Below are 72,089 nucleotides of genomic sequence, written 5' to 3' on the forward strand. Positions count from 1 at the left end.
TCTTCGATCAAATTTCGGTTTCAATCTTGCGAGTTTGATTTTCCATGTTCAACCTTATTTGATTCAAAATAAGGAATAGATCTGAAAATTAGGGCACAAATTTGTTTGAATTACTATGGTGCAGATCTTCCGTTCATTGTTCATTGCGAAGAGATTCACAATCCAAAGGAATGCAACAGCATAGCAAAGGTATGAGTGTTTTAATTTAAATTTAATTTTGCGAGGTATCAGATTTTGTAAAGAAAATATGTTTGTTCAAAAAATTCAAAGTTTCAAATCAATTTTTGTTTTCCTTTTATTTTACTTTTACTATATAAATTTTTTGCGGCAACTTTAATAATCTTGTTTTGCCGCCAAATGAATTGAAATTTTCATAACTTTTTCAGCCATATATATAATCTTTCTGTTTTTTCAGATATTTATTTCATATCTCTTTCTCTCATTTTCTGAAAAAATTTAAGATATGGATTCAACCGTGTTAAATGAAAATGATGTTTAGAGTGCCTAAAGCCAAATGCAAGAGGCTTACTAACGAGAATAGAAAATTGATATTCCAAATTCTTGTACAGCAAAGTAGAGATAGAAAAGTAAATTTTGGTTCTGTCAAACAAGTTGCTCATCAATTTGGAGTTACTGATTGCATTGCACGACGAATATGGGCTCAAGGAAGGAAAAGTATACCTGCTGGCGATATGGTGAACGAATCATCGGGGGAAAATAAAAGCGTTCGTAAGAGGATTCAAATTGATCCTGGTGTTGTAGCACAAGTGTATCTACGACAGTATTCCAATCTTCGGTCACTTAATGTTGCACTTGAGGTATCTAAATCAACAATTCACAACCGATTCAAAGAAGGTTTTCTGAGGCGTCATTCAAATGCCATTAAGACTTCATTATCTAATGCAAACAAAAAGGCAAGGCTTGAGTTTTTCATTTCAAAATTTGATCAAAGTACACTAAACGAAAGTCCTACTTTTGAAGGTATGCTTAATTATGTACATATTGATGAAAAATGGTTTTATTTATCTGAAACTTCAGAGAAGTACTATCTTACTCTAGAAGAAATGGATCCACACCGAACATGTCAAAGCAAAAACTTAATTCCTAAGATTATGTTTATGCTGCCGTAGCACGTCCAACATTGGGTGGCAATGATTTTGAGTTCTTTGATGGAAAATAGGAATATTTCCTTTTATTTATCAAGAACCGGCGAAACGGAAAAGTAAGAATAGAGATGTTGGAACCTTAGAGACTAAAGTTGTAACTAGTATTAGTAGGGATATTATTAGAACATGTTTGATAGAGAAAGTGCTACCGAAAATTCGAGACAAGTGGCCAAAATCTCGCTCTAAGGCTATGTTTGTGCAACAGGACAATGCAAAGCCTCATATCTTTATCAATGATCCGAAGTTTGTTTTGGCTGCAAAAAAAGATGGATTTGAGATTCATCTTTGTTCACAATCTTCAAATAGTCCATATCTGAATGTGTTAGATCTTGGTTTCTTTAATTCAATTCAGTCTTTACAGCACCAAAAAGCTCCTAAGTCCATTGATGAATTGATTGCGGCTGTTCATACCTTGTTCAATGATCAAAATTTGAACCGATTTTGGCTTTCCTTGCAGCTAGTAATGAATAAAATAATCAAAAGTGTTGGGGGAAACAATTTTCAGTTAAAGCATATCAATAAAGAAAACTTGGAGCGTGAAAATCAACTATCAATTTGTTGGCCTTGTGATCAAGATGCTATAACCAATGCATTAGAACATCTTCAAAATTTGCAGTATTGACGGACATGTATTTTGTAATGTTTTAAAAAATATATTTGATGTAAAGTTTGTGCTATGTACTTTTTGAAAAGGCATACACCAAAGTAGATATAGTGGCCACTTTTATTTTATTTTGTAGTTGTAAAAAATATTTTTGTACTATTATAGAAAATGTATATATGTACTTGCAGTGAAGTGTGAAAATCAACATGCATATAATGTGTATTTTCCAGGTGATTGATTAAAAATACATTGTATTAGATCCATGTAGGGTTATTTCATAGTTTTGGTGTAAGAAGAATACATTGCATTTAAGTCATTTGTTGCACCATTGGTGTTATACTATATTTTAGTGTTTTCATTTTTCAGTTTATATAACTTGTTTTAGTAGTCCAAAGAACCTATGTTTATAATTTGACTCAACTGTTTGTTTTAATTTAACTTGATTCTTTTGCATAGTCATATACTCTTCTTTCATGTTATTTGTTTTTATGGTATGAATGTGTACGTGTATATGGATTGGGGCTGATTTGTGTAATTTTATAATAAAAATGATGAGAAGTTCTTACATGGTCACTCTCAAGTGTTTAAGAATATCTAAGAAAAATAATTTCTGAAATAATTTATGTTTAAAGGAAAAATATATATATATATATACATCTAATGGTAGTATAGTTTCATTACTGTTGGATAAATTTTTGTTTCTCATTGTATGCATTCCAAAAGTTACACTGAAATTTTATGGCGATTGATATTTGTTGCCGAGTGTGATGTTAATGCAATGCATCAACAGATAACGCCGGAGCCTAATTTGATTAATTGTGTAAAAACCTTAAACTTAGCCGACCAATTGTGATTGATAACAATAGAATTGGAAAACATCAAGTTGTAAATGATAAATGACTATATTACTTGACATTTAGTAATATTTCTGGTATTATTTTAGAATTTCTTTTAGATGGATACTTGATTTTTGTTGCCTATTTATTTACATTAACATGGTTTGTTGAACAAAATAAATAAATAAATAAATAAAATTGAATTATTGTAATCTATAGAAACTTTAATCAAAATATATGTATTTATTAGATATATAATGATTTATTTCCACTTGATACACAAAATTTTCATTATCAACCTTTACATCATACAAACTACTTTACAAGAGCTAATTCATTGATTTATTCAACAATTCTCATTGAACGTGACCAAGCAGGAATGCATGCTTAGAATTTACCTCAAAACTCTTACAACTTCAATATGATATAGACACCCTGCATTAAAAATAAATAAATAAAAATCCCATAACAAAACAAAACATAAATACAAACATATCATACAAATGCAAAAACAATATACAATCATGCGTCTATTTTTTCCATCTTTATCGGCCTCATTTATACCCTGCAAAAAACTAAAATAGAAAAGTATAACAATCATCCATGAACAATATGTAAAAACCATAACAAACTTCAATGTAAACTAAATTTAAAATATTGCATCACATTATCATCCCGAGAATTAAAGTACAAGCGCAAAATAAGATTTTGGAGTTGGATAATTTAATGTCTTGAGAACAAGTTCCCACACAAAACTACTCCTACTTAAACAAAATTTGCTGGAAGTAGCACAAAACTCATTACATTCATTTTCAATAATTTTCATCCCATCTATTTTTTATAGTCTTTGTTTCGAACGTGAAATCTTCCCAAGCCTTGGATAATTTTTCTTGTCGTGTATCTTTATAAGAAATGGGATGATCCATCACTATGCTGCTCATCATACGAATCACTCACATATTATGCATTGAAAATCATTTGAATTGTAATTAGATATCATCAAATTATTTATAAAAAAAATAGAATATTTGAAAGTTTAATAAACATTGTTGATAATTTTACTTGCATCCATATTTGAATTGGAACCAATAGAATTATTCGACATTTCAGTAGCTTCATGAGGATAATAATTTTTCTTGTGTGCCCGAGAACCAAAAATAAGTTGTTGTTCTTATCACATTGGTTCTCTTTCGTATCTATAAGTCATACCAAGCTTATAGAGCTATAAAAATACAAATCAATACATTTCCAGATCACAGTTCAATATATTGTTTCGCCAAGACCTTTTGTTTAGAAAAAAATAATCTATTGTACTATTAACATAGAAATGAACATACCTTACAAATAGTTTTCCATACTTCTTTTTTCGCCCCAATGATGTTAAATTGCTCTTCATAGTTAACTTCTTTCACTTTAATGATTTGATTAAAGGTCCAATGTCTATCATATGTCATTTGATATTTTAAGAATGCATAATCATATTTATGACTAGTCCCAAATTTTTTGTTCACTGCATCTAATGTCTCTTGAATAGGTGTGGAGTTAGACACTTTTATGATTAAATCAAGTCGACATGCTATATCTACTAATGTACAAATGAATGTTTCATCCATATCACAACTCCAAAATAAATCATAGAACATTTTTTTTTTTTTTTGTTGAATGTCAAGAACAATAATTATTTCTTTAGTACCCATCATAATTTAAATCTCTGCAACAAGTTCAAGTTTGAATAGCCATACGTTTGCAATAGGTGTGGTTTAAATAGCCACACATTTGCAATAGGTGTGAAAATGAAGCCAACAATTTCTGCAGGTCTAGATTGTTGATTTTATCATCGTAAAGATAGCATAGCTCTACATATTTTCACCTAAAAGACAAAAATATTTTTGAGTAAGGTATTCATTCTTTAAAATATTAACTTATAATAAAATGATATTAAAAATTTAATAATAAGAATAGTTAATAGAAAGAATTATTCCATTTAAAATTTTCAATTTCATTCTATCACATTCCTTAACCCATTTCAATATATATACTACTAACAACCACAATCAACTGTTTTTTTTTATTTTTTATTTTTTATTTTTTAACTAAGATTATTCTTAAAATTCAATATTTCAAACATCATGATAATTTACATAAAGAAGCCCTCTGGTATATCAGTTATGTTATCACAGGATGCTGAATAAATATAACATTAACCATCCTACATGGGTTAACTTTAAAAGAAATTCTAAAAGTTTCATAAACATGTTTTAAATTCAATATAATTTCTTCTAACCCAACAAGTAAGGAAACACAGCAACAAAAAAGAATACCCATTTCTACGCCCAAAGAAACGCAACAAGAAGAAGGTACCTATTTGGAGTATAAGAGTTATGGTGCGCCGGTGTCAGCCATTAGCTCGAGAAAGAAGAAGATAACGCTAATTATTTCTTGCAAAATTTCTCTCAATGTCCGTAGTAGAATGGAGAAGATAACACCAAGGTGAAAATTCTGTACATTGGAGAATCAGTGCGACGCGAAGGTTGGAGCGAATAAGATCTGCGTTTTCAAGATTGATTGATGATATAATTATAGAATTAAAAAGAATTTTGAAGTAAAAAAAATAATAGTAAAAGAATAAAAATAGTAAATGAATGAAGGGTAAAAAAAATAAGATTTATGTATAAAAAAGGAAATAGAACATCTGTTGTTAGACATTTCAAATAAGAAAGTAGAACAATTGGACAGAGGGAGTATATTATAATGCAAATAAAATTTGATTTGAAAATGGATACAAGAATCTTTATATGGAGGCCAAGGAAATAGAAGAACAATACAATAATTACAATTAAATCGGCTAAAGAATATATTTCCAACACAATTAATTGCTACATGTTCTCATACAAGTATATTAGCAACACCATAATAATGATAACACATTCTCATAGAGAATATATTTCAAAGATTGTGATTTATGGCAACATATTTCCAAAAGTATAATAGCAATAATACAATAGTCACCAAATATTCCTATAAATAATTTATTTCCAAAATTATAACTAATGTAAAATATTCCCAAAAAAATGATGTAAGCAACGATATTATCATTAGTTCACCTCACACTACCAAATAATCCCGTAATAGTTTGTATATATCAAATAAATACTATATATAAAGATTATATACATAACATAAATATATAATGGGTCCCCTATTTGTATTGGGCCCTAGACGGGCGCCCTTCTCACCTGAGTCTAGGGCGCCTTCTCTGTTCACATGTCTTTAAATAGTTCAACTTGTATAACCGTTAGGCTCAGGTCGATGGTTCTCTTCGATTAAACCAGAAAATTGGTCTTGAAGTTTATGAGCTCAGCTACAGGATATTGATCCAATTGGTGGGGGTGGCATTTGAACATCCACATCATGGATTGTGTGTATGATTACAAACCAACTTACGATGACCAGGCCAGCCTTCGACGAGGGCTGTCTAGGCCCATCGACTCTGGCGGAATTGGACTTTTATGAGAGGAGGGCTAATTTTTCAAAATCTTGAAATAACAAATCTACTTATTGTCGGATAATTTTATTTCTTGATTTACATATTATTGGGTTATTTGTTTCAATCGACCGGACCCGACCGAATCCAAAACCTTATCCAACCTAGTTGGATATAAATACAATCTCACCCTATGTTCTTGATCTATTCTATTGTGATTGAAGTTTTTAGTTTGCTCACATCCAAAATTCTCCTAAGGTTGTTCCTATTTTTTCGTGCTCGATCGATAAGGTTTGGTCCCTTCTTATTGGGTTTATCCAATGCTCTTCCTTAGCTATATATCGATGGGTAATATGGGTGTTTGATGCAGGAGTGAGAAACAAAGCCTTTGTGCCAATTGTTTGTGTTCTTCTCTTTTGTGATGCTCAGTGCTCGCTGGATTATTTCCAGATTAGTTCTGATCTCCTCTCTCCTCTAAACTTTGTGTTTTCTTTTGTTCATTTGTAGGATAACTTGTGAATTTAGGTGGCTTGGTGTTGAGGCCTACCAATTTCTCCATTATGTGGTGTTGCCTCATAAGAAGACTTGAAGTTGGGGTGAAGAGGGCAGTGATTTGAGCCGACAAAATGTGCCATATATATTGTTAAAATCATAGCACCATTTTATTCTTCATAATTTAATTATTATTTTGATTTGATTAATTGTTATTTATTCGCTAACCTACTAATTGTCTTTGTGAGAAGTATTTGGTTGCAAGAACAATTCACCGATCCTGTTGGATTAGGATTCTAAAAAGTTTTATAAGAGCAACCCAAGTTGAACACGGGTTATGTCATCTTGAATCGGAATTTTAAGTTTTTCCCTTAAGTTGGTAACAAAAGATTAACCTATACATAGGGTAAGTTGTCATTAAATTCTTTGTGATTAAATCTTGATTTCCAATTTTTTTTTATATGATTGGTTGACACTACTATCACATAACTGGTTGTTCCAATTGTGAGTAGGTAGTTGATTATTGATAGTTAAAACGCCTACTAGTTGATATCGGGGAGAATCTCAACCAGCCCCGGGTCACGTCTAGAAACTTTTTCCCAACATACTGAAATTACATGTGATTCGCTTGGTGTGTTGTGAGTTGGTTATTACATACCTGGTTATTTAAAAAAGAATTAAGTAGTTGAGCACTAATAGCCATTGTGTGATAATCAGTAATATGACATATGTTTGTATTGCACCTTTTGTTGGTAAAATTGATATTTTAATTTGCCAAAAAAAAAAAAAATGGAAGGAATTTTAGTAACTCAAAAGGTTTCAAAAGCTATTGATGGTTCTTATAGCTCTATATGGAAAAGTCTTTCCTAATATTGTTCTTATTTGAAAACTTTTTAAAATTTGAACTTGATTAAATCAAATGATTGATGACAATCGTGAGATGAGAACAAAATTTAATTCAAAATATGTCTTTAACTAAATAGGAAAAGTGGAATATATAGAGTCACATTCTTTGAAAACAACCACAATCACAATCTACATGAACATGATTGTATCCAACCATAACATTGATGAATCGCACTTAATCATTGCAAATAAAAACTAAAAAATTGGGTTACCAATTAGATCATCGTACGATATGATGATAATAACAAATGGAGTGAAGATAAATGTAGAATTTCTCAAGTTAGACTTGAAAAATCATATGAAGAAAAAAAGAAATTTTCAAAGGCGGATAAGCAAATGCATGACTGCAATACTTCAACCAAAGATCAATTAACAATCTATTTTTCATTTACGAAATTGAGGTTGATTCTTAACATAGGATCACTAAAATATTTTGGTCATCCTCTCAAATGATGGAAGTCTAATCTTTGTTTTGGGGATTCTATTATATTTGATACAACATACAAGACGAAGAAGAACTACAAACCACTAGCTAAATTTACAGCATTTTTGTTTGCATGTAGTTAGCATATCATCTTCCATATGTCAATACATTCTTTAAAGTTATCAGAATCTTAATATACTAGAGATAGCATATGCTAAGTTTTTTTTCAGGCATCAGATTATAAAAGCACTCCAACATTAGGTGTTTTCGTGGGATTAATAATCACCACCAAACGTCTATATTTCGGGCATGTTGTTGTATAAGAAAACACAAGATTCATTCAAGTGAGTTATCAATATATTTTTGAACTGCATCGGGAGTTGAGCACCAAAAATAATTTTTATGGATCAAGATTTGGCTATGATCCTAGCACTAAAAGATACAAGACCAGAAACATACTATACTCCGTGCACATGGCATATTGTACAAAATGCAAAGAAAAATGTATGTGCTCTTTACACAACAAGGTTTGTTAGAAATTATAGGAAAAAATGATGGACTTGACAATCTCGGATGCTAATGAAAACTATACTACATGCTTTGCATACAAACATGTTTGCTTAAATGTTTCAACTTATTCTTTACGAGGTACAAGATGAAAACAAATTCAACCTTCAGTAAGAAATATATGTTGCGAAGTGCTTCCCCAAAAGGACTCATAAGTGGCTACTAAACGTTCACTGAAATAACAATGGTCTTTAGCTTGGAAAAGAAAATATGTCACAATAGGAGTGAGAATCACAAAACTAAGCAAATCATTTAAGTTCTCGTTAAAAATGTATGAAAAAATAATGTAAATTCCATATGTTGTATATTGCAAGAAATGTTTTCTTAACTGATTGCTAAGGTGGTATGACTGAACTAATATGTTGCATAGGTTCTTATAACCAAATAATAATATTGTATAGTTTTTTCAACAATTTGAAAGAGTTCTGAAGAATCATAAAGAGAGAAGAGAAAAATATAATTTGTTTGCACGGGAAAAACATTTAATGAAATCTGCAGTCATGTTCTGCAGTCCAAATGTCTTTCTATAGTTTCAAGAGCAGAGATCATTTGAATTCATAACACGGCGTTTACGTTAATATTCAAGAGTCTTTGATTGACTACACATGAAATATGTTGAAAATTGTTGGGATGTTATGTTGTCAATCAATCCGTACAATGGATATATTAGCAGCAACAGGTTGTGTGCGCTTAAAAAATGTTCAAAACAAATACATATTGAATAGATGAAGAAAAGATAATAGGGATATATTAGCAAATGAATTATGCAGGAAAATACAAATCATTGTGTCACTTGTTCATAAGTTCTGCAAAACTAATAGCATCTGAACCAAAGAATTACAATTCATTCTCAGTCAAATTCAATGAGTTTCCTCATAGCATAGTTACGTGCTGAAATATCTATGGATAAACATCGATAGATCCAAAAATAGTTATGTCTCTTATAAAAAAAATTTAAAATTTTATTTGAAATCAAATTAACCGATTATCATGTTACAGTACAAAACACAATTTCTATAGAAAAATTGATTTTGAAGTCCAGAGATAATTCAATAGGTACTATAGGGAGTAAAGAAGATAAAATTAACATATAGGGAGTAAATAAAAATATAAATATATAATTAGGAAGATATGTGGAAGTTGCCCTACATGGTCAGCATGTACAATGATTAACAAAATATTTTATTGATTACTTACAAGCAACAAGTAAATAAAGAGTATGCAAAGCATTATGTGGTGTTACAAACCAAATATTGTTGATATGGTAAATTGCATAATACATCCTTGTATTTTTGTAAAAATGCAAAACACCTCATATGTTTTATTGCGTGAAATATCCTTGTGTTAAATTAAAGTATACACAAAACACTATATTCGTCCAAAATTGATGTTTAATTATAAACACACACTTAATTATACAAATTTTATACAAATACAGGAGGTAAAATATCTTAAATAGCCTTACTTAAATAAAATAAATAAATAATTGTCCAACCCTTTATTTTATAGTTTTTTGTAAAACTTATGGGTAGTGGTTCGTCTAATTGATAAAAAAATATTGTTTATGCGGCTAAGCATTTTACTACATTATGACAAGCAACTATTAATCAGTGGTATGAATAACCGCATTAAAGTATTATAACTAGCATATTATTATATTTTGGTTAGCATTTTCAGTTTTTACAATCAACACTACCTACTGTTATCTCCGATAGCAAATGGTTATTAGGCTAGAAGTAAAAAATATATTATTGTATTATAATTAGTATATTTCTATACTGAGGATATCATTTTCACATTTTATAATTAGCATTTCAATAAAAAGTACGCAAAGTACTATATGGTGTTATAAACAACATACTATTGGTAAAAGCACAGTGTAATATACAACAAAGTATTTCATTACATTACTTACTAGTAGCGTTTGAGATATAGTATAAAAAATGTCTTATTGGGTTATAAACAACATGTTTTTATGTTGGTGATAGCATTTTCATCTTTTACAATTAGCATTTTTGTATTATTATCTTCAACGATAAATGGTTGCATGCCAGCAGTAACAAAAACACATCATTTTGCACAATTGAATTCATCCTTTTGTATTCCAATGCTAATAACACTAGATTTCTACAAAAAGAAATTGTAAAGATACTTTCCACATACTTATCAAAACAAGGAATAAAAGTGTGTAAAGTTCACATTTAACCCCTATACATAAAAAAAAACACTACAATTACTATCTCATGGGCCTGTCTACACCTTTCCTTGCACAAATGTTTATACATTGTTTCTTTGATTTAGCATTTGGGTTTTCACCTTCTTCAAATGAACTATTTCTACTGGTATAGACCTTCGACTTTTCTTTCCCATTTGATATCAGTTCCAGAAGAGTACAAATCGAAAACAAATATATACCCTGCAAAAATCAATATCATTCTTTAACCTCATACTATTAAGTAAAATTTTTAAAGGCTCGACACTATATTTTTTATCCTTCCCTATCAATTTCAAATCCAATGTCAATTTATCAACAAAATCATTTCATGAATCGGCCTCATCCATGCAGATGGATTGCCTGTTTTCACCATATGGCTAAGCATACACCATAGCAATATCACAATCAATAATAAACCATTCCAAACCACCAGATAACTTAAAAAATTCATGTTTTACACCCTAAAACTTAATAAACATATCATTGGAACCATAGGAACAACCATTGATTTTCCATGTAGCAAGCCCTTGAAACAACTTGAGCAAATAAAAAAAAAAAAAAAAAAAACTCTAACCCAACGATCAAAATAGAGACTCGTTCAACTGGGCGATCTTCCTCGGAACATAGGAAAATTTGATAAAAGAATCTCTCGATTGTGCAGGCTTTTATATTGTTTGATTTATAATCGAGCTATGTTTGCGGGGTTGTCTCTGTGGTGTTGAAAATGTACTGTAAAGTATTATCCTAGACAAAATTTGAAATGGGTAAAAAAAAATTAGACGAAAATATAATCTTGCACCTATCTAATATGCACCATTGATTTAATATCACTTTAGATCAACAATTGAGATTGAATCAGCACCATGCTGATGGATGCACCCATCAACAGGGGATTCACCACCTTTAAACAAATAAATATGCAACATTCAACAAAGTGGTGAATCCCTAAGTCTATGAAAAAATATCAATTGAATAATTATATCTTGAAATAGGAGAAATTGGAAATATCCATAATCAACGAAAAATAATTTGATTCATATACTAAGTTTGACAAAATCTATATCTTAATTAAAATTTGAAACTAAGCCACATAAATGAAACTAGTCACAATCATTATTTAATTGAAAATCAAACAATACTAAAAGAAAGTAAAAAATTTCATAATAATGAACTATAAATATTTTTTCTTCGAGTATTTTTCTTTCTTTTTGTCATGCGTTGTTCTTGTCATCAGTGATTGAATCAAGTTATGAACATTGAGGAGGGGGGAAAAGAGAGGCAAATACCTATCAAATTTTTTAATATTCAATATATAAATTAAATAAAATAATAAAATAATTTTACCTTCTGAAATCATTTCATAATGACATCGTTTTCAATTTTCACAAAAAATCCTTCTCAATGTAACATACCAAAAAATCTATCAAAAATTCATCTCCTATCTTATTGTGCAAGTCATTCTTATTAAATTTCATCGTGGAGAACTATCTTTCAACTGTAGTTTCCATAATGGGTAAAACCAATGTCAACTAAATAAGTCGATACATTAACTTATAAGTTGTGTGTCATTCCATAGCCACCATCTTTTTTGTCAAATCTCCAATATTTCCCCATCCTGAGATAAGTGGAGATAATTTAACAAATGTAATGAACATCCTGAGTTGTTCTTTCAATTCACATTTTTCTCTGGAACTGAAATCATTCGGATATAATTTAGTAAGATGAAGTAGTCACCTTTGATCAAAATTTTAAAATGAGTCTTTAGGGCTTAAGCATGCTATGCACATAAGCAACTCGGAACTTAACTCTATAAAGCGATTATTCATCTTTTGAATAAGACGATCAACAACCTATCATTATAAAAATTAAATTAGTTATTGATAGGAAAGTAAACAAATACATACATATTTTAATATCAAACAAAGGGAAAAAACATACCTAAAAAAAATTATCAAAATAGAAATAGTGATGATAGGTGTTTTGATTACCATCAATTGTCTTCTCTCTTTTAATTCGACGTAGCTGAACATCTTTCATATTTGGAACAACAATATTATGTTTCGAGCAAAATGTAATGAATTTTTCAAGCAACTCATTCCAGCTATAATTATTCAAGTCATTCTTCACACCTTCCACAAGTACCAAAACATTAACTATGTTTTGATTCTTTTGATGGAAATTCTTTAGTAACATATTTGTTTTGTACAACAATTGCATCATTAAATGAGCAATTAATACAAAATCAAATGTTACCATTTTCTCAACCAAACTCAAAGTAGTTGATTTACTTTTGAGATTAATTTCATCATCAAATATGAATTCAAGCACCTTAATTTCCGTATCCCATATATCTAAAAATCTTGAAATTATTTTCAAATGAGAACATCGACGAGTATCACTATGTCAAACTTGTTTTTTTTCTTGATTCTTTTCTTTCCCGATTCTAATATCACCACATTTTATACACTCAACAAGATTTCATAATGTCTTTGTAAAAGATAATATCTTTGTGGAAGGAATATCGGAATCTCAAGTATGAGAATTTGAAAAATCAAGGATACCAACCGCAAGCACCTCTGTGGCAATTCATCCAACCACCACCACCTCCACCCAACCAATCTATCATGGCATTGGATTAAATGATAAAAATCACAATAGCCAATATGATCCAATTCCAATAAGATACAAGGGCGAGCATTCAAAGCCTTGAATTCTGCATGGAGCAAATGGCGGTCGATCTTTGTTATGTTGAGGAAAGAGAAATGGAAAAATGACCATCGCAACCAGAAAGAAATCCCAAGAATGTTAGCTCCATGAAGTTACGAACCGGAAAGATGGTGGGAGCTCCGGAACCGATCATCCTAAAGGACAAAGATAAAAGTACCATCGAGAAGGAAATCGAGAAAGAGAATGCAAAAAAAACATGAGTTGATCAATAATATTGTTATTAAATCAAATACTAATCAAGCTCTTTTAAATTTTCTTGTAGGTTGGAAAAGTTAAAAAAGCCGGAAAACGAGAAATAGATTTTGGAGATATTTCGGAAGGTTGACCTCAACATACCCTTGTTGAACACAATCTACCAAATTTCTAAATATGCGAAGTTTTTAAAATATTTAAGCACTAAAAAATGTGGGTTGAAGGGCTACAAATGCATCATTGCAAGGGAGAATGGCTCGACACTACTCCAAAGATCTACCAAAATGCAGTGACCTGGGTATGGTTACAATTCCATATAAAATATGACAATTAGAAGTCAAGCATGCTATGTTAAATTTAAGTGCGACAATCAATGTCATGACATAATCTATTTATATTTTTTTGAATCTTGTGCTGCTAAAGAAGATTGGGATTATAATTCAATTTGCTAATAGAAATCATACATATCCTGAAGGAACTATAAAGGATGTCCTTGTCCAAGTCAATGTAATTTTTCAAGTCGACTTTTATATTTTGAATATGCATGATAAACATTCACTCAATCTATCACCATTCATGTTAGGGAGACCTTTTATGTGCACGAAGGGTACTAAAATTGATGTGAAGCATAATAATTTGATGATGAAATTTGGTGGGAAAAATAATTGAATTTAAAAAATTTTATTCGATTGAACATCCTTCGGATTCTCACTCTATTTTCCCGTTAGATGTCATTGATTTTTAAGTGCAAGGTGTTTTTGAGTAGAGAGGCAATGATACTCAAGAAGTGGATTAATACCAGTATGCACTTGTTCTGATATTTTTTTCCCAAGACTAATATAATTTAGAACTAAATCCTCTACCGAATAACTTGAAGTATTCTCATTTGGGAGACGGTGAGATATTACCCATGACCATTTCATCGACAATGATGAAAGCCAAGGGGGCCAAGTTGAAGAGCGATGCAAGGTATTACATGTGGAATGGCCCGTTCAAAGATAGAGAAAAAGTTTGGTTTGATGGCTCTTGAGGACCCTTCGTCCTAAATTCTTAATAAATAATGTCTAGCCAAAGATGTCAAAGAAATGCGTTCCCAATTTTTTTTCCGTTCTTTTGTTTTGTTTTTTTTATTGTGTGTTTAGTGTATTTATTTATTTGTCTCTATTTTCCATAGATAATGGTGATTACAACATGTCCGGACTATATTTTGAGTGCTTAACAATGGCAGTCCAGAAGGTGACGCAACTTTAGGTGTGAATGACTATAGAAAGCGGTCAGATATAGTAAAAAAATTGTGGTTGTAGACCCTGAGTAGTTATCACAATTATTTATACTCTTTTACTGGTGAGTTTCCAGGTCGAACACAGGAATTTTAAGTCATCAATTTTAAAATCAAGTATAAATTTTTTGAAAGCGGCGGGATAATGCAGTAAAAGGCCCGCTTTGCAGCAGATCAAAGTTTTAATTCTAAGGATAGCGGTAAAGTGTTGCGGAGGCAAGCGGCGTGGAGGTGAGCGGTGAAGTGTCAGTGGGGGACGAACGGATGGGATATGAGCGAGTGCCACAATGAATGTAATTATATTTATATATATAGTGAATGGTAAAGAGTGAAGAAGATGTGTTGTGTCTGAACTATGTGTTACTTAATGGCTAGGTTTTCCTGGATGAAATTAGCGAGTGGTGATGGTGTTTAAATGGACATATATGTGTAATACGGAAGCGGGAGAAGGAAATGATGTAAATATATAAAACAAATTATAGAGAATTCTTATCACCGGTATCTGACCTTAAGGGATTTACAACAAGACTTCAATGACACCTAGAATCGGAATATTATAAAAAAGAAACCCTACTGCCACTAGGAATTTCTGTAACCTAATAGACTACCGCCTATGCCCCATTAATTATCCCAAATTCTGCCTCATTAGTGGCTTTACCCTTATGTTACCTCTTTTTAATCAAAATTGAATTCAAACCAGCAGTTAAACAGGTCGACAAGGCTCCCGCGTACTTAACTACATTGAACTACCTTGAAAATGCTTGTGGCAAAAGACAAGGCTTGGATAATCAATTCTTCTTGTAATCTAACCCAGTGAAGTGAAATTCTTTAAAATCAGAGTTTATATAAGTGTGAAAAAAAATGTGAAAGAGTAGAGATGAAGATTTCAATGATATTTCATTACTTTCTAATAAAGTTGGAATTTCTAATTCTACAAAACTGTAAATGAAAGCAATAAACTACATTTCGTAAGCAGTAAAGTATTGGCCAAGGGAGAAGGGGAATCTCCACTTCCTTGGCCATTCCTGTGAAGAATTCCCTTACAGGGTTGGAGCTCTCGGAGTACAGGAAGACAGCTAGAATGCACAGAAAATTAATCTTTATTATACTCCTGTCGAAGCATATCTACATACAGATATCTGGCCCTATTTATATTAGGTAGAAGTAGCGGTTACAAGCAATTATAAGGTGGTTTTAACCGCTAGGCAGTTAGGCAGTTGATGACAGTTATTCTCTTGAGGCAGTTGTTGGCCATAACTCCTAGTGTGCTTGCTCTACTTGTATGGATTTGTAAGGGCTCAGATCTTCCTCGCTTGCTGGATGGCTGGAGGGCATCAGCGCAGCTAGGTGGGCTTCCTTGTGCTGGCTGGTAATGGAAGGGTTGTACCACTGCAGTTGGGTCACTTAGTCAATATTTGAGTTGGGCTGTTGCCACTCTGCAGCAGTGGGTGTCTGGGCCGTCGCTTGCGAGCGGAAGAGACTGCCGTTTGTGAGCGGTGGAAGCTACCGCTTGCCTCTCTTCCCTTAGTTTTCTGGGTGATGTAATCGCCGCTTGCGAGTGGAGGTGGCTGTCGCTTGTGGCATCTGTCTTAGCTTTTCTGGCACCAAGACACCGCTTAAAAGGGCAAAAATCGTTAATAATCTCAACAAACCAACTCCGGATCATGCCAAGTGATATAGATCAATAAAGTATGCCAATAACAAGTTATTGTGATGGTTTCTATACAGAAATTCAAGTAATATGTAGTTTTGTCAAACAAATAATATGTTTATATTTGGAGTCATCAGGGAACTTATGTTGTCCTTCACCTTTTATAGTTTTTTATATGCATTCATATTGCAGACAATATGCATGGTAGGTGTGGGGGAGAATATCCATTGTTTGCCTAGTTGCATAAATGAATTTGTATGGTATAGACTTGTCTGTATTTTAAAAAGATATTTGTTCATTGAAAGATGATTTTGTAGCTAAAACTCTTTTGATATGAAATATAAATTTCTAGCAAAAGAATTTTATCGAAAAAATTAATTTTGTAGTACATATTTTATATTTGGTGACAAAATTAATTTTTGTTGCTAAATAACATGTTTACACTACAAAAATATTTTATAGTTAAAAATATTGTAGGTTTTAGATTTTTTTTTTTTTTTTTTTTGTGAATGGTGAAGTTGTAATTTGCATTTTTTGTTCTTGAGAAAAGAAAGAATCTAGAAAAAGCCAAAAACAAAGTGGCATGAACTTTTATTGCTTTATTGAAAAATTGGTTATTTTGATGTTCATATGTTGGCCGTTGGATGTATTACGAAGGGGCGCTTCCAATTAAGCACCCCCCACTTCAGCATTTATTATTATTATATATATATATATATAAAGTCTTTTGACATCAAGCGTCGCACACTGCGAGTATGTATGTCTTCATGCCGGTTGGAGTGGGCCAAGTATGTCTTCTTTATTATTTAAAAATATTAAAATTATATATATTATATTTATAATAATTTTTTTGATTTAAAGATTATATTTAAACATAAATTTAAATGCAAATCTATGTGACTTAATTAAAATAACAGACAATACATATAATAAATGAAAATATATAAAAAAAGTACTAATAAATTTGAAAGCAAACCTAAGAAAAAATTTGCGTGCCAACTTTTGTTCCAATCCTTCTTCAAATTCAGTCAGATGATCACATTTGGCCATTAACATTATGAAGCATATCTATCTTCTTTGAAATAAGTTCTATTTGTTTAGCTTCCCAATCAATATTTTTTGTCACTTTGTCCAACCATTTAGCTTTCAGAAGTGCTTGTATTTTCTCAGATTGTTGCTTAAAACTTTGTTCCTTCACTGTTGTCATATGTTCCATACTTGAGTTAAATATACTATTTTTTTGTAAAATTTTCCATAATTTTCAGTAGAACATAAATTGAATGCCCCTCGTTTTTCACTTGTTTCTCCCTCTTCTTATTTGCTTTTATACCAGAGGAGGAGTAGGAGGAGTTGGGTCATCCACATCAATGTATGGTGTCGCCGGACACGAACTTGAGTAACAACCGTCTTCACTTGTTTTTGTTTGCTTTGAACTTCCACCACTATTATGAGATGATTTGCAGTAATTGGTCTTCCATTTGGGCTCATTTCTGAGTATATACCAAGCATCTTTGTGGATAAAGTCTTTGCTCTTACCGTCATTTGAATATATCTTCTTTGCTGCATTGAGGATATCCGTACTTGATTGTTCATTGCGTATTTTTCGATTAGTCTCCTCATAACACCCAACAAACTTTTGCACGGACTTACATATCTTACTCAACAATTTTTACATTAACACCTCTTCTTGTTGCACTTTCAGGTTTGTTCTCCATGAAATACAATATGGTTCTTTTCCAGAAAGTACTACTTTGTTGTCAGTTTTGGTTACAGTATCTTTACTAGTGTTCAACCATCCTAATTAGAAGTTCATCTTCGTTCCAACTCCACACCTTCCTCGTATCTTTATTTTTTGTATTGTTAGGCACATCATCATCTATTAAATTGATGGATATGCGATATCGTGGGGTGTCCACTGCTTCAGTGGCTTCAATCATGAATTGAGAAGATGATGAACTTCCGAATGCTTGAAAGTTTAGAGGATAGAAATTTGGAGGAATGTGATAATATGGTGGACGATTGAATGGTTGAAATGGGACATTAGATGTAGGGAACATGGGTTGATTTCCTTACATGTTGATAAAACTTGGAAATCAAAAATAATTATGGAGATCTTGAGAGTTGGAAGAATTTTGAGAGTTGGAATCCGTTCGTGGGAAATTTAGAAGAAAATATAGATAGAATAAAATGAAGAGAAAAAAATATAAAGAGATGGTGTAGAGGATATAAAGTGAGAATGTAGTGTATTTATAATAAACATTGCATCGACTATATTCTCCAACGACTATATTCTCAACGACTATATTCCCAATGACTATATTCCCCAATGGCTAGTTTTTATTTATATATGTAACCAATTCACATACACACAATTCTTATACACAATAGTTCAACCTTTCATATCTTAAAACACATTTATTTTCTCTCAAAAAATGTCAACCCCATCCTTATCTCTGTCCGATTCATCCGACGAAGAGTTGGAAAATATGTGTCAATTGGAAGAAACATATGCTCGATTGTATAAAGAGATTGAGCACATCAACAATGAAGATGAGGGAAGCTAATGGCGTCGACGGAGAGCATACATAGAGAGGAATCTTGGAGATGATCATACTCGATTATTCAATGATTACATTTCTGATAACCCTGCGCATCCAAGTTCTTATTTTCGTCGTAGGTTCCGAATGAGAAAACATGTCTTTCTTCGCATCATAGATCTGCTCTCCAATAAAATGGAGTTCTTTCAGCAACGACGTGATGCTACAAGAAGAGATGGATTGTTAGCATTACAAAAATGCACAACAACAATATGTGTATTGGCATATGGCACAACAACAATATGTGTATTGGCATATGGCACAACTACTGACATGGTTGACGAATATCTTTGTCTTAGAGAGAGCACTACAAGGGCATATCTTAAGCAATTTTTTGAAATGATATGTTCTCTATTTGGTGAGGAATACCTACGAAGACCAAATTCAGATGATATACAACTATTATTATTTGTGCAGAGACACGTGGTTTTCCAGGCATGCTAGGAAGTATTGATTGTAAGCACTGTGAATGGGAAAATTGTCCGACTGCTTGGAAAGGGCAATTCGAATGTAGAGATCATGGAAAACCTACAGTTATATTGGAAGCTATAGCAGCATACGATTTGTAGATTTTACATGCATATTTTAGCACACCAGGTACATGCAATGAAATTAATGTATTTCATCGATCTCCAGTATTTAACAACATTTTGATTGTCAGAGCTCTAGAGGTTGATTGTGATGGAATTCACCCTCCATAGGCAATCTTTGTTCAATCAATTTGTCTATCTCAAGATTATAAAGCACAATTATTTGCGGAACATCAAGAAGCGGTTCGAAAATATGTGAAGCGTGAATTTGGTAGCTTGGTTTGCCTTCATTAAAGCTCTATCACTTATTTGGGATATCAATTTACTATGTAAAATAATGAGAGCATGCATCATATTACATAATATGATTGTAGAAGATAAAAGGGACACTTATCTGGATTATTACGATACATCTCAATATGATCAAGTGGAGACGAATGATAACTCGAATTGGTCATACAACAATACGAGATATGCAACTATGGATCAATACCTACCGAATAGAAGCCGACTAGGGGCTAGGGAAACACAGCAACAGCTCAAAGCGGATTTAGTTGAACATATTTGAGAGAAGTTTGGCCAATCGGCTAATTAATTTATTTGAAAATTATATTGCAATATTATGTATTTTTTGTTAAACTTAAATTTTTAATTATTATGTGAGTGTGAAATTATTGTTTTTATTATTTTGTTTATTCGTGCTAAATAATATTATTTTATTTTTATTAAATATTATAAGGATAAAATATGATGAAAACTTATAATATTATTTTCTAAATGTATACAATATTTAATGAGGTGGAAAAAATAGAGATTTTAAAGGGTTCTTTGATGTGAATGTAAAATTTAATTGGTATTCTTCGTGACGTGAAAGAAAGAGAAGCTAATGTGGCACAACAAAAGAACGAGAAGAAAATCTGGGTGGGATTCTGCATTGTGGATGGCCTTAATTGATCATTCCTCCATACGGAGGAGAAAAATAAAATGCATGTGAATGAAAGAATAGAAAGAATAGAAATTTAGGTGTAATTGTCTAATGTGTGACACATGAAATTTAAATATTATAAAATGAGCTTGAAATATATTTTTATTATTATTATTTATTTTAGCGGCAAACTTGTCTATTTTTTTTTTTATTCTTTATTTTTTTTCTTGTATTTTCTTTTCTTTTTTGTTTTTTTTTATTTTTTTTGCAATGTATTTTTCTTTCTTCCTTTATTTTATGAAAATTGATCTTATTTTTCTCGGGGTTATGCTAAATTTTGACAATTTTTTCTTGCTTTTCTGTCTTATTTACCTTATTTATTGTTCATATATCATATTATAACCGGATATTGTTTTGAGTCGATCGAAAAATTCACATTTTTCACGCTTCCAACACGTCTACCAAACACAGACTGTGAAAGCGAAATTTCAGATAATATTTTTATAATTTTCAATAATTTGACAATGAAAATATTAAAATATAAAAATACTAAAATAAAAAGTCCTTTGAATTTCGACGGTGACATTACCTACCCGTTGGGTCAAGAGTAAGGACTATTAATCGTTTGGACCCTACAAAGGAGTCACAGCCACCTCTACCTTATTAATGCTTTAATTATCAATTGGCCTACCAAATCAATCCCAACACGTCTCTATTCAAATACATCTCCAAATTGACCGTCACTCTTGTAGAGTTTCGCCTAGAAATTTCCACGTGACTCACGAGTAGAGCATAACTTTCTATATATTATAACCCAAAATAACATAACACAAATCAACACAAGGTTTTCGATTCAAATATCAATATTATTTATTGTATTTTAAAAATAGCAAAATTTAAAATATTTTTTCATTTGATAATACAAAATATTTAATACTTCATTCATCTTAAATAAACGTACCTTTTTTAATTTTTCCTTTAGATTAAAAATTAATAATATGTTATCGATAGTAGAAGTATTATAAAATGATTGTGATATTTTTGTCCTTTGTACTTTATTTATATATATAATAGTATATTTAAAAATTTATATAAAAATTAAAAATATTTTTATATTAGTATATAATTATTTTTACTACAATAGAAAAATGATCATTTTAAATAGAACAGCCAAAAATGATAAAAATAAGACTGTTAGGACCGAGGGAGTTTAATATTAGGGTAAAAATTAGGAAAAATTACAAAAATTACTCATTATGTGGGTCCAATTATCATTTTTGGACACGTATTCTTCAGTTTCACAAAAGTATGACAATATCTCTTTGCCCAACCTTATTTTTGTCCTCCAGCGCCAAAAAATATCATGTGCGCTTACGTGGACCGGCCATTACGGATGTGTACCCTGCCGATGCTGACATGTGAAATGATGTGCCTCTATCGGTGGCGAGTGACGTGGCGGGTTTTTAAAAAGAAAATTAAAAAAAATGATTAATGTTTTTAAAATCCAATTTGGCCCAATTGGAGCAAATTGGAATATTAAATGACAAATTTACTACAAAGACTCCACTCCGATCGATCCATCCCTCCCATTCGATCCACATAAATCAATATTTTCTTATTTTATTTTCGAAATCCCCCAAGAACCCTAAGTCCTCCGTCGATTCACAGTTCTGTTCACTGTCGTGGCACTCGCCGTAAGGCAAAGAAACCCAGAAAGAAAGACCTACATTACACCATTTTGTAGGTAGTGAGTTCTGGTGTGAGAACTCCTGATCGAGCAATCGCGAGAAATGACCATACAATCCAGTAATGTTCGTCTTTTTTTTACTTTCATATTTATAGTTGAATGGGGTTAAAAATATGTGTGCATCATAGCCTTCTTCGTGCTTTGCATGCCATGATATCGTGTATTTAATTTTGTCTCTTTCAGTGAAAAGAATACTCAAATAAATTTGTTTTCTATTGTGGTCTCAAACGTAAAGTTTTACAATTCAAAACAGTTGTATTTTGTGTTATTTTAAGACCTTCTTGCGATGTTATAGGCGATGGGCTACCTACACACATCAAAGTGATAGTGACATTATGTTATGAAGGCCAGATGTTCTTAACTCCTACAGCAAAATACGTGAGGGAGCAAGAAGACATTGTTTGACCCCACCAAGATAAATTGTCTTGATATATCTTGTCTACTTAAGTATGCATCAATTGTGGTGTTTCAAAAAATAATAGGCTGAATTTTTATGTTTTTAGAGATGAGAGGTTTAGTTTAGTTGTAGAAGATTAGAGTCTTAGGCAAGCAATAATAGAAAAGTTAACGGAAAATGATAGGGAATTTGTAGTATTTGTAAATATAAGGGAGGGGATAAATAGTGATGATGTCTCCGAGTCAGATAGTGATTATATTGAGTCAGAATCCGATGACTATAATGGTATCATGTTTGATGAATTTGTTGAGATAGTAGATGGGTTGGAAGTACATGAAAAAGTTGTAGTTGATGAAGTGTCTGAATCTGATAGTGATTTCCTCATGAGTTCACAGTCTGATGAAAGTCATGATTTCTTGTTTGATGAGTATGTTGGCGACGTGTCCGAAGAGAGTAATGATGAGTTGGGAGGGGAGTAGGAATTAGTTAGGAAATGTGGAATAGAGGTAAAAGGGGCAGGGCAAAGGGATAAGCTGGGTGAAATGGAGGAGGTTGAGTGTGAGGGTGACGCAGAAAACAAGTCCGAGGAGGATATGTTGGAGACGGAAAATGAGCTTGAGCATTTGATGGAGCCGGACAAGGAGGGCAAAAAAGAGAAGTCATTTCCTAGCTTCCAAGAAATTGATTTATTTAAACAAAAAATTGAAATTGGTATGGCTTTCTCGAGTAGGGATAAGCTTAAGGACAATGTGAACTCTTACGTTGTTGTGAACATAAGGCAGGTTAATTTCACAAAAGTGGACAATAAAAGGTTGTACAATGTTTGTGGAGACAATAACTGCAATTGGAAAATTCATGCATGTGTGATGGACGATGACATTGGTTTCGAAATATCTATTTTTCATGATAAGCATACTTGCGAATAGAGGTTTAAGGTGTCCAGCATGAAAAAAAAAATGATTAAGTGTGAAGTACGCGAAGAAATTCAAGTCAGACCCAGAAAATAGCAGTCAAAGATTTTAGAGTCCATGTAATAAATGAACTACTGGTAAATATATCAAAGGATATAGCCTATAGGACTAAGAAAAGGGCATTGAAAAAATTGGAAGGAGATGCGACACAAAAACATGGTTGGAATTGGGATTATGCACATGCAATTAGGCAAACTAATCCTCGATCGACAATGGTGCTAGGGGCAGAAGTGGATAGTGATGACTTTACTTAGCAGCTTGTAACAAATGAAGGGCCCTCCAAAAAGAATGCGCATACGAACGTGGGTAGCCGACCAAGATAGAGTGTAAGTGGTTTTTTTGCATACCATTCCGATGAAAGTTTCCTCATCATTTGCTATTTTGATTTTGACTTTTTTTTCCATTTGTTAATGCAGGAACGTGTCCAAAGCAAGGAAAATGCACCTCCCAAACTGCTGGGAATACAGTACTGGACAAGAAGCCACTTTCGAGTATCCGTGTAGAATGACTTCAATACATGAAAGTACACCCGTAAGAAATGTTTATAATTTTCCAATGGGGAAGTTACATTGTTGATTTCTATATTTTATACACTTTCGCATAGTCATCGCAAATTGTTCTGCAAACGTACCGAGGGACAATTCAAATTGGTAACACAAGAGTCTACTGCCAACATAGATGGGAACAATGTTGACAAACCTGTAACACGAAAAGGGAAGGGACTTTTAATGTTGTCCTCAAGGCAAAGCGTAAGAACTTTTATCTAAACACATTTCTTTGAAATATAATTACTTTGAACCAACTATTTCATTCTCTTTTGCATGTACTAAATATTAATGTTCATGTGAGAAATATCAGGACACGCGATGCATTGCTCAGATGAGAGAAACAATCTATTGAAAGTGGTCCAAATCCAGCAATGGTGGTGGTATAAATGTCTAGCCAAATCTTTTGTTTATATGCAATGAACCAAATACTAAAGATTAGTGTTTATTCTACTTCTGCAGTAGTCTCCGAAGGGCAAGGCAAAAAGTTTTGGCGAGCAGCTCACATCAATATAAACAAGACGAAGCGTGAGTACTCTTTCAATATCTGCAAATTTTGAACACCATTTTGCATACCTACAGTTGTCATTTTATCAGGATGTAAACACCACAAATCTTGTTTTGCTTTACAGACACAACACGGTAGCAAAGACTTGGTCAGAAATATTGATAGCACAAAGACAAAACCACCAACAATGTTTTAGCAGGTTGAAATGTCCCGACCTCAACAGATTAGATGCTCCAAACTATGATGGTGTTCCTTTGTTTGAGCTTCCAGTGTATGTCCATCAACAACAATTGACATGGCTTGTTGAAGAGAATAGGGAATACAACAAGCGATATGGAATATGGATGGGAGCAACGGCAATGCGATCAACCAAACAAAATAAATGATGTGTGTTTCAATTTGTGTGATTGGGTGGGTACGTAATTGTGGATTGAAATGAATAGCGTTAAATGTTGTTGGATTGTGTGGTCCTCGTGTTTTTTGATCGGGTGTGGTTTCACTCAAATTAGGTTAGACTAGATGCTTCAGTATCGTATCTATTTAGAACATGTTTTGTACTTGGTGTCCTATTTTGTAACATATATTATTGACACTAATGAGTCATGTTACTTTCTTAACCAGGAAATGTCAATGCCGAGTCATTTGTCATTATCGATATTACTAATTGGAAATACAAAATGTTACTACCTAAAACGGTGGTGCCAATTCAAAATACAAAACATGCCTTGCTAACGATGTTACTACTGCTACAGCTAATTCAAAATACAAAATATTATGCCCTAACGATAGTATCAATTCAAGTGACTAAACCGAATAAACAAACAACTACCTTCGATCATCTATTTCAAAGCATTCATGGACATAAATATTTTATGCAATAAAAACACATGGGATAACAAGAATAATGCAACATACAACAACAAAAAATTTCAATTTTTTAAGTTGTAGCTTCAAAGTCATAATTTCGGCCTCTCGATCATTCAACTTCTTCAACAACCCCGGGATAATAGTCTTAGCTCGAGGACACATAGGAGGATCCTTCCACTGGAAAAAAACGCACCCGTAGCATGTTTCTCTCTACATATGTTTCACAGGTAATGTAATGAGTGTTCGTCTTGTACTATATTGTCGATGAAAAGAATCACGTTGTCTCACAAATGTTTTGATCTCCATCAGTGAAGGAGGTGGCGGTACATAGCGGCGGTTGATGAGATCAGAGATTTACAGATCGATTAAGGGATTAGGCTTCTAAGGTATCTATTGGGAGGGATGGATTGACCGGAGTGGAGTATTTGTGGTAAATTTGTTGTTTATTCCAATTTGGTCCAATCGGGCCAAATTAGAATTAAATAATTAATTGAATTATTTTATTTTTTAAAAAAACCCGTCACATCACTTGTCGCCAACAGAGTCATATCATCTCACATGTCAGCACCGGCAGGGTACAAGTCCGTAGCTGCAGGTCCACGTAAGCGCACGTGACCGGGACATGACATTTTCCAGCACTGGAGGATAAAAATAAAATCCGCGAAAGAGATATTGTCCTACTTTGTGAAACTGAAAATACGTGTCTAATTGGGCGCACTTAATGGACAATTTTTGCAATTTTCCTAAAAATTATGTAAAAAAATCAATAAAACAGTTAACATGATTCTTTAAAGAAAAGGAAAAAAAATACATATATCAATAATAGAATAATGATAGTTACAACCATATGGAAACGATGTAAATAAATATTTACACAGTTAGGGTGTCAATTTGTGTTTTTTGGTCATATTTGTGTCGGGTTAAGTTATCAGTATGCCAAAAAATCTGCCAAGCCGAATACGATTCGAACTTGATTGTCAATCCTAAATTTTAACACAATATGAATATTTTGGGTCAAAGTTCAAGTCAATCTAATTTTATTTCAAGTCACCTCGTAATTGAAACCAATCAGAAGAGTCTGATACGAAATAGACAGAAAGCCTGAAATTTTAAAATTTATCTAAAAAAGCTAATATAAAACAAATCCGAAAATGTGATTTTTTTTATAATAAGTATATTGATTTTTTATATTATTTTATTTTGTAATATATTATAATTTGAGATAAATATATAATATTTTTAATTATAAAATCAAGTTAAAATCAAGTAAAATTTGGATTTCAGAGTATCCGATTACCTAATTTCTATATTTTGGTGTATTAAGTCAACTTGAAACTCGGCTTGATCCGATCTTTTTTTTTTTTTTTTTGTTCAAGTTAATCTGATTATTTAGTAACCTGAAACACCGAACTTGAATCTGAAATTAAATTTTTCGGTTGAACGTGTTCGATTTTTCGATTCGGGCTTAATTTTAAAACCCTTATACACAGTATACATTGTCCGTACCCACATTTTGTATAGGGCTTGTGCATTGGTGCTTTCATATCGTGTTTGTATCAAGTTGAGATGTGAGTATAACAAAAAATCAGTTAACAATGAAAAATTTAACATGAAATTTGAAATTTAAATTTACAAAAAAATAATAAATTATCAAATAAATATTAGAAAATCAATAAAGAAGACACTGCAACAGATCGGTGAAGAAGTTCGAAGAAAAACAATGCCGAGAAGAAGCAATTCCGAAAAAATTCGAAGACGAACCATGCCGAAGAAGAAGAAGAAGAAAAGGTTCGATGAACAGCATTAATAGTGGAGAATTGGTGCAATCATTGACTTGGGATGCCCCGAAGAGATTTGGGTGTGTTTGTTTGGGGGTTTGGATTTTGGATTGGGATTTGAATAGTAAAATTTTTGAATTTGAATAGTTGTATGATGTGATATAAATAGGGTTTGATGTGATGTTTTGAATGTAAAATTGATTTTTAGTATAATATAAAAAATGAAAAATAGGTATTTGATTTGATGTTTTTGGGGAAAAAAATTGGATGAATAGTGGAAATCCTCCAAAATCCTTCAAACAAACACACCCAAAGAGGGTTCAAATTGATTTTGAATGTGATTTTGGATACTTTCAAATTCAAACTTAGAGTTTGTATTTGTTTGACACTTTGTCATTATAGAATTTGAACATACTAGCGGAATGCCCGTGCTGCGCACGGTGAAATCAACGAAAAAAATTATAATCATATTTTTTTGTTTAATAGTAATTTCTTTATATATTATATATATTTTTAATCAATATAAAAAAATAAAATAATATCAATGAATGATACTATCTCCGTCCAATTATGAAGTAAATATTTAATTCTGTAGCATTTTACTTTTATTTCTTAATTGAATATAAGATTATAATATAATAGTAGTATTATTTAAAATAATTTTGAATGCACGATAAATTACATGAATGCAATATATTACTAACCTATACAATATAGATTTTTAAAAAAAATACATAAATATGATAAATATATTTAATATATTATTACCTTGATCAACAATATTATCTCCGATCACCAAATTTGTATTTTCTTGTTGATGTTCTTCAACTGAAAGTGGTACAATATTTTCATCTAATAAGAATAGAAATATTTATTATCTGTATAATAAGTAGAAAGTAATAAATAATAATTGATAACGTAATTCATACCATGTTGTCTCCGATTGTGTGATTATGGATTTGTACCACGAGTTCGTCTTTGAACCCTCGTGCTTCTGTGGATTATCATTTGTACCTGTAAATATATATACAACATATTATTAACTTATACAATATAGATTTTAATTAAAAATACTATTTTGAAATTAATAATCTAATAAAAAAAATGAAAAAATTATACATACGACATAATAAATAAAATATTATTTTAATGCATAACACATTATTAATTCATACTATTTTCCCTTCGATTGAGTGATTGTCGATTTGAACCACGCGTTCGTCTTTGTCCCCTCCCGCTTCTTTGTGGATTAGGATATAAAATACTTTCATTCGTAATGTTATAAGCAGCACAAATTGAATGAAATTCCGAATCAATATTCTGAACAATAGCTCTCAGTTCAGAATGTCTGGTCCTATTGTTTTGTTTCATTCGTATTTGTCTTCGACATCTCAACCGAGCAAGTTTTTTCAAAACTTGATTGTTATCCATCTATTCAAAATAAAATTAAAATTAAAATTAATAAAAATAATATATATTGTAGGAAGAAGATAAATATTTGTTACAGATAACTCACCCATGAAAATTTATTAAATATTAAATATAGATGAAATATTCTTTCAAAAAAATTCCTACTGTGGATTGTAAAAAAATATTAGGTTAGAGATTATTCTTTCTACAAATTGATTGTTATTCATCTATTCAAAATAAAATTAAAATTAAAATTAATAAAAATAATATATATTATAGGTACAAGATAAATATTTGTTACCAAATTAGATAACTCATCCATGAAAATTTATTAAATATTAAATATAGAAAAATATTCTTTAAAAATCATACTGTGGATTGTAAAAAAAATATTGGGTTATTCTTTCTACAAATTGATTGTTATCCATCTAGTCAAAATAAAATTAAAATTAAAATTAATAAAAAAAAATAATATAATGTAGGAAGAAGATAAATATTTGTTACAAAATTAGATAACTCATCCATGAATATATTAAATATTAAATATAGATAAAATATTCTTTAAAAAAATTCCTACTACTGTGGATTGTAAAAAAATACTGGATTAGAGATTATTCTTGGTTGTTATCCATCTATTCAAAATAAAATTAAAATTAAAATTAATAAAAATAGTATATATTGTAGGAAGAAGATAAATATTTGTTACCAAATTTGATAACTCATCATGAAAATTTATTAAATATTAAATATAGATGAAATTTTCTTTAAAAAAATTCCTATGGTGGATGGTAAAAAAATATTGGATTAGGGATTATTCTTTCTAAAAATTATTTATTGAAAAACTTAAATTATACAAAAATTTATTGGAGCCCTAAATTAAATTTAAAAAAAAAAAAAAAAACAACAACAACATGTAAAATTTATTAGAAGACGGACTTCTGCTCGTGCTCCTGATGGTAATATTTTCCGGTAGAAATTTTTTGTCTTTTCTACCGTAAAAATATATATATATATGGCTCAAAAATTATATAAAAAATCTAAAAAAATTAATTAATAAAAATGAATATGAATCAAATAAAATGGAAATATAACAACATGAGGAAAAAGTAAAAGTTTCTGTTGCTTCTGCCATAAATTAAATTTTTTTTTAAAAAAAAAAGAACAGTACCCTGTAAAACTTGCCTGAAAAAAAAAAAAAAAAAAAAAAAAAAAAGAACTTGCCTAACAAAAAAAAGAAAGTTTATATTGCTTTGCCATAAATTAAATAAAAAAAAAAAAAACACCCGGTAAAATTTGCCTTCAAGGAAAATAAAAAAAACATCCTATAAAACTTGACTAAAGAAATTTTCTTCTCCGCCGGATGGAAAAAAAAGAAAAACACCCTGTAAAATTTGCCTTAATAAATTTTCTTTTTTGGATGGCAATCTTGTTCGATAAAAGAGATAAAGTTTCAGATTTTAATTCACTATAAAAACTTCCGTGAAAAACTAATCACTTGAAAATAAACTTCCAAACAAAAATTCTGAAATCGCAGAATTTGAGAAATTTACAAAAAATGGGTCCATATTTTGAGCTCTTTTATATATATATATTATGATAAGAGATAGAAGATAAAAATATATATGCTTATTATTTATTTTATTTTTTTTTATAATTGGTGGGTTTATTAATTTAGTGTTTTTGAAGAATTTTTTTTTATAATAAATATAAAAAGTTGTCTCGATATTATAAAAAATAATAGTTTATATCAATAGTTTGATTTTTATAAAAAAATAAAATATATATATTAAAAATAATGATCAAAAATATTTTGGCCAAACAAGCCCATTATATTACTTTTTTATTTTAATTATTTTATTTTGTAATATAATATAATTTGAAATAAATAAAAGATAATGTTAATTATAAAAGCATATTAAAATCAAGTTGTGTTCGAGTTTCGGTGACGTCCGATTCATTTTTTTTCTTTTTATTCAAGTTCGAACATTCCTGATTTTTTATTTTTTATTTTTTAATTCGGAATATCCAAATCGGAACTTACAAGTTTTCAATAGTATGAATGCAATTTTTTAGATTTATATTGTTTACATTACACACTTTCACTCATTTGCCACTGTAAATTTTTTTAAAAAATATCACATCAAATACTAATTTTATATTACCTTTGAATATTAATTATTATATGAAAATATATTAAAACTCAAGGGAAAAGAGCATAAATACTTATACTCGTGTCTTATAATACTATTATAATAACGTTTGTGCAAAAACTTATACAAATATAAAGATATTTTTAATATTAAGTACAATGACACAAAAGATACATTAGACATTTAGAGCCAAATTTCCAAAAATCTCCAAAAATCCCTATCTTAACAAATACTCCCTCCATCCCAGATACCGTGTCTGTTACACTGTAAGTGTATTTTAGGAGGGATGTAATTAGTAGATAGTTAAGAATGTATTAGTGAAAATAATTATCCTATAATATAAATAATTATAAATTAAGATTAAGATAACTAATTAGTTTAATTAAAATTTTAAAAAATAAAATTTAAAAATTTAAAATGAGATTAAAGTGTGTAATCATTTTTCAAAAATAGAAAATGACATGGTATGTGGGACGAAAAGGAACGACAACATGGACATGGTACGTGGGACGGAAAGAGTATATCCTAATTTTATTATTGTGAACTACAATCCCCGTACAATTATTGTAGTATGGTTGGCCAAAATTATTTTGGTCAGTGGTCCAAATTTAAACGAATAGGATCGGCCTTCATTAATATATTATTATAATTGTTTATATATATAGGTATATTTTAATTTATTCTATATTAATTTCTAAATCAACATAGTAGTAATATTATATTTTGTAATTTTTATATTACATAAAATTTTCTGAAAATATATTTGAAAATATACAATATATATTTATTTTATACATATAAAAAATATTAAATCAAAATTTATTTATCAGTCAAATCACAATCCTTATAATATCATATATATTCTACTTACAAAAACTAAATTATTCAATATAAAAAAATTATTTTTTATAATGATCTACACTTGTCTATTTTTATTTTTTGAAAAAAAATAAATAAAACTCACTCATTACTTTTGATATATATTTTTCTATCTATAACCTTTCATAATTCTTTTACATCTAATATACACAAACACGGCGTAAATTTTTTATATATTGCACGATTTGTATAAATTAATGCAATAATATGAGATAAATAATTATTATATTAAATTATTTTTAAAAATTCAAAAGGAATTTGAACTTGTTAATTACAAATATAATTATCATTAATTATGAGTTTAAATAAATATTATTAAAATAATTCCTTAGTTTAAAAAAAATTAAATTAAAAATTAAAAATTATTAACTACCGATATAATTATCATTACTTGCGGATTTAAATGAAAATTAAAAAATATTAAATTAATTTTAAAACCATTAATATATTAAAACAAATTAGAAATTATATTGATCCATTGTTATTTTATTGATTATTATTATTATTATTATTTCTATTATTAATTTATTATTGACTCTGTAAGTGAATATCTTTAAAAATCTATATGAGAGAAATATAAATATATAAATAAAAATATTTACATTATAAAATATTATACTTCATCCGTTCACCTCTAAGGGTCATATTTAACTTTTGAGTCATTGTACGTAATATTAAAATAATTTTTATATTTGTATAATTTTGTGTATAAATGTCCTTCTATTAGTAATAAAAGTATTTTTGAAATTTTTTCTTAATTTGTATTACGTTTTGATATAATAATTAATAATTAAATATTAACATCCAAAAATAAATGGGACCCTTAGAACCGGACGAAAATATTATTATTTTTTAAGTATACATTTATTTTTATAACAACTACTATAAAATTAACTTATAAAAATGAATTACATACCTTAAACAATATGCACAGAAAGTAGTTGTAATGATCTTGAGAATTCAAAATAGTTGAATATTACCTAAAAAAAATCGAATAAAAAAATAAATATGAGAAGAAGTATATAGTATTAGAAATTAAACACTAAAATAAATTTTAAATTATTTTGTTTAAAATATTTTGCAATGTATCGAAATTTGTTAAGGATGAAAAATTATGTGTAGTATAAATAAAAAAAGAATGAAATAAATATATACAAATTTTAAAATATAATATGTATATTGATAGTAAAATGAAAGGATGACTTAAGGTTTGTTCGTTTGAAGGATTTTATCAAAATTCTTCTATTCAACCAAAAATTTTACCCCAAAAATATCAAATCAAACACCTATTTTTTATTTTTTATATTATACCAAAAATTAGTTTTACATTTAAAACATCACATCAACACCTATTTATATCATATCATACAACTATTCAAATTCAAAAGTTTTACTATTTAAATCCCAACTCAAAATCCAAATCCCCAAACAAACACACCCTAAATATATTTTGGAAATAGTACAATGGTTTGTTTGCCTAAAAATTTCTTTCTACATAATTCTCAATATACATATATATACATGTTTTGTCATCTCACAGAAATTAATATTCAATATGAAATATTATTTTTTATATTTTCGATACGATTCTTTATACTTTACATTAAAAAAAAAAAAAAATTCAAATCAAAACATTAAGCAAACAAATTCAAATGTAAGAAAAAAAAATTGAAAATATAAAAAATAAAACATGAATTCAAATTTTTTTTTTTTCTAGATCTTGTAATATTCATCTATATATAATGAACATTATAGACGTATGTATATATATATATATATAAGTAAATGATATTAGTATATAAAAAATATAAAAATAAGGTATGAAAATATAAGTATAAATTTTATGAAAATTATATACCTATAGACCGATCATGTATACAAATATAATAATAATAATAATAATAATAATAATAATAATAATAATATTTCAATATTATTTTTTTAATATTCGTCAAATAATAATCTTTACAAAATTATTACATTAGATAGTTATTTTATATTTAAAATACATAAAAATATCTATTCGTCAAATAATAATCTTTACAAAATTATTACATTAGATAGTTATTTTATATTTAAAAATTACATAAAAATATCTAATTTATTTAAAAGCAAAACTTAAGGCATATTTAATTGAGGAAACATCATATATAAAAATCGTAATTCTATTTCTAACATTTTATCAATATTTTATTTCCTAATAAAAGCTTTGGGTGTTCTTTTACACATATTTTTAATATAAATATATTATTTTTCAAATATTTTTTTAAAAAATAATAAAAATAAATATTTTAATAACTCTTTTATCACTTGCAATGTCTTTCATATATATATTTTTATAAAAATATATTACCTCCGTCCGGCTTTAAATGTCTCATTTACTTTTTGCATATTAAATTTTTAATATTAATTATTATATCAAAATATAGTACAAATTAAGAAGAAATTGCAAATGTACTTTTCATTAGTGTCTTATAATACTAATAAAATGACATTTTGTACAAAAAAAATTATATAAATATTATAGAAACAAAATGAGGGAAAAACTGTATTTCTTTATGCACCAGATAATAGAAGAATCACAAAACGTCAATGGAAGTGAAGAGAAAATGAATTATAAACTGATCTGCAACTAACTCTACTGATAAGTGGTTTATCTGTCTATAAAACGGGTTTCTAAAGATATAAAATGTATAATGTTTCTTTATTTGATAAAACGTGTTTCTCTATGTTCTTCCCCCCTCAAGATGGAAGCGGTTGAACGCCCAGCTTGGAAGAGCGGGTGTGATGTTGAGAAGAGGCCAGAGGTTTAGTCATTAAATCTGCTAACTGAGATACTGAGAGAATGTATGCTGTCCGTAAACTTCCATCAAGTACTTTATCTCTGGTGAAGTGCCAGTCCAGTTCAAAGTGTTTCGAACGGTCGTGAAAACATGGATTTGCAGCTAGAAACTGTGCTGACCTGTTATCACGGAACAAAGTTAGAGGAAAATGAACAGGAATATAGAGATCCTTTATGAGATGTGTGAGCCAAATGAGTTCACAAGTAGTATGTGCCATGCTGCGGTATTCGGCTTCAGTAGAATAACGACTGATGGAATCTTATTTCTTTGTTTTCCAGGACACAAGAGAGTGCCCAAGGAAAATACAATAACCTATAAGTGATCTTCTTGTAGATAAACATGAGGCCCAATCAGAGTCTGAAAAGCCAGATACCTTAAGGCTGGATTGTACCGGATAGAACAAGCCATAACAAGAAATCTTCTGTAAATATTGAAGAAGATGAATGGTTGCATTCAGATGATGACTTCTGGGAGCGGACACAAACTGAGATAGATGTTGCACTGCATAAGAGATGTCTGGTCGTGTCATTCCCAAGTATAAAAGTTTCCCAATTAAACTCCTGTATTTGATTCCAGAAGGTAATGGTGTTCCAGAGGTGTTGTCAAGCTTTATTCCAGCAGGAAGGGGAGTTCTTACAGTAGCTGATGCATTCACAGGAAAGAATGATAGTATATCATTAATGTACCTTTGCTGAGAGAGAAATGTACCGGATTCTGTCTTGCAAAGTTCAATCCCCAGAAAGTATGTCGCTGAACCAAGATCCTTAACAGTAAATTTTTGATGTAATGCATCCTTGAGAGAGACAATAGCATCCAAGGAGTCTCCAGTTATTAGAACATCATCAACATAGACTAGAAGTGCAGTAAATGTATTGTTGTTTTCCCTCACAAATAAGCTGTAATCATGTGGTGATTGTGTAAAACCAAGCGAGATAACAAATTTTGTGAACTCCAAATTCCACTGTCTACTAGCTTGTTTGAGCCCGTATAAACTCTTCTGCAACTTGCATACAGAATCAGGAGGAGCCTTAGAATATCCCATAGGAGGATACATGTAAATTGTTTCATCAAGAAATCCATGTAAGAAAGCATTATTAACATCTATATGATGCAAGGGCCAACATTTCGCAGTGGATAGAGCAATAAGTGTTCTGACAGTTGCAAGTTTAGCAACAGGACTGAAAGTGTGCTTGTAATCAACTCCTAAGGTTTGATTAAAACCCTTTATAACAAGCCTGGCCTTGGCCAAATCAACTGTTCCATCAGGCTTGTATTTGAGTTTATATACCCACTTCGAATGCAATGCTTTGTGGCCAGTAGGTAATGAGGAGAAAGTCCAGGTCTAGTTTCTGTCCAGAGCATCCAGCTCATTTTTCATGGCTTCAAGCCAAATATGATCATTTTTAGCCTTAAGGAAGGTAATGGGTTCTTTTATGGTGGATATATTGGAGACAAAGGCTTGGTAGGCTGAAGGGAACTTGAGTGAAGATGATGAAATAAGAGGGAAAGTATGACAGAAATTGGCACTTGGGAGAATAAAATCAAAGAACCGTGTGGGCAAGGTTTTGGTTCTTTGAGACTTTCTGAGAGGGAGTGGATTAGATCTGGGAGCCGGAGTAATATCAGTGTTTGTGGAAGCAGTAGTAGGTGGACTAGGAACTTGGTTAGAAACAGAATAGTGCTCAACAGGTGCTAGACCAATGTCTATGAGATTTTCAAACTCAGGTGTCGGATCAGAAGTATTGATTTGTGAATAAGACTGTTTTTCAGTGAATGGCAGAATATTTTCATAGTAAATGACATCCCTGCTGATGAATTTGTCATTGGTTTCAAGGTCATATAAAATATAACCTTTGAGGTAGAAGAATACCCAATCAGCACACATTTTCTACCTCTAGGAGCAAATTTATCTTTCCTAGGAAGCAAGGCTGCATAGCATAGACATCCAATAGTTTTAAGATAATCAATAGAAGGTGTGTGGCCAAAAAGTGCTTGATAAGGGGATTTCCAGTTAAGGATAGACATTGGCATTCTGTTAATGATATATGTAGCAGCAAGTATACACTCCCCTCAAAAAGAAATAGGCAAATTGGCATGCAATTTCAGTGCCCTGGCAGTGTCTAACAAATGTCTATGTTTTCTTTCAACTATACCATTCTGTTGGGGGGTGTAAGGAACAGACCTTTGGTGAACAATTCCAGAAGAATGAAAGAGGGATTTGCAGTTAATGTTGATGAATTCAGACCCATTGTCTGTTCTGACAAATTATGGAGTAGTTTGAAAATGGTTTTTTATGTAGGATAGAAAATGAGAAATGATAGAAGGTACCTGGGATTTGTATTGAATGAGGTATGTCCAAGTGCACCTAGTTGCATCATCAACTATGGTGAGGAAAAGAGATGTTCCATCTGAAGTGGGAGTGTTATAGGGTCTCCACAAATCAAGATGTAACAACTCAAAGGCTGAATTAGAGTGAGAGCTACTCTTGGGGAATGGGAATCTTTGGAACTTTGCAAGGGAACAAGTTTCACAGTGTCAAGATTTAAAATCATTGTCAGAACAAGGGAATATGTGTTTTAGCTTGGAAAAAGAAGCATGGCCAAGTCCGTTGTGCAAAATATGCAAAGAATCACATTGACAAGAGAACTTAACAACATTATTTCCAACAGAGCTGCTAGAGTTATCAACATTGCAAACATCAACAGTATTTGAAAGGTCACTATTGAAAGCAGTATCAATATCAACAGTATTTAACTCAGTACTAACAAGAATTCCAGCTTTATACTTGTATAGCCCATGAATAGTTGGCCCTCCAAGAATGATTTGGCTAGTGGAAGGGTCCTGTAAAGACCAACCATTAGAAGAAAAATTAGCAACAAGCTTTTTGAAATAGTGACCTTTCCAATAGACAAAAGGTTGAATTTAAAATCAGGCACATACAACACATGGTATAAGCTAAAGGAAGAAGTTAACTGCACTCTGCCAACAATGTTGACAGATTTAATTGTTCCATCGGGTAAAGTAACTAGAATTGGTTTCTTTAGATTTCTAGTTTTGGTTAAGAGGTTAAGGTGAGGAGTCATATGTTCAGAGGCCCCAGTGTCAATGATCCAATCATTTAGACTATTTTCTTCATAATTCAAACAAGTCATAGCGAGGGCAGGATTATAGCTACCTGCAAAGTTTACTGAGGCATTGTCTTCTTGTTTGCTGCCACCATCACTTCCATTTCTGAACTGAAGTAGTTTGATCAGCTCATGACAAACATCAGTTATGGCATTAGCATTTGTCCCTCCAATATCAGACTCCAATTCCAAAGGATATCCAGCAAGATTTCAGAACAGTTAGCTAATTGAGCAGTAGCTTTAGAGTTGATCCCCTTCTTCTTACCCTTATACCAATCAGGGTATCCGATTCTCTCAAAACATTGGTCGTAGGTATGACCTTCACTCTTACAGTGTTTACAGAACTTCCTTGTAGTGTCCTTGTTTTTGACAAATCTGGATTTATTAAATCCAGAGGATTGTCCCCCATTACCTTGATTAATGAAGAAAGCAACAGATTCAACTCCTTGTCTTGTTATTTGCTTCTGTTTTTCAACTTGTTGAACAACATAATATGCTCTGTCTATGTTTGGTAAAGGATCTGCAGCAAGGAGTTGCCCTCTCACATTGTCAAATTCATCATTCAATTTCATTAAAAATTGAATTAGCTTAGTAGTTTCTTGTCTTGTCTTCAGTTTTTCAGTCAAGTCACAAGTGCATTTTCCACAGCTACAAATAGGATAGGCATGTACGCTATCTAACTCTTCCCAACATCTCTCAAGTTTGGTAAAAAAGGTGGCCACAGAAGAAGTTCCTTGTTCAATCTGATGTATTACCCTTTCCAGATGATAAATATGTGAAGCATTACTATGACCAAATCTTTTATTCAATTGATTCCATAATAAGTGAGATGATCTAGCGTAAATGAAAGCAGCTTTCAATTATGGAGATAAGGAATTAAGAATCCAACCTTTTACGGTATAATCTGCCCTAATCCACCGATGATAATCTGTGGAGGTCTCAGCAGGTTTGCTGATGCTTCCATCGATGAATCCAAGTTTCATCTTGGCACCGAAGGCCATTTCGACCTGCATCTTCCAAGTGAGAAAATTTTTTCCCCCAAAGGTTAGATTCGTAAGACTCAGGCCTGGATGTTCTGAGCTTGAGACGTATAGCGGATCATTGTGCAGATCCACCAATGACATAACCGAACCAGCGCTTCCACCCTCTGTAATGCTATTTCTGTTGTTCCCAGTACATCTGGAGTTGTCACCATTGTTTTCCATCAGATTTCCAATTGCACTTCGAAATCGCGCTCTGATACCATATAGAAACAGAACGAGGGAAAAATTGTATTTCTATGCACCAGATAATGGAATAATCATAAAACGTCAATGGAAGTGAAGAGAAAAGGAATTATAAACTGATCTGCAACTAACTCTACTTATAAATGGTTTCTCTGTCTATAAAATGGGTTTCTAAAGAATATAAAATGTATAATGTTTCTTTATTTGATAAAACATGTTTCTCTATGTTCTTCAAATATAAGGATATTCTTTTATGTTAAGTATAATGACGTAAAAGGTAAATGTGACCAGGCGGATGGAGGAAGTATTATTTTTTATTACAAAATATCATGTTTAAATTAATAATTAAATAAGAAAAAAATTAGAAGCAATATATATATAACTATTCAACAAAAGCTTCAAGAATAAAATTTGTCTCTCCTTCTAAAATGATTGATTAGAACTCAACTAAAAAACATAATATTAAATACACAATATTGAAGTATTAACCACTTCGAAATTTATAAAAAAAAAAATTAAATTTTCTAAATAAAATATAAATAATATAAATAATAAAAGACATCTTACACAATATGTTAATATATTTTAAAAAAAACACATATTATAAAATATAATATAAAATTAGCAAATATTCATAATCTCCTTTAGAATAATTCGTCTTTTACGGCCATGAAATGCTTTTCTTTTTTTTTTTTCTTTTTTTTTTTTCCTTTTTTTTTTTGGAAGATGGGCAAGAAGATGATGATGCCGCCGTAAAATGTTAAGATATTCTTTTATTCTCGTTGGATGCACAATAGAAGAAGTAATGATAAAGTGTAATATAAATTTATAAGAGATTAGAATTATGATAATTAAAAAAAATATAATCAATTTCAATATTTAGAAAAAAAAAAAAAATGAATCCAAAAATGAGGAAACATAATAATTCATTTTAATTATATTAATTACAAATTTAAATGAGAATTAAGAAAATATTAAATTAACTATAAGATCACTAAAAAAATTTAAAAAATATTACTTACGAATATAATTAGCATTAATTACGGATTCTATAACACAACTTTTCTAATTCATAAAATACAACTTATAATTACAAAATAAATTACTAATGAAAATACAAAAAATATATATGTATTTAATATCATATTTATTTTAACATATAGTTTTATACTCCCCGTCCCAGCTAATTTGTCCACTTTAGTTGAGATACGTAGTTTTAAGTATTATATAATTAGTAAGTAATTAAAAAGGTGTATTTGGTAAAAATAATTATAATACAATAAATATAATTATAAATTAAGATTAAAATTACTAAATAGTTTAATTAAGATAAAAAATTATAAATTATGAATTTTAAAATATGATTAGAATATATAATTATATTTTCGAAAAATAAAATAATAAATTATATGTGACAAACAAAATTAGAAAAAATGAATAAATTATGTGAGACGAGGGTATTAATTACTAAGAATATATTTAGTTATATATTTTAAGATTTTAAATAATAATTTTATTATCTAAGCACAATCACGAAGTAAAATATATGCTTACAAAAATTGCGATTATATAAAATAAACTTAATACATTTTGAAATATCAAAAAATATATATTGTTAAAATATGTAACTTATTTTTTGCTTTTTCTTTTTAGATTTTTTTTTTAAAGAAAATTCTAAGTTATTTTTTGCTGCAGATATGAGATTACTTTTACATGAAACCTTGAATAATAAAATTTTTAATTGAAATAGTTTTGCATAAAATTTAATTAGATATTTTACTAAATTAAGGTTTTTTTTTTTTAGTGTTTTGATTTGAATTTTTTTTTAATGTGAAATATATGGAATTGTATCGGTAATATAAAAAAATATATTTTATATTTAATATTATTTTTGTAAAAAAATAAAATATACATATCGAAAATTGTGTAGGAAAAAAAATTGGAAAACAAACTCCAAAATTTTAAATTTTTTGATTTTACAGAGGTGTTTGTTTGTTTTTGTAAAATAATTTGAAGGGATATGTTTTTTAATATAAAATATAAAAAATTATGTAAAACTGTGATATTGTCTTTTCAGTTTTTACTATAAAAAGAACTTATTATTTTTAATAAGAAACAAAGTTATCAAAATTTATTACATTTATCAAGAATTTATTATGTTCAACAATAAATTAATTAATTAAAACTATTCAAAAAAATTTTAAATTTCAAAATTTTAAAGTTTAAATTTAACATAAATTATCTATAAATATATTTAAATTTAATTAATCAAACTTTTCATATTCAATTAAACAAAATAACTAGTGAAAATATTGATTTTTTTAATAAATTTTTAAATTAAATTATTGGACAGATTTCACAATAAAATAATAATTTATAATAATTGTAAATTTTATAATTTAATAAATATATTACTCCATCTGTCTCACATAATTTGTCTATATTTTTTATTTTCGTCTGTTTCACGTAACTTGTCCTTTCTTTTTTTGGAAATATAATTATACACTTTAATTACATTTTAAACTTTATATTTTATAATTTTTTTAATCTAAATTAAAATATTTAGTTATCTTAATCTTAATCTTAATTTATAATTATTTTTACTATATAATAATTATTTTTATTAATACACTTTTTAATTACTTACCAATTATACTTTACCTAAATTATCATATCTACGGTAACACGTCCAAATTATCTAGGACGGAGAGAGTATTAATTATAATTTCAATAATTATATCAATAAATATTATAAAATTAGATAATATCAATGGTAAGCTATTAATTATATTAATATAATTTTTAATTTTAAAAATAACATTATAATACTTGTAACTATTGTAAATTTTAGAATTTAATAAATATATTTACTAATTATGATTCCATAACTATGTTAATTATAATACTCCCCGTCTCATATAATATGAGTGTATATATGCGAGAATTTAGTTAAAGTATAATCAGTAAGTAATTAAAAAATATATTGGTAAAAATAATTATTATATAGTAAAAATAATTATAGATTAAAATTAAAATAATTAAATAGTTTAATTAAAATTAAATAAAATTAAAATTTAAAATTTAAAATTTAATTAAAATATATAATTATATTTTTAAAAAATAAATGATAAATGATGTGGAGGGACGAAAATAGAAGAAAAGGACATCATACGTGACTGACAAAAAAAAAAAAAAAAATAGACATTATAAGAGTACATTATGGGTGTGTTTGTTTGGGAGTTTGGATTTTGAGTTGGGATTTGAATAGTAAAAATTATAAATTTAAATAGTTGTATGATGTGATATAAATAGGTGTTGATTTGATATTTTGAATGTAAAATTGATTTTTAATATAATATAAAAAATGAAAAATATATATTTAATTTGATATTTTAGAGGAAAAAATTGAATGAATAGTGTAAGTCCAATTCAAACTCCCAAACAAACACACCCTATTGATGGTAAGTTATTAAGTATATTATATATATATATATATATTCTCCTCTGACAAAGCAGAAATGAGAAATGTGGCGGGCAGTGATTCAGTAGGTATCCGTACCGTAAGTGCTATTCAAGCCTTTCAATTTTCTTCATCCTAAGCTCTTCATAATTAAAATGAGTCACCATTTTTGGTTGAACTAAGAAGATGCTGCTTGCTGATTAGGATCGGAGCGACCAATTACCCTTCTGTTCTTCAAAAAAATGTCGTCGGCGATTTCCGTTGTTCAGCTGCCAACATTAGCTGCCGCCGGACGAAGGGAAAAGCTTCAGCAACACCAAGTGGGTGGCCGGCGGGTCAGATTAGGGTTTCGTAGCAGGAAATCAGTAGTGCTGATGATGCAGATCCAATGGCCATGGAGACCCAATTATAATCATAAAACTAGTTTTATTGGCAATGGGAATCCAGTTGCAGTGGGGACTGCAGAAAGTGACGATGAGGGAATCCATCGTAGATTTACAAAGGAAAGTTTGGGGGAGGATGATGATTCGCAAGCTGCCCCTGCCCCTGCCCAGCTCGAAGCTATTCTCAATAGTCTGGTTAGTTAGTTAGTTAGTTAATTCAAATTTTTTATTTATTAATTCTGGGTGTGTTTATTTTGATGAGTTTGCAAAAAAATATTGGTTGAGTTTGGTATGAAAATAATGTCTGATAGGATGGTTTGTGAAAGAAAAAAGTAATTTTTTTTTTTTTAAAAACGTAAAGTTTAAATAGTAAAATTTCGAAAAACCCGACTAAAGAAACATTATTTAATTTACCGAGTATTATTATTAATTTGAAAATATATAATATAATATAAGAGGATGGCTAGCACACCTTGTATATGCAAACAACGTACATTAGTATTGTTATGTTATGTATAATAAAGGTATGTGTTGTTTTTAATAATAACAAGTGAGTTGTATGCAAGTATGTTATGTGCTAAAATCAACTGTTGTATGTGTTGTATGAGACTAGCTGTATTTGTATTATATTAACATATACAATATGTTGTCTATAGTAATATTATGTGTTGTTTGTAGTAATATTATGTATTGTCTGTAGTTATACTGTGTGATGTTGGAACTATAGCATGAGTGTTTTGTTCATGTGTTGTATTTGTATTATAGTAGCATATACAGTGTGTTGTTTATAGCAATATTATGTGTTATCTAATAGCATGTGATGTGCTGTTCAGCACTGTAGCTGCCGCCGTAATATAATTGATATATGGTAATGGTAACGGTGTGCAGAGCAAATGGGTTGTGTCAATAGTGATTGGTGCCATAATTGTGTGGCGCCATGATGCTGAAGCCTTGTGGGCGGCTACCGGTGCAGTTGTAAATACTGTACTATCTATAACGCTTAAGAAGCTATTCAACCAACAAAGACCCGTTTCAACCTTAAGATCCGACCCGGGAATGCCGTCTTCCCACGCCCAATCATTCTTTTATATGCTCACGCTTCTTAATGTCTCAAGTAAGTAACCTATTACTCCCTCCTTTTATTTTCTTTTTTTAAACACAAATTTTACATTTTTATCTTTAATTCATTTATTATTTTTAATCTCTACTGTACAATTAAGTGCAAATTTGTCAATTCATAACAAAAAAAAAAAAACAATTACCTAAAAAACCATGCAAATATACATTAGGACAATAGAAATTGGACGGAGGGAGTATATATTATCAATTATATGTGTATGTATAAAACCTTGCTTTTTGTATTTGACATACATTAATTATTTGATTGCAGTTATGGAGCGATGGGGGATTAACTTATTCACTGCAATTTTATTCACCATGTTCTTCGCCGCTGCCTCATACTTTGTAAGTAATTAGAATAAAAAGAAAAATTAATTGTTTAATCCATTGATTAAGATATATAAGAATTAGGTAATTGAATATAATTTTTTATTTGTTATTATTAATAAATATTATGTTATGTTTTCTTGATCTGTAAATATTTTCAGTCGTGGCTGCGGGTTTCCGAACAATTTCATACCACTAAGCAGGTTATTGTCGGAGCTGTTGTTGGATTGGCTTTCTCCGTTTTGTGGTTCTGGTGGTGGTACGCCTTCGCGGTTCATTCATTCACATCTTTATTGTGGGTCAGAATAATGGTTTCACTTGGTGCAACCATTTATGTGTTTGCTTTTGTTCGTTATATAATTCGTTCAATGTTTCAAGGCAGAGATGGTGTCTTGTAGGATGCTAAGCAAATGGTTTAATTCATTCAAATATTTATTTATTCTACAATTCATAAGTTGGGATATAAACTCAATTATTATGTCGAAAAAAATAAAGAAAGAACTCATTATTTATAATTTAAATATGTCCGAGCTAGGCACAAAACATATAATATCATATTAATATATTGTTGTATCTAAAAGTTCCGGTATTTATTTTTTCAGACGGTTTTTGAAAATTATTCAAAAAATAGATGAAATGTTCCCTAAGATACTTCAGAGAGAGAGATTTGAGGATAAAATATTTTGTATAGGCGGAATTGATAAGGAAATAGATTTAAACAGAAAATCTTCAAGATGAAATTGACTCAAACGGTTTGAAAGGTAAAATTATTATATAAATTAATCAAAAGCACTATAATGTAAAGATGGAATTGTACAAAGAGCTGAAAAATAACATAAAATGAAGGAAGAGATAGAAAAATAAAAATAAAGAAAAATATCGATACTAATACTTACTGATTGCAATAAAACTTTTTGTTACGTCTTACAAAAAATAGCAATAACAATGGTATTTGCTATAAAATTAATTTTGTCACAAATAACATAATATCTGCTTTTTATCAAATACAAAAATCATATAGAAATCTATAAAATGACACCCATCCAACAACATTCCGGCACGGAAATATATAAATGCAATATTGTTCCTGATGACCAAGGCAAATGAGCACCACACACACCCAAAATATCAAACATCCGAAGAATAGAGACATATGCAAAATATTAATTAAGTATAATTGACAATAAGTTATCAATCCAAATACAAACAAATTAATGAGCAGATATGGTTATTGTTGTTGCAGTCTCCGGGGAGGCATTCCGGGACAGTGAAGCAGCTAAAATGAGATGTGAATTTATATTAAAAAAGAAGTAATTAAAAGATTAAATTAAATTCATCTTTATACGTCAAGTCAATAAGATCGATTTGAACTACCTCACGGAAGATACATGCTTCAGCTTTCGTCGAAAGAATTAATGAAATATCTGGGACCGTAACAGATATGAAAAACCTTCACTATGATGATGCTATCATCTTTTTTTTTAATTAAAATAATTCATGATGTCACACAATAATTAACAAATAAACAAGAAAAATAAGTTTAATCATCAATAATGACTCACATTATTACAACACATGAAGGCTATGTTTCTCAAATGTTGAAAGATTTGAAGAGCTTCTCTCTGCTCAACGTGTGAACAACCATGAATATAACAAAGCATATAAAATTGTCAAACTCTTGTAAATCAAGCGGTGAGACATCCCTCGTTTGAAGGTTGAATCTCAGGTTTGATCCTAATTTTTGAAATTAAATGATATATTTTAATTACAAAAATATTTTGTAGTTAAAAATAGTATAATTAATTAGATATATTTTTTTTTATAAGGTTTGTCACGGAAATTTTTAATGATCACAAAATCGCTACAAAAATATCAGTATTTTGGTAGTGGAGGTAGGCGTACCGACACATCATATTATACGAAGGGTGACTGGGAGGGGTGGACCAGATGTGCTTGTACTGTACGGTTACGGTCAGATATGATTAATTGTATCAATGGGTCATGCAGATGCAGTGCAGCAGTGAATGAGTGGCTCAGAGCCGCCGAGAACATGATAAGATAACACGTTTTTTTTATTTTTTATTTTATTTTATTTTTAATAATGTGAGAATTTGAACCGCTATTTGAAAGTGCGCACCGGTAAATCCGATCGAACATAATACCCTGCAAAAGTAACGGTGGACTGCATTCATTTCCTGCAGTTGCTAATCATCCCTTCATGCAAACTTGGTCAATCGGTTCAAATTGTCGATTACGATTACAAATCACTTATTATAGTGTGTCAAATATTAAATTGAAATTGCATTTTTCGAATCACAGTTTTCGAATGACAATTTTGATTGAGATTTGACTATTTTGATTGCGATTTGTAAATTATTGATTTCGATTTAAAGATTGTCGATTATGCTTTAAACCGTTGATTTATATAATCATTTTAGTAATTGTTTTTATTTTTTAGTTTTCTAAATTTATATTTTATTTACAAACGATTAACTTCAATTTCAATTTTATTTAGATATAAGATACTATGTGTCCGTTCAGTCAGAAAGTATACAGTGATTTTTTTGTGAATTTTTTAATATTATTATTATTATATCAAAATATATTCCAGTAAACAAAAAATGACAAAAATACATATGTTAATCTCTTACTAATACAATGATATTTGTGAAGTAAATTATAGAAATATAAAAGATATTTTTAATGTGAAATACAATGATACAAAAATATGTATTTATTTCCTCGTTAGACGAAATAGTATTTGTTTAGTATTTATTTATTGTGTAAAAGTTATCTAAAAAATAATTAATTATATTGTTACAATATAAAAATAACTAACATAATAAATTTAGTAAGTGAATAAATTAAATTTGAATTAAAATAAATAAAAAATAAATTAAAATATTAGTGTATTAGATAAAGATAATTTAAATTAAATATAATTATATAATATAAACGTAAATGATAAATTTACAATTAGTTCTAATCATTCTAAAAAAATTAATTTTAATACAAAACAAATTAATATGAATTAAGTAAATAAAAATTAAGTACAACTAAAATATAATTAATTTTAAATTCATAAAATATTAACACCATATAAAAAATTAATACATTATTTAAAAATATTACTTTATCTTAGATTATCCTTGCAATATATTTTTTTTCTTTTCCACTTTGTTTAGAAGGATTTTTTTGTTCTTTTCTAGCAACTTCATGGTCCAATTAATTTTTTTCTTCCACCAACTTTGTTTTTTCCCAATTCAATCCTCATTGTTTCTTCTTCTTCCCAGCCTTTGGCAAGGGCAATTTATTGTCTACACCATAAAATGGATAAACTTCCACTAAAATAATTCCTTTTTTTTTATTTTTTTATTTTTTTTAATGACGTGAGAACCCGGAGCCGCTACCCGAAAGTGCGCATTTTCACTAAAATAATTCTTTACAATATATAAAGTGCAACAAGAACTAATACTATATGGTCGTCTTTGCCGCTTTACATTTTTAATATATGTTAAATTCGTATATTCTTGAAACTATTTTATTATATATGGATTTTATTGTTGTCTTGTAAAAATATTATTATTATTATTATTTTGTTGTTGTTAAACGTATTTAACAAATATAAATTAATTTAATTTTTAATCTCTTATACACGTAGGATTACTCAAAATTTCTTTATTTATATATCTATCCTTAATAAAAAAAATACTTTTTTATCTATATTTAAAACTCTTTATTTTTTAAATTTTTTTAAAGTTAATTATATTTATTTGTACTATGTAAAATTTTCTTTTGCATCATGGTACGTAACATTGAGAATATATTTATATTTGTATAATATTTTATACAAGTGTCATTATATTAGTATTATAAGACACCAATAGAAGTATTTTTGTCCTTTTCTTTTATTTGTAATACGTTTTGATATAATAATTAATATTTAAAGATAAAAATACACCAAAAGTAAATAAATACTTAGTTACATGATGAATGAAATATATAATTAAAAGAATATAAAATATGTTTAGATATTTTAAACATTAAATCTCAATAAATATATTATTTTGTAGAGAATAAAATTTTATATAGTAGAATTAAATAAAAAAATATTTATTTATTTATTTATAATTAACCTAAATTAATTTTATAAAAAATAAAAATTTTAAATGTAGATAAATTATCTGTTAGAGAGAAGAAATAAAACAGTTTTGAATGATTCTCATATGTAAGATGTTAATTTTAATTAAATTAATTTTATATTTATTTGTTAATTATGTTTAAAATAAATAAATTTAGTAAGAATAGAAACGTGTACTGTTATGGGACAAATTAAAATAAAAAATATGTAGCTGTTATAAATTAATTTTATATTCAAATATTATGGACGTAACAGGATTGACGTGGTAGCTGACATATAACAACACGATTGTATACAATTATACACACCTACGTTGAAATTGTTTGAAATTTTATTGGAATGTAAAATAAATTATTTTGAATATAAAATTAATTTTTAGTATAATATATATAATAGGTATTTAATTGGATGTTTGCAGGAGGAAAAATTTTAGGCAAAATCTAAGAACATACGCGATGAAGTTTTGATATTGGAACAAAAATTAATACATTTTAATTATATTGTGATAATTGTTTGATTTTTTTTTATTCATTTTAACTATATCAACTATTCTAAGTTCATAACATATATTTTCAAAAAAAATATATAACAAAACAAGTGAAATTTTAGACCAAAACATAATAATATATGGTTGTGTGTCAACATGGACGTATATAATTTGTACACAATCATACGATAATATGAATATGTATAATTGTACACGGATGTATTATTTTCAGGTTAGTTGTCATGTCAATCTCGTTACGTCAATGTCAGTAATTTTCATTAGTTTTTTTAATGATGAGGCTAAAATTATTTAAAATTGTTTATATTGAGACTAAAATTGATGAATTTTTGTATTTGGATCAAAATTGATACATTTTGGTTATATTGACACTAAAATTAATTTATTGCACTAAAATATTTGTTTATTGAGGAGGGAGATAGAAATAAAAAGATTTTGAACGAATCTTATATATAAGATAATAAAAGTTTAATTAAATTGATTTATACTTATTAAGTATATTTAAAATTAATAAATTTATTAAGAATAGAAACATGTCAACTGTTATGAAATGAAGGAAATAGTATGAACTACAACGTATAAAAACAATACACAAAGAGAAAGATAAATACACTAATTTTAACCACTTCAGTATAACTTAATAATCCTATGAATCTATACTTGACTAAAACCAAAACACTTTGGAACAAGTTGGTTACTTGGTCTACTTCGAGTTTGCATTTTTGTATCTAATCAAGCACGTACAATCTGAATGTATTAATCACAACTATAAAACTTGCAACAAACTAAGTACAATAAAATGAGAAAATTGTTAAAGACATTATGCATTCGTCATTCAATGACTTTCTAAAAGGACATCTTCAATGATCATTACCCCTTATGAGCATACTATGTTTTCAATAATTATATGGCTCACGATCAAGCATACTTAAGATTTTTTGCTTAGATTTGGTAACACCTGTGGTTCTATCAATGAAATAAGAATCAATTTGGCTTCCAAATCATCATCATGACTATCCATCGACACCTATCTTCTCTGTTACGTCTGGCTTTGTTCGAGAAAATGATCTGCTCTTTCCAATTACAAGAATGGCGGGGAAGTTAACAACAGAGCTGTCAATTACCAATCAAGTAGACTAGAACTTTGGCAACATTCACTAATTTGGAACTTACTTACCCCAAGAGGTAAAGAAGAAAAGAAACTCTATCAAAGAGCGCACATGTCTTTCTCGGTTACGCAACAACCCAGGATTGAATTCTTTAACAGCCAAATTTAATGTAATCTCAATGAGGACAAGAGTATCAATGCCAATGGAACATAATTGGACATATAAATTAAAAGGTTGAAAGGATATATTGGGACAAGTGCTTAAAAGAGAATTGATAAACAAGATAATTACAATTGAAAAAGGTAGCGATAAAATAATATAAAAAATCATTAAACACACATGTTCATAAGGGTATTAATGCATTTATCAAGCAATCAATTCATACAGTCATGATCAACATAAACTGTTAAAACTATGAACTATAGCCTTTGAATAAATTGATAATTTTGATATTGCAAGAGCGAGGGAGTATACGATATATTAAAGCTCATATTCCATAGAAAAAACTATTTATTTATATCACTAATTATCACTTAACTGTGTTCACATTTTTTTATGTTACCTCTGTCCGACAAGGACAACACAATTTGATGAATTTTTCTAGACAACCACTTAACCATTTACAAGCATAAAAAAAAAAATGTTAGAAAAAGTAACTCAATTTTTATTAGGTGGACAAGGTTAAATTGGAAGAAATAGATATACTATCAATAAAAACTGCTAAAAATAAAAATAAAACACATTAAGAGGGGGGTTTGGAACAACATTTTGGAGAGCTTTTAGCTTATTGAATATTTTTAACGGTTTAACAAGTTAAAAAGTTAATTTAAGTATTTGGTAAATTATCTTTTTGAAATAGTTTATTGACCTCAAAAAGCTAGTTTTTGAAACGTTGTATAATTTAACGTTTCAGAACAATGTTTCTCTTTTAAAAAATTTATTTCTTATTTGCCCTTAAATATAAGTCATTTCTTTTACAAGTATTAATCTATTTTTCATTTTAATATATTTTAGTAACCTTTATGAATCCGCTAGTCAAATTACCTAATCGAATAAGCTAACAGCTAAAAGTTAACAACTAATTGCCAAACATCATCTAATTGAAAATCTAACCATTATTCAAATTGGTGATCAACAAAGAATCTAATTTAAATACACATAAATTTTCCATTAGTGAAGAATAAATAACTACATATCATCATGTTAAACTATATGCATAAATGGCTTTTAAATCACGAAATAATTACGCCAAACATAAATCCAACTTCAGTGAAGAATATGAGATAGTTCGCTAACTACAATCTGTATCAATCAATCAAAGAATAGTTGTTAAGATATATTTGGAATATATTGTTGGATTTGGGATCAAATATGTGTATCGAATATGTTGTTAAAGTCATTATTTTATTCAGTCTTATTATTTAAGTGATCTAATTAATATAATTAATTATTGACTGATAGGTTTGATTGTTATGGAATGAAAGTGCAGCTACCCGTATAATATTATTATTTTGGTGACGTGACAAATTAATAATATTAATTAAGGGCATAATTGTAATTGCAATTATGTTTGCCCTATTATAAATAGGCTAGGGTTAGGTCCCCATGATCAGCACGCCGTAAAAGAGATCTGATTCTCCCTGCAGTTTCTGCTCCTCACCCGTCAAGGACAGAAAAGAAGCCGGCTCTCCGATCTTGGAAGACCAAACCTTTAATCACCCAAGATTTGTATATGGCTTCATCAGGTACGCTTCCGCTTTAAGGATCGGGCATCTAATATTCAACAATTGGTATCAGAGCCTGTTGAATTGTTTGGATGTTCTGTCGGATCAATCGAATTTATTGGTATCGATTTTGGGTTTTCTTCCTTAGATGAAGTAATTTTTAATTAAATTTAATTAATTGAAAATTTTGATTGAATTCCGTGAATTATTATGGTTCGGCTTTTGTGCATCTGCTGTTTCTTTAATAATATAGATACATTAATGGCATGTTTGTATGTATATATATATATGCAATTAATTAATTATGCATTCGTTGAAATCAATTCATTCATGAATATGTGTTGGATTATACAATTGCATAACTTGATCTCCGTGCCAATCCTTGTATTTTACTTTTATTTATGTATTATACATTGGAATTCGTGTGCATGTTTAATGCATTAAATTGATTGGAGTTTTATTTTATACAAACTGTACGAATGATGTATTAATGAATGTGTGCATGCAATGGTTGCTCTCTATGCATATATATATATATTAATTAATATATGATTGTAATTTCAATCATGTTTGTCTCATTGTATATTTTATGGAAACAACATGTATATTTATTTATTTATTTATTTATTTTTCATGGCTGTTATTAAACAATTTATGAAATTGATACATGTATTTTCAGAAATTAATTTTGCTTATATTGCAAATATTTCAACCTTCAGAATTGGAAACTCATTAATAATGCTTGCTGCGTTTTGACGGTGAAAATCTAGTATTTGAAGTTGCCAAAGTAACCTCTCTTATATGAAATTTTTTCTTGATAACGTAAGTGTTTATATGTTTATTTTAATTCATGTGATTATTCTTCGGCCCAAAGGCAGTCGATAATTGACAGAATGAAATATACATCTGCGATAATATGTATGGGACAATTATATAGATTTAACTTATGTGAATAGTAAATCAGTCCAAAGATTGGTTACTGTTTGACATTACCTTATTGTCCGTATATGATTATTGCAACAAGATGACTGCTTGCAGTTAATGGCATTGATCCAAAGATTAAACATTAATGTTGCGTTTAGTGTCTTGAGATGGGATTGCATTATTTTATTTTGAGTTTCATTATGCTACTTGAGTACTTATGTGTATATTAATTCCTTGTTATCTTCAGGATCGAATCTTTTGGTATCTTCTAACTATTCAGTCCCAATACTGTCTGGGGACAACTATCAGCACTGGAAAGAATCAATATTGATTCATTTGGGCTGTATGGATCTAGACTTGGCATTAAGGATAGACCAACCCCCTTCTCCTACGGAAGAAAGCACTGCAGATGAAAAGCAGTTGTTTGAGAAGTGGGATAGGTCTAATCGCCTTAGTCTAATGATCATAAAGAAAAGCATTCCAGAAATCTTTAGGGGCACGATATCTGATGATATCATTACTGCCAATGATTTCCTTGTCGAAATTGAGAAACGCTTTACCAAAAGCGATAAGGCGGAAATGAGTACTCTTCTCAAGAGTCTCATTACCATGAAGTATAACGGCAAAGGAAATATAAGGGAATACATCCTGAACATGTCTAATACTGCTTCTAAGTTGAGAGCACTTAAGTTAGACCTTTCAGAGGACATGTTAGTCCTATTGGTTTTGCTCTCACTTCCTACTCAATACGATCAGTTTAAAGTCAGTTACAACTGTCAAAAGGAGAAGTGGACTCTTAATGAGCTCATCTCTCACTGTGTTGAGGAAGAAGAAAGAATGAAGCGTAATAAGACTGAAGAGGTACATGTGGTGGATACCTCAAGGGATGCAGGCGGCAAGAAGAGAAAATATAAGGCCGTTAAGGTTGAGACTGCTAAGGCTCATGTTCCAGCTCCAGCTCCTCGGGCTCGACCTGAAAAGACTTGCTTCTTTTGCAAGAAACCTGGACATGAGAAGAAGAATTGTACTAAGTTTCACGATTGGCGCGTGAAGAAGGGTACGTTTCTTACTTTGGTTTGTTCTGAGGTTAATTTAGCTTCAGTACCTCGAAATACTTGGTGGTTAGACTCTGGATCAACTACTAACATCAGTGTTTCAATGCAGGGTTGCCTGAGCTACCGAAACCCAACTGATGCTGAAAGACTCATTTACTTTGGAAATGGGGACTCAGTAGAGGTGGAAGCCGTGGGCATTTTCAAGCTGTTATTGAGTACTGGACATTTTCTTGAATTGCAAGACACTTTTATTATACCGTCATTTAGACGGAATTTGGTTTCTGTTTCTTATTTGGACAAATTCGGTTATCATTGTTCTTTTGGAAACAATAAAGTTGAGTTGTCTTTTAATTCATGTTTGGTTGGTTTTGGTACTTTTATGGTGAATGACAGTTTATATATGCTCGATATTTTGGTTTCCTATAATGAGGCACTTAATATGGAATCAAAAGGTACTAAGCGAAAATTTCATGACTCTAGTTTATTGTGGCACAAACGTTTAGGTCATATTTCAAGAAACAGAGTTGAAAGACTCATTAAGGATGGAATCCTTAATTCCATAAATTTTTCAGACTTTGACGTTTGTGTCGATTGCATTAAGGGTAAACAAACCAAGGTTAAAAGGATAGGTGCTTATCGAGCTATGGATGTCTTAGAATTGATACATACAGACATTTGTGGGCCTTTTCCCACTCCTTCGTGGAACGGTCAACAATATTTTGTGTCATTCATAGACGATTATTTTCGATATGGTCATCTGTACCTTATTAAGGAAAAATCTGAGGCACTGGACATGTTCAAAGCATTTAAGGCTGAAGTTGAAAATCAACTAAGCAAACGCATTAAGACTGTCAGATCTGACCGTGGAGGAGAATATTATGGCAGAAATGATGGCTCGGGTGAACAACGTCCAGGTCCTTTTGCTGACTTCCTTAAGGAGTGTGGAATCGTCTCTCAATACACCATGCCCGGTTCACCTAGCATGAACGGTGTTGCTGAGAGACGAAACCGCACATTGAAGGATATGGTTCGAAGTATGATTAGTCAATCTACTTTGCCACCATCATTATGGGGAGAAGCATTAAAGACAGCAGTCTACATCCTTAATCGAGTGCCAACTAAGGCGACTGCCAAAACACCCTATGAACTCTGGATTGGGCGCAAGCCTAGCTTAAATCATCTTAGGGTGTGGGGTTGTCCAGCTGAGGCGAAGGCCTATAGACCAAATGAACCAAAGCTAGCACCTCGTACAGTAAGCAGTTATTTTATTGGCTACTCGGAACGGTCAAAGGGGTATAAATTTTATGATCCCACATCAAGAACTATTTTTGAGACGGCTACTGCCAAGTTCTTTGAGGATGTTGAGTTTAAGGGGAGAAATACAGTTTTAGACTTTACCTTTGAGGATCAAGAAATCACTGATGTGATTGATAAAACACCTCATGAGTTAGCAGTCATTCCAGCTCCCATAGAGTTTCAAAGTGCGACTGAGGAACCCGTTCGCATAGAACAGGAACCTATACCTATGGAACAAACTCAAAAAACTCAAGAACATACAGTTCAAGAGCCAACGCAATTGCGTAGATCCACTAGAGAACGGAGAAATGCCATTCCAGATGATTATGTGACATTTCTTCAAGAAAGTGAGGATAATGATGGCATGACTGAGGATGATCCAATTAATATTTATCATGCCATGAAGGGTCCTTATTCAGATAAATGGATTGATGCGATGCGTGATGAGTACAAGTCAATGCAAGACAATAAAGTTTGGGAACTTGTCCCATTGCCAGAAGGTGCAAAACCCGTAGGTTGCAAATGGATTTTTAAAACCAAACGGGATGCAAATGGTAATGTGGAGAGGTATAAGGCACGTCTTGTAGCTAAAGGCTATACTCAGAAAAAGGGGATTGATTATAAAGAGACTTTCTCTCCGGTTTCTTCGAAGGACTCTTTTAGGACAATCATGGCTCTTGTGGCATACTTTGATTTAGAGCTCCATCAAATGGATGTTAAGACGGCGTTCCTGAATGGTGACATTAATGAAACGATCTATATGGTACAACCAGAAACTTTTGAGATCGGTGATCCAAAGCAAATGGTTTGTAAATTAAGAAAATCCATCTATGGGCTCAAACAAGCGTCTCGACAATGGTATCACAAGTTTCATCAAGTAATTCTCTCATATGGTTTTGAGATGAATGTGGTTGATGACTGTGTTTATCATAAGTTCAGTGGGAGCAAGTTTATTTTCTTGGTTTTGTATGTGGATGACATTTTACTTGCCACAAATAATGTGAGCATGTTGCACGAAACTAAGAAATTTCTCTCGAGTAACTTTGAAATGAAAGATCTTGGTGAAGCATCTTTTGTATTAGGGATCCAAATATATCGTGATAGATCTCGGTGTATTCTCGGATTATCTCAAAAGAGCTATATTGATAAAATACTCGAGCGATTCAGCATGCAGAAATGCAAGCCGGGAGATACCCCTATAGCTAAAGGAGAGAAATTAAGTCTCAGCCAATGCCCTAAAGCAAATCTGGAAATTGAGGAGATGGAAAAAATCCCCTATGCCTCGGCAGTTGGGAGCCTCATGTATGCACAAGTATGTACGCGTCCAGATATTGCGTACATAGTCGGTGTGTTAGGCAAATACCTTAGTAATCCTGGATTGGATCACTGGAAGGCAACCAAGAGGGTGATGAGATACCTGAAGAGAACCAGTAATCACATGCTCACATATAGGAGGTCAGACCAATTGGAGATCGTTGGATACTCTGACTCCGACTTTGCAGGATGCCAAGATAGTAGGAAATCTACATCTGGCTATGTTTATATGTTGGCTGGTGGGGCCATCGCTTGGCGCAGTGCCAAACAGACACTCGTTACCAGTTCCACGATGGAAGCTGAGTTCGTGGCGTGTTTTGAGGCATCACAACAAGCGATTTGGCTAAAGAACTTTGTCGCTGGTCTGCGAATCATTCCGATGGTTGAAAAACCCATCAAGATTTTCTGTGACAACAATTCAGCCGTTGAATACTCCAACAACAATAGGAGTTCATCCAGGTCAAAACATATTGACATTAAGTTCCTAGTTGTGAAGGAGAGAGTGAAAGATCATCATATCTCGATCGAGCACTTAGGGACGAAATCTATGTTAGCAGACCCCCTAACTAAAGGTGTAACGCCTAAGGTCTTCCATGAGCATACTGCTCATATGGGTGTGTTACAATTTGAGGAAGCTTCACTGTAGTGGGAGTATGCATTTACATTCTTTTGTCCTTCACTTGATATTTGTTTTATACTCTTTTGATCATTATTTCGGTTATGATGTTTTGGACATTATGATTAAGTAATTTACGATCTCATTCAATTTGGACCAGTAGAAAATTGACATATTTAGATCACACTTATGTAATTTTCTCTCTGCACGTTCCATGATTGATCTATGTCATTTGATTACACTGATATTTGTGATTACTGTGAGTTTAGCTGTTGATACGGCGAATGCTTCTTTAGTCCTATATTGTTGTGATTGATGGACCAGATTGTTGCAAACCTTGTTTTATAATGACTGAAAATCGAGCTCATAAGGAACAATATGTTCATTCAGACACATACTAGATCCAGTGGGAGATTGTTGGATTTGGGATCAAATATGTGTATCGAATATGTTGTTAAAGTCATTATTTTATTCAGTCTTATTATTTAAGTGATCTAATTAATATAATTAATTATTGACTGATAGGTTTGATTGTTATGGAATGAAAGTGCAGCTACCCGTATAATATTATTATTTTGGTGACGTGACAAATTAATAATATTAATTAAGGGCATAATTGTAATTGCAATTATGTTTGCCCTATTATAAATAGGCTAGGGTTAGGTCCCCATGATCAGCACGCCGTAAAAGAGATCTGATTCTCCCTGCAGTTTCTGCTCCTCACCCGTCAAGGACAGAAAAGAAGCCGGCTCTCCGATCTTGGAAGACCAAACCTTTAATCACCCAAGATTTGTATATGGCTTCATCAGGTACGCTTCCGCTTTAAGGATCGGGCATCTAATATTCAACATATATATTATATATATAGTAGTTGTTTTATTTAAGAGATCTGTAAGCTATGATTAATATGTACATGTCCTTATTATTAAAATAGAAAATTTTAATTTCATATTCCGACATGGTATCTGAGCCAATTTATCTCCGGGTATATCCATAATTCGTTATATTCCACATATATTTTGTTGATGTATCTGCTTCTATCCATTGCCTTGCCATTGCCGCCACTTCGAACTCAATTGACATAGTTTTGTTTACAACCTTAATTCTATTGAGAATTCTATTTCCGAATCTAGGTCTATTTTGAGCGACTGAGTCCTATTTTTTACTCTAGCTCTATTGTGAGTAAGAGAGTTTTGTTTTTTACTCTAACTCTGTTGAGAACAAGCAAGTCTTCTTTCCGCCTCTGGTAGTGTTGAAAGCCCCATTTTCAAATCCAATGGTGTTGAGAGCTCCGTTTCTGACTCTAATAGCATTTTAAGCCCTGTTTTTTGTTTTTTTACATTAACAACATTGATAGCCCTATTTCCGACTCTAACGGAGTTGAGAGCCTTGTTTTTTATTCTAACGACATTGAGAGCACGGCTTTCAACTTTGATTTAGTGGATGATCCCAACTACATCACTTTTAGTCTCTCTTTAGACAAATTCAATTTGGTTTGATCCTAACTTGAATTTGAGAATGGATGTTAAGATATATTTGAAATATAAATTATATTTATGGTAGTTGCATATTTAAGAGATTTGTAGAGCATTATAAATATCTACATATTTTTATGATTGAAAGAAAAAAAAAAAATTCAATTTTATATTTCAAAAGTAGTTACCTAGGTAACACCATCTTATCAACCATTTCCAAATAAATGTAATTTAGCTTCTTATTTTTCAGCCAAATTACAAACGGGTTTAGTAACTTGTAATTTAATTAATTAGTTATGGAAGGAATCCTCGACCTATAAAATTTCTTTTTCAGAATTAACTTCAATGCGTTAGCTGGTTAGCTAGTTAGTTCATAGTACACAGTGTGATGCAATAATGATTTCTTCTCTTCACACGATATTCTCAAATAGCCTATTTTAAAACCTAAACCTATAAGAAGTGTGTGTAGAAATTAACAAACATAATAGATGTTGAAAAGATAGTAGTATATATTAGGAATAGGCAATACATATATATTAGTCTAACAAAACAAAAGCCCATTAATTAATTTTCCTAGGCAACTATAATCAACCAAGCTAATTAAGGTAGGTCCCCCTCTAATTGAACAAATACACCAACTTAATATGTCTTATGTGTATCTATGTATGCCTTTAATTAATAATGATGATGTTGGACCAAAAATACACATGCGAGAGAAAATACGATAATTCAACCCAAAATGGAGTAATAATCGGTCCAAAGAGGAAGTGAATGAGTCGTACTCGAAAGAAGCTCAATATATGTTTGAGGATGAATTCATGAGTTTCTAAATTAACGAGGACAAATCAAGATTTTGGGTAGCTAAAAAGGAGATGGAAATGGCGGTTATGGGTGTTATTTAGGAAAACATTGATTGAACTTGGAGAAATATTGATGAAAGATGATTGATTATGGGTTTAAACCCCTGACGTCTCAGGTCCACCTGCCACACATGGTTCGCATAGTGTGACTTTTCCGTCGGGCCTGATTTGCAGGGTATTAAGTTCGGCCGGGGGTTTACCCAATGTGCACTTTCGGGTAGTGACTGCGGGTTCCCACGTCATCCAAAAAAAACAAAGACAAAGAAAAATGATTGATTATGGGTAATACTTGGAGAATAAATGAATTTCATTGAAGGACATTGATGGAACAAATAAAAGGTCCAAGAGGATCACTTGGAGTGGAGACACATTGAACAACACACAACATTTGATCAAATTCGCCCATTTCATGTTCATTTTGTTTTATTTAATTCCATCTGCATTTCCTTACTTGGTTACACATTTTATTCATGATCTTTGCTTTATAATTCGAGTTTGATTCAACTAGTTTGTTAGTTCGTTGTCAGATTCTCGTGAGAAACTCTCATTACTTTTGCATCATCTTATAGCTTGATGAGGATTTATTTTGTTGTCATACGTTGAGTGGTGGTTTCATTAGTTTACGGTAGGTAGGCGGTTGGTCAGATAGCTGTGTAGGAATCATATTGCTGAAAACTATGTAGGGATAGGGATAGAGGGGAATGACTATGCTTATTAATTAATTCATTTTTGTCCAATCAAAGTATACTAGAAAAAGAAAAGGAAAGTTTAAGATTAATGTTACACTACTATAATTCTTGTGTTTTGTATCGGAAATAGCTTCGGAAATTTAAACTAAATTTGAGGCTATTTTTAATTAGCCTTGGAGTTTGTTTTGGATTGGTACTCGAGACGAAAAATTTGTCGCTATTTTGAATGTATTTGAAATTCCGAGACTATTTTGAATAGTCTCAAAATTTTTGAAACCGAGTCCGAAGCATAAATACCCGCAAGTGTGGAATCAATTTTGATCATTGCTTCAGAATTTCCGATGCAGTTATTAATTTTTTAAAAAAAGTTAATTTTGATAATTGTGCCTGAATTTCCGAGACAATTATTAATTTTTTGTAAAAGAAATTAATTTAAACATTTCTTCAGCAGCCACCGCCTTCGCCGGAAAAGCCGCCTCCGCCGGAGAGGAAGAAGAAGAAGAAGCAGCCACCTCCACCGTCGCCGCCACCGCTGCCGGAGAAGGAGAGGAAGGAGGAGGAGACGACACGGTTGCTGCCGCCAGCCCCGCCACTGCGATGCCGTCGCCGCCGGAGAGAAGGAGGAGGTGGAGAAGACGCTGTTGCCGCCGCCGGCTCCACTGCCACCATTGCCTCCGGATAAGAAGGAGGATGTGGAGAAGACGCCGTTGCTGCCTCCGGCCCCATAGTTTCCGTTGTCGTCACTGCCGGAGAAGAAGGATGAGGAGAAGGAGGAGATGTCCGTTTCCGCCACCGTCCCTGCTGCCATTGCCGCCTCCGGCTCTGCTGTCACCGCCAGACAAGAAGGAAGAAACGGAACAAGCCGTAGGCGCCGCCGGAATTGCTGCCACTGCCATTACCTTCGTCACTGGAGAAGAGGACGGAGGAGGGGAGAGGAGGAAAAGAAGAATTTAGGAGTAGAAGAAGAAATGAAGGAAGAGAGAGGGTTTTGGAGGGAATAAATTATTTTGAATTTGTGGGGGAAAGAAGAATGGAAGAAATAGAATTGGAAAAGAAGAAGATGGGGAAGAAATTGGTACGACTATTGTGCAGTGGATGTTTGAGTTTATTTATTTATTTTTTATAATAATACTATATTTATAATTGAAATTATTATATATTATTGTTCTAAAAATAAAAAATCTATTACTATTAAATAAAAATAATAATTATTAATAATATAAAATAATAATATAATATTATTTGTATCTTTGTATTTTAAATTTTAATAAATTTTGTTATAATTATACTATTTACTTTAAATTATTTTAGGGTAAATGTGTTTTTTGTCAAAATTTATTTATATTTATGTCAATTTTAATATCCTATTATTAAAATTTTTATTAAGGACTAAAATTGAATTAATGTAACGAAAAGGGACCAAAATTATTATTTTAATTAAAAATAGGTGGACTAAAATTGACACATTAATAAATAAAATTGACCAAAACGATATTTTATACATTATTTTATTATTTCATACATCAATATTTTATAATTTTTTTTAATTTAAAATTTATTTTCATTACTTATTAAATTTATTATTTTCATTATTTTTATACTGCAAAAATTTAATCAATTATTATATATGCATTTTTTACACGATAAATGAATTATACATATATATATATATCTAAATAAAATCAAAATTAAAATTACTTAATTAATAGTGTGGGAATTAAATATTTGATAGTTTCAAAAAATTTCGAGAATAATTAAAATAAATTTAGAAGTTTCGAGACTAATAAAAGTTTGGAATTTCCAAGACTAAGATTTTTAATTAGTTCGGAAGTTCCAAGATAAATTACAATAGCTTTGGATTTTCTGAGACTATTCCGAGATTAATAAGGGTTTCGAAATTTCCGAGACTAAGAAAGGTTCAACTCGAGACAAACTAGAATAGGTTCGGAAGTTTCAAGACAAATTAAAATAGATTCAGAATTTTCGAGACTAAGAAATGTTCAGAATTTTTTTAGACTAATTAAAATAGATTCGGAAGTTCCGAGACTAATAAAAGTCTCAATTTTCGAGACTAATGTAAATAGGTGAGGAAGTACTGAGACTAATTAAAATAGATATAGAAGTTCCGAAACTAAAAACCTCAAAATTTCTGAGACTATTTGAAATAAGTTCGAAATTTTCGAGACTAATCTAAATACGTTTGAAAATTTCGAAACCATTCAATATAATAAAATATATATTTAATATAGTTTCGAAAAATCCCAAATTATTTTAAATAGTCTCAGAAATTCAGAGGCAAAAAAAATAATTTATTAAATATTTATTATATATGTATATTTATAGTTTCGGAATTGATTCCGAGACAATTTTCGACGCTAATAAAGGAAACTCTGGTAGTGTTAGTATTTTCAACACACACTTCAACAAGTGTGTGTTGAGATGGAAGAGTTAATAAAGAGAAAATAATTGATTTTCTTAATAGTTGTTTTGAAAACATGAATAAATTAGTTGCCTTGTAATCATGAGAGCACGTAGATAAAATTGTAAAAGAGACACTTTTGTTCTGAGCAGCGCGTGCTTCCACTTTTACAGTGTTATTTGGCATGTTGGTGTTAACAAGAGCTTTAACAACTTTTATTTTATTTGGTCTAATGCTGAACTAAAGACATGAAATCCTTATCAATTAATTTTTAACAAGTTTTTCATTTTCTTCTTTCTTTGATAGACGAGCAATAGTTACCTTTTCGATTCATAGTTTTCATCGAGGAGCCGTATGAGGTGAAAATCTCATGTACGGTTACGATGTGCTTTGTGATATGTGTCCATGACTGCATGTTACCTAATTTTGGGACGATCATGGAAATTTGATAGGTGTGTTTGTATAACGAAGGTCGTAAGAAGCTAAGCATTTCCACTCTTCTACTCGATATCGTCCATCATGATACTGAAAATGTACATAGGACTATGCGAGATATGGTAAAATAAAAAAGGGCTTTCGTTACAGCTTCGCGAAACCTTCCGAGAGAGATGACAAAGATGTTGCTTTGTCTTAAGGAGATCAACAAAGAGATTCTCCTAAACAATAGCTAAGATGATGAGAGTTATTTCTATATTCTTAAAGATGTCTTTGTTAGTAATGTTGACCCATTTTTCACTTGTCTTTCTTAACTGTAGACTTACTTAGAGAGTACGAGGATATCTTTTCAGATAATATACCATCTGGTCCGCCACGATTACAAGATATTGAACACTACGTTGATTTTATCCCCGGTGCATCGATTCTCAATAGAACGGCTTATAGATATAATTTGAAAGAAAGTGAGGAAATTTAAAGACAATCTAAGAGTTTCTTATAAAGGATAGGTTCGAGAATCCTTGTCCTCTTGTGCGGTACCTGTTCTACTTGTTCCTAAAAAAGATAATGCATGGCATATGTGTGTTTATTGCAGGGCTATTAAAATAATACCATGAAGTACCGGCATCCAATTCTTCGATTCGATGATATGTTTGACAAGTTACATGGAGTACGATTGTTTATGAAAATTAACTTAAAAAGTGAATGCCATCAGATTTATATACAACCCAGAGACGAGTGGAAAATAACCTATAAAACCAAATTCAGTTTATATGAATGGCTAGTCATGTCATTCGGGCTAACAAACGCACCCAACACCTTCATGCGTTTGATGAAACACACGTTGAGAGAATTTATCGAAAAGTTTGCGATAGTTTACTTTGATGACATACTCATCTTTGGTTGGTATTTGAAGGATCATCTTGAACATGTTAGACAAGTTTTGATGCTTTAAGAATTACTAAATTGTATGGTACTTTACATAAATACATATATGCACTAAGGAGGTTATTTTCCTTGTTTTGTTGTAGATGTAGATGCCTTTAAGGTTGATGAAGCTAAGGTTACTGCAATTTGAGAATGGAAAATTCTTTAGGCGATTCATACCACACTTTAGTGTGATAGCAGCCCCATTGACCTCCACTTTTTAAGAAGAATGTTCAATTTAAGTGAGAGGCAAGTCATGTAGCATTCTTTGAGAAACTTAATAATTTGGCACATATTTCGGTTTTGGCATTGCCCGATTTTGAGCGAGCTTTTGATGTCCAATGTGATGCTAGTGGAGTTAGTATATGTGCAGTAATATTGCAAGAAGAATAAACAGTTGTTTATTATAGTGAGAAATTCCATAGAGCGGCCTCAACTACTCAATATATAATAAAGAATTAATATGTGGTGGTGCAAGCTTTGAGAGTTTGGCAACACTACTTGCTGGCAAAGGAATTCGTAATTCTTCCGATCATGAGACTCTCAAGCATTTGCGCAAGCAACAATAACTTAGTCGATGTCATGCAAGGTGGGTAAGCTTGTAATTTCCTTATGCGATAAAATATAAACAAGGCAAGGAAAACGTAGTCGTACGCATTTGGTTGGTTTTGCTCATATTTGTCAATTGTATAATCATGATGTAGATTTTGGAGATATATTTAGGAGTTTTTGAGAAGCATCATTTTAATGATTACGTATAAGCATGATGACTATTTGTTTTGTGTGATAAATTGTGCATTCTTAGATGTAGCATTAGAGATGTTTTGATTGATGAGAGTCATGATAGTTATATGCTTGGACATTTTAGTAGACATGCTACTTTTGATGTGCTTAGCGTTCACTTTTATTGGCCTTATATGCGTAACCATGTTGACTCTTTTCTTGATAAGTATTTTACATGTAAAGTGGCGAAGAGTAGTTTGAATACTCATGGTATGTATACTCCTCTTCCCACTTTGGACGGTTCTTGGTTAGATACTTTTATGGATTTTGTTTTGGTTTACCTCGGACACCGCGTGCTAAACATTCATTTTTTGTTGTGGTTGATAGATTTTCTAAGATGAGAGTCATATGGCGAAATTATTCTTTTGGAAAGTTGTGAAATTGAATGGAGTTTCAAAAACCGTATTGGACTGGGATGTGAAGTTTGAATCTTATTTTTAGAGAAGTCTTTGACATGAAATTGGAACGCACCAACTTTTCTCTACCACGTGTAACTCCCAGATATATGGTCAAACAAAGACGGTCAATCGCACCTTGGGTAATCTTCAATATGCCATGATACATTATAATGGTCGAACATGGGATAAATGCCTACCATATATTAATTTTTGTATAATAGACATGCTAGTTCTACTACTCAATTGTCCCCATTTGAGGCTATTTACAGATTTAACACTAATCCCTACCTATTTATTGCCACTAGCTAGTAGCGAACATTTGAATTTTAGTGGCAGAGATCGAGCTAGATCAATCAATGAATTATATGCCAAGGTACTAGAATTAATCCAGTCGCATTGCATGGCAAGTATTAAAATTCTATATACGCAGCAGGTAGGTTTCAATGATTGGAACGAAACTAAACTAAACTAACAGTGGGTATAGATGAATTGGCGGATCTCGGAAATGAGGTCAGTTGATTGAGGTAGCTCAGGGAATATGTAGAAGGCATGAATCATGTCTGGGAACTCCACTAGATACGCTTTTTTGCCAGACTTCTTGAGATATTCATAGTACCTTAGCTGCCAGTCCTTGAGGGAGTCGAAGCCCCCGACCACGACCATAGCCGCCGGGAAATCCTCGAGCTTCGATATGTCGGGAGCACGGGGCCCACTCACATTGATAACCTCGTGGTCGCGGTCCCATTTATCTTCCAACGGCATGAATGCTTTCCACATCCAGTCCGTCCTCTCCGTCGACACTACGGCGTCTACACCCGCCAATTCTATCTCTGACCTTGTCCGTTCCTGCCCTCCGAAAAAGGGCTGTATGGCCACCACTCCCATTACCTATTCAATCCGATCAATAATATATATATATATATATATAAATTTTATCAGTCACCACAAAATATATATACATACACATTTATTGCTACATTTGTTCTATATAATTTGTGCACTATTTCCATTTCGATTAGTCCTACATAATAAATTATTTTATTTGTTTAAAATATAATTATACATTTTAATCATATTTTAAAAATTTATAATTTTTTATTTTAATTATTTTAATTTATAATAATTTTATTAAATTATAATTATTTTTACTAAAATACTTATTAACTACTTAATAATTATATTATTTTATTAAATTATATTTATTTTTACTAATACAATCCATAATTAGTGTAATAATTACTTACAAATTCGTGTGCCATCTAATATGACAAATTAGGTGGACAGATTCACTACAGCGTCTACATCCACAACCACACTCAAACTTAATTGACTGCTTGCTATCTGTCCCTGTCAAATCAAATCAAATCTTTGAATTCAGTCTTCTGATTAACAGTTCCTATCTATCTATCTATCTATCTATCTATTTATATATCAAATTAACCAAAGCTTTATGATTGACTGGTTAAATAAACACAAGTGATTTGTGAGTGCGAGTGCGAGTGCGAGTGTATGTATAGTATTATTATATAATCAAATAGTGTGGAGCCTAGTCCAGTGTTGTGTAGTGTGTGTTGGCAGTTGAGTTATGAATGGGAAAGGGAATGGGAATGGGAATGGGAACGGGAACGGGAATGGGCTTGCCTTGAGGCGATTGAATTCTGACTGGCAAGCACGTTTAGCCACATGGTGGGCCAGATTCCCTCCGGCGCTGTCTCCGGCCAGAAAGCACTGTGAAATATCTGCATTCTCCGGCAGGACGTCGCTCCGGTCGTCGAGGAATTTGAGAACGTCGAATCCGTCGTCGTACTGAGCCGGATACCGATGCTCTGGCGCGAGACGGTAGTTCACGGAGACAACCACGGCCCGGATCTCTCGTGCGAAGCGACGGCAGACGTTGTCGTAAGCCTTGAAATCGGGGGCGAGATAGACGAACCCGCCGCCGTGGAAGAAGACAACCACGGGGAGGCGAGGAGGATCATCGTTTGGGGAAGGAAGGAAGATCCGGAACCAGAGGTTCCGAGAAGGATCGATGGTGAGATCGGAGGTGGTGACGCCGTTGCGCGGCTTGGGGTCGGGAGGCGTCTTGAAGCTGCACAATTCTATCACGTCAAAGAGGCGGCGGTTGACGGTTCCGTCGGTGCGGCGGGCGGCGTCGTTGATGGCGCTGAGGAAGAATAGACTCAGACGTGTCTTCCAGGGGAGCACCGGCAGCCGCTGCACTCCTACTTGATGGTTAGGTGGTTTATTGGCGGTGGTGAGTTGGGAATCCATTTGCCTGTAATGTAATGTGATGTATAATTTCTTTTCTTTTCTTTTGTTTTGAGGAGCAGTGCAAAATGTGAGAGTAGCAAATAAGAAAAAGTTCGCTGCACACACACACACTGTAATTGTCTGTTACATCCACTCAATGCCTGCCTATACTAACAAGATGCTTTCTTAATAAATAAAAGAAAAAAAGTAAAAAAGGGGAAAATCAAATCAGATAGGGATGGATACCCAAAATGGTCAAAATTCATGTATGTATATACAAATACATTGATGAGGAGGCCGAAAGTGGACATTAATTGGAGCAGTTGAGTTGAGAGAAGAGAGCAGGGCAGGTAGCAAAACAATGCCATTCATTACTGAATTTCATCACGTACAGCTCAGCTAGCGGCGCCATTAATCAGTTTCATTTCGTAGTTGTGCAACACTATTCACCTGGACTCTCCAATATGCTCCAATGCAATGCAAAACATGGGCTTTTGGCATTTTTCATCGTAATGGTTTTTCCGCGATTTAAGGGGAGTTGATGTTACAATTAAAGCACGCAAAATGTATTTAGTATATATTTCATAGCGAGTGATGCATATCTGCGCTTCAATCAAATTTTATTTGGTGTACATGAAATATACATGTTATAGGTACACAACACTTTAGACTACAGAGATTCGAAATAGCCAACAAACATATAAATTAACATTAGAAAAATCCAATGCTCTGAGAGGCACTAGGTAAATCAAAACATTACATACCAAATACATGAAACTATAGTAAAACTAGATCGATACAACCATAAGAAATAAGAAACAATTTCAGTCATCACTAGTAGTGCTTTTCTTAAGCCTTGTACACCACATTATATCGACACACCAGAGATTCATAACTAATCAAATGGGTAACTTGTGGAAGAGAGAGATGTGAAAGAACAACAACAACAAACAATGTAAGTAATAAATAAACAATGTGAGACGAAGGAATACTGGTACGCGACCGGTGAGAGGGCTAGAGAATTGAAAACATAATGTTGTAGTCTAATTGACTACTTGAAAGGTGTGGAGTGTGAGAGATGAAGTGAGGCAAAGTGAGATTGATTAGCATAGTGATATTTGAAGAGAGGATGAAGACGAAGGAAAGGTTGCGTGAATGCATAGAAAAAAGTAGCCTTAAGAGGGTTTTATACTCCGCAATAAATGGATTGATGCCCATCAATTTATTTTCGGCTCGAAGATCACATTACAAAATATCAGTCCAATAGATAACATGCCTGGAGATTCAGACCCAAGTCACAATTTTAATATTTTCCCTCAATCAAATTTCCACGTTCAACAATCTAGAAATGATCAAACAAATTGTTAAGTTTGCACCAGTGAGAAGGGGTTTTACTATCAAGACTCTTGGTTTGAAGATTTGTACATTGATTTACAGAAGTAACAAATTTAATTGCAACAATTCATTTAGTAATATAGTCTCTTACCATATGACAATCAATTTCAATATGTTTGCTTTGCTCATAAAATACAAAGTTAGTAGCGATTTAGAATGCACCTGTATTATTGCAATAAAGACTTACCGAACTAATATGAGTAATACATAGATCCTAAAGTATTCTAAGAATCCAAAAACCTATTACAAACTTTTTAAAGATTGAACAAGAAGTCCGGTCGGTCAGAATCACAATAATCTTTGAGATGAAAATTTTCAATGGTAGAAAAAATAAATCTTGACTGGGTGAATTTTTTAGATATTTCAACACTTTTAAAATAATATATAGATGTAACTTCTTGAGTTTCTGCATAAATTGCTTAAGGGCTTGCACAATAAACACAATATCATAACATGATATGGTTAACTAAATCAATTTTTCATTAATTTATTGGTATACCACATAATTATTAATTAAGGGACATCTTCAGTTGTGGTAGGTATTGTACCATTGGAATGAGAATAAGTTTGCACCCAAAGGCCCAAATTTAAACAAAAATTCAATAGTATATTTTCTTTAGAAAAGACAAGCCTACTATTAACCTATAAAGCTTCAATCCCTAAGAAATTGTGAATGGACATCAAATTTTCTATTTTGAAATTTTCATCTAAACATTTCTTATTTTGAAACTTTGCTTAGTATTATTACTTGTCAACAGTTTGTCATCAACACAAAGGTCACCATATAAACAAGATATTATTGAAAATCTAATTAGTAAAATTTCCCCCTACGAGTAACAATAATAAATAAAATTAATATAACAATGACCATCTTAACAACAAGAGTGAATGTTTCATGAAGGTTTAACTCCCTCTCTTTGGATAAAACTTTTGGAAACAAGGTGAGCCTTATAGCATTAGGTTGGGCCTCGAAATTATTTGGTTTTTGTAGGTTGGGCCAGGGTAAGATAGATTGGGTCTTGGCGGATTTGAGCTCTTTGGGTCTGTCTCTTGGGCCTGCTGATAACTTGTTTGGTGGATTAAGGATTCAGATGGATTAAAATTGTTTGGATCTTGACTTATAACAATTGAACATATATAGAATTCAAGAAAATAATATTGTTGTAGACCCTAAGATATTGTATCATAGTTGATTTTATACTATTTTTACTGATGAGTTTTCAGGTCGAGCACAAAGATTTTAAGTCATAAAATGTAAACTCAAGAAAACACTTATTGAGTCTGGTTGATTGGAAAATCAGTAAATTGGCTCGCTGGAAAGTGAGCCAAAAGCTGTAACTGACAAAAGGATAAGGAAAACAGTAAAGGTGGGCGGTCAATGGTGATAAGCGGATTGATGGCTTGCAAGCGGAAAATGCAGTGAGAGCGGAGATGAGTGAAATGGTAGTGAATGTTGGTGAGATAGATATACATATATACATATACATATGTGTGAAGGTTTGCGACCGGTGACTGATAGTGATAGTGGGAAGTGAGCGGTAATATATCAGCGGGAAGGGTGTACAAAGATATTTGTGTGTGATCTGTGCGTTATTTAATGGCTAGACTTCCATGGATGAAATGAGCATATGATATAGGTGAATCAACGGAACATATACATATATTACAAAGTGATAAAAGAAATGTGTGTGATCATCTTTGTTCATTTAACTTAGATTTTTGACTCGTTGGTATTTGACCTTAAGGGATTTACAACAAAGCTTCAATGACACTCATATTCAGAATATTATAATCAAGAAAAATTAGTGTCACTAAACATTTTTTAGACCCGATAGACAAGCGCCTATGTCCAATTAACCGTTCTAAAATCTATATCATTAGTAGATTTACCCTTCAGATACCCCTCTTTAAACAAAATTGAATTGAAAATAGTAATTAAGCAAGTCGATAAGGCTCCCCCGTACTTAACTATCATGAACCACCTAAAATATGTTAATGAATATGACGTAAAATTAGGCTTAGATAATCAATTATTCTTAAGAACTTCCACAACTTGTCAATATTCATGAATTAAACAATCAAATATAAACATGAGTTCGGGGATGGAAAAGAAGATGTAGAATTCTTGACATACCATTAAAAAATACAAAAAATAGTAAATTTACATTATGAAAATAGTAAATGAAAGCAGTAACAAAACAATAATTCTGTTTAAAAAAGTACTAACTGGGTGGTCAGGGGAGGAGAGAATCTCCACTCCCCCGACCTCTACTAACTAAGAGAACTCCCTTATAGGATTAGAGCTCTCAGAAATTGAATAGAATATTTGCTAAGAAAACACTGTAATGTAATCTAGTTTACAAAAAAAATCTGTCCCTATTTATAGATTTTTTAGATCAGCAGTTGAGAGCAATTGAGCGGTTGTAGAGCAACAATTGAGAGCAGTTTAAAGACTGTTGCAACCGCTGAGCAGTTAGGCGGTTGGGCGGTTGATCAGTTGGAACTGCCTTAACTCCTAGCTTGTTCGTTTGGCTGGTCTGGTTTAGCTAGGGCACACATCTTCCTCGCTTGTCTTTCTTGGCTGGAGGGCATCGACACAACTTAAGCGGTGCTATCGTCACTGCATGGTATCTAAATGGCTAACCGTTGGGAGATCAACACTTGGATAATTTTTTAGAGAACTTTGGGATCTCGCTGGTCAGCAGTGGATGTCTCTCTACTTGTTTGGACGCAAGCGGAAAGAGCATCTCTTGCCAAAACTGGGTGCACCCTCGCTTGTCTTCCATACTTAATCATTTTCTGAGTCAGAATATCGCTTAAAAGGCTTAAAAAAATCAATTATCTTTACTAGTGGACTTTGAATCATATCAAGCGAAATAAATCAATAAATGTGCTGTAAAAAAAATATTGTGATGGTTTTCACATAAAAATTTAAAAAATACAGAGTTTTATCAAGTAGTAAAATGTTATTATTTGAAGTTATAAACCTCCTCACACTAAAATTTGTTCATCATCGAACAAACTCAATTACATGAATAGAGAGTTAACCCGTTCAAGGTAGTCAAGTATTGATAAGATCAATGTCATGGTTGTGAATAAAGTTAATCTCAAATATAAGCAATTGCCCTTAAGCATTCAAAACTTGTCAATCTGATTTAACATGACTTCTATCCAGATATAATCAACTTTGTTTGCTTGGAAGGGAATTTTTTTTATAAGGTGACCTTCAGCCGAAAGATGCAGAATTTTATTTTATTTTTACATTGCTCATTATATTTCGTGATGGATCACAGGATTTCAAATATTGTGTCTGCTCGTGATCTTATTTATTTTTTTAATCGCAGCCACAGACTTTTTAGTCTCTTTAATAATAAATCCTCCCACTCATCTTGCATTGCTTTTTAAATCATATTTAAAGACTTCTTACTTCAATGTCATCTCATA

The 72,089-nt window shown here is 31.1% G+C and overlaps 2 protein-coding genes and 3 long non-coding RNA genes across 6 annotated transcripts; 3 read left to right on the plus strand and 2 right to left on the minus strand.

Moving 5' to 3' along the window:
• Nucleotides 1-2,849: 2,849 nt before the first annotated feature.
• Nucleotides 2,850-5,318, minus strand: LOC127263907 (uncharacterized). Of its 2 annotated transcripts, none has more exons than XR_007841564.1 (2): nt 4,968-5,318; nt 2,850-3,041 (listed from the first exon to the last, which is right to left on the minus strand). It is a non-coding gene; the product is annotated as an uncharacterized LOC127263907 (long non-coding RNA). The 2 variants fall into 2 exon arrangements; XR_007841565.1 differs by lacking the exon at nt 2,850-3,041 and adding an exon at nt 3,251-4,476.
• Nucleotides 5,319-6,309: 991 nt separating this feature from the next.
• Nucleotides 6,310-6,791, plus strand: LOC127264064 (uncharacterized). Its single transcript, XR_007841595.1, has 2 exons — nt 6,310-6,381; nt 6,598-6,791. It is a non-coding gene; the product is annotated as an uncharacterized LOC127264064 (long non-coding RNA).
• Nucleotides 6,792-22,179: 15,388 nt separating this feature from the next.
• On the plus strand, nt 22,180-25,379 carry LOC127263897 (uncharacterized). The gene is made up of 6 exons (XR_007841560.1): nt 22,180-22,401; nt 22,638-24,036; nt 24,127-24,459; nt 24,569-24,638; nt 24,718-24,783; nt 24,888-25,379. It is a non-coding gene; the product is annotated as an uncharacterized LOC127263897 (long non-coding RNA).
• A 17,180-nt stretch (nt 25,380-42,559) lies between these two features.
• On the plus strand, nt 42,560-44,784 carry LOC127264129 (lipid phosphate phosphatase epsilon 2, chloroplastic-like). Its single transcript, XM_051293531.1, has 5 exons — nt 42,560-42,590; nt 42,706-43,079; nt 43,773-43,998; nt 44,275-44,348; nt 44,492-44,784. Exons 1-5 carry the CDS (start codon nt 42,560-42,562, stop codon nt 44,726-44,728), a joined length of 942 nt encoding a protein of 313 aa, XP_051149488.1. The 3' UTR covers nt 44,729-44,784.
• Nucleotides 44,785-65,114: 20,330 nt separating this feature from the next.
• On the minus strand, nt 65,115-67,675 carry LOC127263324 (probable carboxylesterase 18). The gene is made up of 2 exons (XM_051292297.1): nt 66,642-67,675; nt 65,115-65,888 (listed from the first exon to the last, which is right to left on the minus strand). Exons 1-2 carry the CDS (start codon nt 67,269-67,271, stop codon nt 65,469-65,471), a joined length of 1,050 nt encoding a protein of 349 aa, XP_051148254.1. The 5' UTR covers nt 67,272-67,675; the 3' UTR covers nt 65,115-65,468.
• Nucleotides 67,676-72,089: the final 4,414 nt, after the last annotated feature.

The sequence above is a fragment of the Andrographis paniculata genome, unplaced genomic scaffold (assembly GCF_009805555.1).
Source record: "Andrographis paniculata isolate CXL003 unplaced genomic scaffold, ASM980555v1 Contig69END, whole genome shotgun sequence".
NCBI lineage: Eukaryota > Viridiplantae > Streptophyta > Magnoliopsida > Lamiales > Acanthaceae > Andrographis > Andrographis paniculata.

What these genes read in the sequence shown, in the direction of transcription:
- LOC127264129 (XM_051293531.1), top strand. Translation starts at nt 42,560, where the DNA reads ATGAGAAATGTGGCGGGCAGTGATTCAGTAG. An exon ending in AAGCTATTCTCAATAGTCTG is followed by an intron (nt 43,080 to 43,772) that starts GTTAGTTAGTTA and finishes AACGGTGTGCAG; the next exon opens with AGCAAATGGGTTGTGTCAAT. An exon ending in CACGCTTCTTAATGTCTCAA is followed by an intron (nt 43,999 to 44,274) that starts GTAAGTAACCTA and finishes ATTTGATTGCAG; the next exon opens with TTATGGAGCGATGGGGGATT.
- LOC127263324 (XM_051292297.1), bottom strand. Translation starts at nt 67,271, where the DNA reads ATGGATTCCCAACTCACCACCGCCAATAAACCACCTAACCATCAAGTA. An exon ending in CAGAATTCAATCGCCTCAAG is followed by an intron (nt 65,889 to 66,641) that starts GCAAGCCCATTC and finishes CGGATTGAATAG; the next exon opens with GTAATGGGAGTGGTGGCCAT.